This window comes from Sminthopsis crassicaudata, chromosome 2 (genome assembly GCF_048593235.1).
Source record: "Sminthopsis crassicaudata isolate SCR6 chromosome 2, ASM4859323v1, whole genome shotgun sequence".
Classification (NCBI taxonomy): Eukaryota; Metazoa; Chordata; class Mammalia; order Dasyuromorphia; family Dasyuridae; genus Sminthopsis; species Sminthopsis crassicaudata.
The window spans coordinates 300,886,025-300,958,113 of NC_133618.1; positions in this window are offsets into that span (position 1 = coordinate 300,886,025).

Sequence of the window (72,089 nt, forward strand, 5' to 3'; positions counted from 1 at the left end):
AATCCTACTCTAACTGAACTTCCTCATGGCATTTTTCATATAAAACAAATTTAAAGTTCCCTCTTTGTGATTCTTAAAACATGAAGGAACACATTCCTAAGGCATAATAATAGTAGTAGTTGTAAGAATAATAATAATTAATTAAAAATAAAAGGATGATATTAAATTAATATATGAATTCTAAGAAAAATATATCCTTTTGTGTTTGATATAATGTGGTTGAATAAATGGGAAAAATGAAGCAACCACTTTAAAGAGTGGCCTATTTCCCCTCCATTAAGTTTAATTGCAAAAATTGCAGGCACAATGAATCATCCTGCCTACCATAAACCACTTTCCTCTTATTTTGTGGTCACTGTGGTTATCTGTGGGTGTAAGTTTTGTATCTCCAATTAGTTGTGGGAACAAAATAGTGAGCATAATTGTAAATATTATGGGGGCTCATTGTAAGAGACTCAAAAATATCTTTTGGGAACTCATCCTGCCTATTTACCTATTAAATTTAAATTTTCTGGTCCATGGGAAATTAAAAAAAAACAAACAAACAAACAAACAAAAACTTTTATTTCAGTCTACCTAGAGTAACATACTGACACTAACAAATACTGAAATCAAAATAAGTTAATCATAGCACAGTGAAAAACCATAAAGGAATATTTAAAATACAGTGTAAGAAAACCATATTAATGTTTATTTTTTTCATCTTCTATTGTATATACAATCTTAAAAAAATAAAATAGATTCCTCAGCTTTAGGAAATTTAAGAAAATGGCAAAAGGAAAAAAAAATATAGGTTGCATATAGATTAGAATGAGAAAATGTAGGTATTCATTAATTGGAGAGGAAAGGAAGAGGAATTGTTTTAAGTTATTAGAAGTGAGAAGTTTTGGATTATGAGAGGAATGAATGGCTGTAGGTTTTTCAGAGTGGGGAAAGCGAAATTCATCATATGTCTGATATTTTCCTTTGGTTTTACTTTAATTTTGAACTCCAAGGAGGTAATGTATGATAAGGACTTTATTATGATTATGACCACCAAAATATGCTATGTCTAAGAAAGGGCATTTAAAAAATAGATAAAGTCTAGGTGTGTGATTTCATTGCTATAGGGAATTACCTGCTGAGTAAACTCCCTTGGTCTTAGAGAGTTTGCTAAGGCATTAAGAGGTTAAGAGACTTATCCAGAATCACACCACTAGTATATAGCATAAGTGGAAACTGAACATAGGGTTTCTTGACAACTAATGCTAAAGAATAGTTTAAGAAATTAAAGGTTTTCAGTTGCAATTGGCCTCATGACAAGCTTTGAGAACATGTACTTCAAAGGAAATAACTAAATGGAAATGACATAATCTACTCAAGAGCTGTGAAGTTTCCAAAGTGCAAATGGAGAAAATAAAGCAAAGTACACCCCAAGATCAAGATAATTAGGTTTAAATGTACTAAGTGATTTTGAATGAGTTATCTAACACTTTTTTATGAATACTATTTCTTTTAACGTTATGCTCCTTGTTATTTCTTTTGCTGTCCATGTTTTACAACAATTGGATATCTAGTTCACTGTGCATCTCATAAGTTTATTTTTAAAGACAATAATAAATTATATTTTGCATTTTTACAGTTAAAAGATATGATAAAGGTTTCATTTCCAAAATATATAGAGAACTGATTCTAATATATAAGAAATCAAGCCATTCTCTAGTTGGTAAATGGTCAAAGGATATGAATAGACAATTTTCAGAAAATGAAATTGAAACTATTTCTATTCATATGAAAACGTGCTCCAAGTCATTAATGATCAGAGAAATGAAAATTAAGACAACTCTGAGATACCACTACACACCTGTCAGATTGGCTAAGATAAAAGGAACAAATAATAATGAATATTGAAGAAAAATGCAAGCAAACAATAACAGAAAGAATTAGAACTGATTTGGATCCTTTCATTGTTGAAGAGAGGCAAATCCATCAGAATTAATCCTCATATAGAGTGTGGACCACAAAATAGTATTTGCATTCTTTCTGTTATTGTTTGCTTGCATTTTTTTTTCTCCAGGTTATTTTTACCTTCTTTCTAAATCCAATTTATCTTGTGCAACAAGATAACTGTATAAGTATGTATACGTATATTGTATTTAAAATATACTTTAACATGTTTAACAGGTATGAGACTGCCTGCTATTTAGGGGAGGAGGTGGGAGGAAAGAGGGGAAAATTTGGAACAGAAACTTTTGCAAGGGTCAATGTTGAAAAATTACCTATGCATATGCTTTGTATATAAAAAGTTATAATAAACAAATAAATGAATAAATAAAATATATTTGAGCTTAACCTTAGAGTTTTCTAGGCCTAGGGAGAAAACACTTCATTTGTTCATTACTCAGTGACAGATATGAACATATTTTCCAAGGAAGAAGAAAATAAAAGGTAGGGTCTAAACATATTTGAATTAGTTTTGTTTTGTTTTTTGTAACTATATGTGCATGTATAATTTATATATAAAATCTATTGTAGATATTTACATAAATATAATATATATATATATATATATATATGTATATATATAAATGTATAGACATACATACACATATACACATACATAAATATGCATACATATCTAGAAATGAATATGGTCCCAGGAAATCTCAACTCATCATGATTTAAATCACCAAACACATGCTGACATTTATTAGATTTGCAGAGGAATATAGACTAGCAAGTATGTTTTGGAAATCCAGGATGTTTTAATAGTAACCATTATGCATCATTAATACAAGAAATGAAAAAATGATTTTATAACTTCTCTTTCTTTTTATTCAAATATACATTTATTGGCTATCACTTTAAGAGGAAAAAACCCACATGAAGAATATTCTGTCCATCATTGATCAATTGGAATTGGATTAGTTCTTCTCTATGTTGAAGATATCCACTTCCATCAGAATACATCCTCATATAGTATTGTTGTTGAAGTGTATAGTGATCTCCTAGTTCTGCTCATTTCACTCAGCATCAGTTGATGTAAGTCTCTCCAAGCCTCTCTGTATTCATTTTGTTGGTCATTTCTTATAGAACAATAATATTCCATAGCATTCATATGCCATAATTTACCCAACCATTCTCCAATTGATAGGAATCCGTTCATTTTCTAGTTTCTAGACACTACAAAAAGGGCTGCCTCAAACATTTTGGCACATACAGGTCGCTTTCCCTTCTTTAGTATTTCCTTGGGATATAAGCCCAGCAGTAACACTGCTGGATCAAAGGGTATGCACATTTTGATAACTTTTTGGGCATAATTTCAGATTGCTCTCCAGAATGGCAGGATTCTTTCACAACTCCACCAGCAATGCATCAGTGTCCCAGTTTTCCCACATCCCCTCCAACATTCATCATTATTTGTTCCTGTCATCTTAGCCAATCTGACAGGTGTGTAGTGGTATCTCAGAGTTGTCTTAATTTGCATTTCTCTGATCAATAGTGATGCCAAATCAAACTCTTAAGTAAATACACTTGTAATAAAAGAAAATGGCATTTAAAAACCTCAATCTCCATTTTTAATACGTTTTTTTAACTAAATTACTATTCCTTAGAATTCTTTGCTTACAGGACAGTAACTAAAAATAATTTGGTTTCATTAACAGGTAAAGAAACTTCAATATCACAGATTTAGAATTACAAGTTTATTTAGAGATTATTACATTATTTCCACTTGTGTACTAGGATGTTCTAGTTTAACTGGTTTATTTACTGTTTCTCACATATTATATTGTCTCTCACCCAAATGACTTTGTGATGATTGCTCCTCTGCCATGCATGGAATACATTCCTTCCTTCCTTCTCTTCCATATTATCAGTAGCTTCCTTCAAACTAAATGAGGCCTTTCACTATCAACTTAAGCATCTGTATTCTTACTCTACACTGAAATTATTCAGTCTATATCTTAGCACCTCAAACTGTGGTTTTTAATCCTTTATGGAGTCTCATAACTGAAGGTGAAGATGGTGAAATTATGATTTGTTATCAGGAAATGTTTGATTTGTATACACTTATATGTCCCATGTCAGATAAAAATTTCTCAGACAAAAAGGAGTCAAGAGTGGACAAAGGTTTAAGAAAACTTGCTTTATCAGAGCTATATAGAGCCAGTGGGAAGGAAAATTATCCTTGAAGACATAAAGTCCTCAATTGTCTCATCTCTGACATGTCTAAGCTATGTGATTTTTTATAGACATTTTACCTCTTAGTGCTTAGTGTTATTCTCTAAAAGTATCTTCCAAGTCTCAGAGAAGATGCTCATCTTTTTATTAGAAAAAAATTTCTATACCAGGAAATGTCCTATACCAAAGGATCTATATATTTGTGTGTGTCTGTTTTTGTGTGTAGTGTTTGTTTATTCATGTGTGTATATGTATGTACTATGAATTCATGTATCTATGCATCCACAATACATGCATATGAAACAGATGTCATATTTCATTGTACATATGTGAAAGTGTATGTATGCACATATAGAAATTTAGATTGATATGTATATAAATATTGAAATAAGGCGTGTGTAATAACTCTTTCACATATACACATGCACTCACATACACACACACACACACATACACACGTAATCCTACAGCTATATCCATTATAGGTGCCATACTTGTTGACATTTGCTTCCATGTCCTAAAAATAGAGTACAAAATTATTTTTTAAATCTGATTTAATCGGGGGTTCCAAATAATTTATTTATAGTTAAATATTATATTATTGTGAAATTACTGTAACTGTTTTATTTTCTTTAGTGAATTATTTAGTGCTTTTTAATATTTATTCACATTTTTTGTCCATTCAACGTAGAGATAGATTCACTGTTTGGTTAGGTATCAAATCAAACATCAAGAAAATTAACTAATTATACAATATATTTTAGAGAATACATAAAATTTCAATATACTAATAGGGTCCAATTGATTACAGTATTTAAGGAATTTAGGTTAAATTGAATTTTTATTTACCTTTCAAAGGTAGAATAAAGAAAAATAACCGATGGATTCTACTTTTCTCTAATAAACAGATCATAAATGATGAAAAAAGTTTTAATGAAAAATTTATAAATAGACCATCAGTTAGTTACTTATATGTAATGGGAAAATGTAAAAAAATACAAAACATTAAACTTTTCAGTGAAGCATTAATGATAATACAGTTACTATTTGGGAGGCAAAATTCATGATTTCATTGGCAATGGAAACTGACAATAAGGAAGTACTCATAGTTATGTGGAATGGTTAAGACAGTAAGAAAATTTTTTCATGATTACGCAGCCAGCATGTATCAGAGGTGAGACTTCAACTGATCTTGGGCAAAATCTCTAATAACTCAAAGGAGTAGACATTTAAAAATTAAATAATCAATCTATGTAGGTAAGAGAAAATCTTCAGCATTTAAAATGTTTAGCTTCATCTAGAAAGGAATACTCCAACTTAATATCAAGTGCATCTAAGAGAGGTGACAAAAAGGCAGAGTCAATATAATCAATTAGGAAGGAGATGGAGATGACATGCTAAATGAAATCAAGAAGGAAGGACAATCAACACAGCAACAGAATGGGAATCATAGATTATGATTATATGATAAATGGCAAACTACTCCAATATGTTTGCAAAGAAAATCCTAAATGGTATCATGAAGAGTCAAACCCACTTGAAATGACTGAACAAAAAGAACAAGTATTTATGGGGTATCAGGCACCATGCTAAATGACAGGGATACATAAAGGGACAAAAAAGAGTCCCTACATTCAAAGAGTTAAAATCTAATGAGACAACAAGCATACATATAGATGGTGAGGTTGTGCAGTAGATAGAACATTGGGCATGGAGTGAGGAAGAGTTCACTTCTATCCTCATATTTACTAGGTGTGGGATCTAGTGCAAGTCTTTTAACCTCTGTGTGCCTCAGTTTCCTGATCTGCAAATTGGAGAAGATAATATCTCCTTTCTCCCACGGTTGTTGTAAGGATCAAAATAGACAATATTTGTAGAGTTCTTAACATAATGCCTGACACATTAGTAGGCACCATACATCTTAGTTTTTATTATTATTTACAAAATATTTATTATTATACAAATAATGTATAAGATAAATAAATATATAATAATTAAAAGAAGAAAAGAACTGGATATTTACACGCCTGAGTTCCAGTCTTGATTTTACTACTAACCAGTGCTAAAATTTTGAATGGGATACATTACTTTTTTTAACCTTAATTTATCTATCTGTAATTTGGCAAGAAAGAAATGAGTACATGATTTTGAAGTTTTTTTTTTTTTCTTTGACAGGAATCTTTGATTCTGTTAATCAGTAAGTGATATAGAAAAATTTTACTGAATAAAGGAATTTTCAGGGCAAAAATATAAAGACTAGATTAGAGAGCTTTGCATAAGTGCTTCTTGCTAAATAGTGTCCTATTATAATCTTTTATGGAAATTTTTGCATTTAGGACAGACAGTGTGCTACAACATTAAGAGCACAGACACTGAAGTCAGAGGACCTGAAATCAAGACCTTCCTCTGGTGCTTACTATATATGTGAAAACAAGTTAGTATTTTTAATTCTGTTTTCATTTATAAAAGGAGAGATTGGGTTCAATGGCATCTCTTAGGATTGGATCTATTATTTCAGATTTGATGTTATGACAAAATGAAGAGTTAAAAAAAGAGATTTATTTAACACTAACAGAGCAAGGACATAGAAGTATATAATGACATTTAAGCTTTTTTAATTTGGCCCTCTTGTCCGCAGGTAAAAGTGCATATAATTATCAGGGCACTGTGTGTTGCAATGCATTGTTTCTAGACAGCTACCAAGTTGAAGGAGTATTATACTCATATAGGTAGGACTTTTTATGCCCTTAGGGAGACAGGAAGCTGTGTCAAGGAAGGTAGATTGCAGTCAAGTCTCAGGGACATCTATGTTTCTTTTAAAGGAAAACTAATTCCCTTTGTGGAGAAAGAGGAAATACTTGTCCCATATTAGCTTTCCTAGATAATTTTCAAGTTTATGACTTGATAATAACCCTGTAAACAGTGGCTTTAACTGATTTAAATATAAGATAAATTTCCTTTTTAAAATATGGAAGAATGGAGACAAACTCTTGAAAAGTGCTTTATAAGTTGGGTAAAGCTCACATAGATAGCTTCACAGAAGAGAGAAACTGTGTATTTGGGGACCTGTTCCAAGAGATACAAACCAAAATTAGTATGTAAGGAAAGGCAGGAAATCGATCTGACTCACCTAACACCCAGGAGCGCTTCAGTAGTTGTTAAACATTTTCTTGGTTGTAATGTTCTGATATGCACAGAGATGATTTATGAGAAACCTGCAAATATGGAGTTGTAACCACAAGCAATTTAGTAGCTAGAGATAGAGTATCTGGAGATAGGGGATGTAGAATTAATTCAGGAACTGTTCACTTTCTTTGGCAAACAGGTACATCTGCCAGTACATAAATAGGTCAGGTGCTATCTGATTGCAGTAGTTCTAGCTTTATGGATGACAGATCCTTAAACCAGCTTAGCAGAGAATCAGTAGTAGTGATACACACTGAGCTCCATATCAAGGAGAAAGATGGTGAAGAAATTCTTGTCTCTCTAACTTGGAGTATTCTGGTCCTTCCAAATCTTTTAAGAAGCATGGGGGAAAGAACTGCTCAGGTATTCCCTTGGTCTGTATCTGATAATTAGTTCTATTGAACTGTGAAATGACTCCAGAACACAACTGTAGGCTCATGCACTCATTTGGACATATAGTAGCCCACATAAATGAAAAGAAGATTTTATCTAATTTTTCTTCTAGTGATCTCTACTTATCAGGTGGGAAATGATATTGTTTTCCCTGTTTTTTCCTTGACAGGTTTTTATTTGTACTTAGCAAAAAATCCAAACTTCCTTTTTTTTCAAGGCTGGGTTAATTAATGACTATTAATGTTTATATAAGATGTATTTATACTTCTTAATTACTGTTCATTTTAAAATGTTTTCATTGGTATTTTATTTTGAGTTTTAGACATCATGGCATAATGTATAGACTAGTGAACTCAGAACTAAAAAGGCTTACATTCAGATCACATCTAGACACATATTGTTGAATGACTACTGGGATGTCAAACTATGATTCTGGAAAAGACTTTTGAAAGTCTCCTGGACAGCAAAGACATCAAATCAGTCAACACCTAGTGTAATTTATTTTTGGCCACATGATGAGATGACAGGAATCAATTGCAAAAGACCCTGATGTTGGGAAAGGTTGGAGGAAAAAGGAGAAGGGAACAGCAGGGGATGAGGTAGATAAATAGTGCAATAGAAATGATGAACATGAGCTTGGACAGACTTCATAAGATAGTGGAGGATAGGAAGACCTGGCATATTGTTCACGAAGTCATGAAAATACAGAAAGGACTGAATAACTGAACAACAACAAAGTCATTTAATAACCCTAACCCTCAGGCAACTCTCTAAAACCTGAATTATAGAAAAGTTGTGTTCTCTGCTGAAGGTAGGAATTCTTAGAACAAGAATTCCCACACTGAAGAAATCATATGTTTGATATATAGTTGCATTCATATGCTATAGTAGAAAGAATATCTGGATAGTAATTACAAAGCCTGTTAGTCTCTACTCTGACTCTCTTTCTGTGATCTTATATACACTCGAATGATTAAAAATCTGAATTCCTACCATGTACAAATTATTATGCTAGTTCCCAGGGAGAGATTAAAAAATTAAAATAAAGTTATCACTGAGGCCAAAGGTCTGGGGGTCTTCATCAATATCTATCCTTTAAATGACCATTAGGGTTTATTTGGTTTCATTTTTCCATGTCTCTTCAATTTTGGAAGTGGATTCTGAGTACATTAATTTGACCACCACTTCAAATTTCCAGTAGCAGAATGCCTACCATTCAAGTACCCATGAATAAGCCAGCTGCCTCTGAAGATCTCATAAATCTTTGTACCAAAAATGAAGAAAATATATATTAGAAAATACTCCAGCTCAGACACAACCTTTCCTAGGAGGTCATGACATCATTTCTTGTGATCCAGTAGGAAAAAGAGCATCTCTCTATCTATCTCCCAGAGTTCAAAAAGTTCATCTTACACCTCAAATTCAGCAGGAGGAACAAGGCTAAGAGACAAAAAATATTCCTTGCAGATTTCTGGCTTAGAAATCAATTGAAAGAGTTATTATAACCACCTACAATTAGTCCAACGCTACCTTTGCCTTCTCTGGAGTGAATGAGAAGATAAAATCTTTATGATTACACATCCCCATATGAGTACTACTTAAAGCTTGCAAGCTTGGCAGCTTGAACTTATTGGAAAGATCCATCTACTCAGAATCAAAAGCCCTGAATTTAAATTCTTCCTTGAATACTTAGTAGCTTAAGTGACCATAAGTTCCTTTACATCTGTGAGGCTTTGCTTCCTTATCAAGAAAATGAAGATAATAATAAGCTTAATATATGGCACTAAGAGTAGTTTTCAGAAAAAAATTTGCTAACCCCTACCTTCCAATTTTTTGTAACTGGTCTTTTTAATATTTTCAACTAGTAATAATATACAATGTCACCTCATTCCTGCGTTATTGTAATATTTTGCTGGTGTATATGCCTGACTTAAAATCACTTCACTCTAATCAATCATCTATTCAGCCACCAATGTGATTTTCCTGAAGCACAGGTCTAACTATATAACTTTTCTTTTCAGTAAATTCCAGTGGTTCCCTATTTCCTCCAGCTTAAAATATAACATTTTCTGCTTGGAATTCAAACATCTTCCTAACATGTCCCCCTGTTATCTTTCTGGTCTTCTTACATCTTATTCCCTGCCACATATTCTTCAGTCTAATAACATTAGTCTGCTAACTGTTCCATAAATAGGATGTTCCATCTTTTGACTCTGGGCATTTTCAGTAGCTGTCTCCCATAATTAAAATTCTTTCTCTCCTCACTCTGCCTACTGACTTCTCTGTCTTATTTTAAAATTTCAAATAAAATTGCATCTTTCACAGTAAGTCTTTCTGAACCCCTCTTAATTCTAGTACTTCTATTAATTATTTCCTATTTATCCCACAAATAGTTTGTTTTGTCTATATTTGTTTACATGACATCTCCTCCACTAGATTGCAAGACACTAGAAAGCAGAGGCTATCTTTTTTCCTGTTTTTGTGTCCCAGACACTTAGCAAAATGCCTGGCAGATAGTAGGCCCTTAATATTGATTGATTAAAACTTGAATAATGAATACAAAAACAAACACAAAATAAAAGTAAATAATGAGGTATATTCATTAAATATTAAGAAAAGGAAAGACAAAATGTTTATACCTGGGAGAATGAAAAAAAAAAATCATGGTGGACATTTGAGTTGGCTCTTGAAATCTGGTATACGAAGTTGAGGGATAAAGGTATTTCAAGTTTAGAAAGTGTAACAATTGTATACAAGGAGTTGTAGGTCACAATCTTCAAAATATATATATGAGGTTTTCCCATGTGAGAGGTTTTTTGTGCTATGGTGAGCAGCTAAATTAAAACTGGAAATTAAAAAAAAAAAGTATTTAAAGGAGCCATATAGTAGAAAGGGACTTACTATGTATTAGAATGGGATGCTTTAAGAAGAATGCCTAAAGTGTTAATTATAGAAGTGTTAATATATTGAGCCATTAAAGTTGAGAGGAACAGAGCAACTGCAATTCTCAGAGTAGAGAAGTCTGAATCTTTCTCTAATTTCATCATCAGAGTGGGAATAAGAGGTATTCACTGATATCGGTAGTTGTAGTTGTGGAATAGTTTTACTCCTGCCATTATAGATAGCAGACACAGATGGTGGCAGTACTAGTAGGAGTAAAAGTAGGAGTAAGTAGAGATAGTACAGTTGAGAATTGGACCTTTGTTTTAATTGCTATAGAGAACTCCTAAATGAAGGAACTTCCCACATTAAGGCAAACTGACATTTTTTTTCTGCAACTTATAATCATAGAAACATATGTGATATTGAATATAACATTTTCTGAACTGTTTTTATATATTATCTCCTTCAACTCTACAACTCAATAAGGCAGATACTATTATTATTATAAATTTATAAGCAAGGAAACTGATGCTCTGAAAGGGTAAGTGATTTTTTTTAGGACTACACAGGCAAAAAGTACCTGAAGATTGATTGTAATCCAATCTTCACAGTTCAAGGAATTGAATGAATATTATGTTCATAATGTCACTGGTGTCAAACACATATAGAAATATGACAAATTATTATAAACATTTTATATAAGCATATATATAGAAAAACAAAACAAAACAAAACACACTATAATTGTCTATGCTCTATTGCATTTTTTATTGATTTTCTTAAATATTTCCCAATTAAATTTTAATATAATTCTACTCACTCTAGGGAGTGTTGTGAGTTGTGCATTTGATATTTCTATATGCTGATTCATATTACCAGACTTGAGGCAATAAATTGAAATATTAGTATCTATTAAGCATTTAGTATTTGCAAGGCACCTTGCTAAATATGATCAATTTAATTACAAGCAAACCAGAAATAATTTCTGCTCTGAATTAATTTATCTAATTTCATTTATTTGTCTTTTGTTGTTCATTTGTTTCAGTTGTGTCCAACTCTTAATGATCCCATTTGGGGATTTCTTGGCAAAGATAATAGAATGGTATTCTAACTCATTCTCCAGCTTATTCCTTTTTTGAAATATGGTATCCAAGCTTTTCTTTCTTTCTTTCTTTCTTTTTTTTCTGAACATCACTTTCTGGTAGTGCCATAATATTTAAATTATTTCTCTTGGATTTGTGTTCCAATTTAGTTATGTTTTCAAAGAGATAATCACATTATTTTCTTTTTTAAAAATCTTTTGGTTTTGTTTTGTTGTTTTTTGATTTCTTATAAAGTCACTGGGTTTCATTTTCTCAATTCTAATTTTTAAGCCATTTTTTCATGAGCTTTTGTACCTCATTTTCCATTTGACCAATTCTCTTTTTTAGATAGTTATTTTCTTAATGAAATTTTGTGCCTTTTTCCAGTTATACAATTATTTTAAGATCTTCTCCTTACTGTCTTTTTGTACTTCTTTTAACAGTTGGCCTAGTTTTTTAAGTTATTATTTTCTTCAGTATTTTGTTTTCATATCTCATTAACCAAGCTGTGCACTTTTTTCATGATTTTCTTGCACTATTCTATTTTTCTTTCCATTTTTACCTCTATCTCTCCTTACTTGTATTCAAAATCCTTTGTGAGCTCTTCCCCGACCTGAGACCAATTCATATTTTTCTTGGGGACTCTGGCTGTTGGAGTGTTGAGTTGGTTATCTTTTTCTGAATGTATATGTTGATTTTCCTTGTCACCACAGTAACATTTAAGATCAGAGTATTTGTATTTGTTTTATCAATTTTCCCATCTTATTTCTTGTTTTTCACTCCTTGTTAAAGTAGACTTGTGTTACCAGGGTGAAAGGCACAATGTTACAAGTTTCAGGGATTTTTGCATCAGTTTTCAAAGATACTTCTAGGGAACTGTACTTTGTAAGTTCTTCCTAGGTGATATGATTTAAAGACAGGTAAATCCAGTCAGTATTCTTCTGCTCTGTGGGAAACCACAAGCACTCTTTTCTTCCCTAGAACTGTGATGAGGATCCACTGTGGCCACAAGCTCTGGTGTGCTAGTGGACCTGCTCACCTTGGGCCTGCCACTCAGAACTGCCACCTCCATTTAGATATGGGCAAATTAACAAAGTCCTGCCTCAGTGCTAGGAAAGAGACACCTGTAATCTCCTCCTGACCAGTTGTTTGACCACCTTACCATTTGTGGGCTGAGAATTGCAGACACAGCTGCTGCTACTGATGATGATGATTCAATGGTTCCCAATGTTCCTGCTTTGCTGGGGCTGGGGCTGTGCTGGTTCAGCCTTTGATAGACTGTGCTCCATTCTCTTCCAGGTGTGAGAGACCTTTCCTGCTGAACTTCTATGTTATCCTTGAGTGGAAAATTATTTCACCCTGCCCTTTTGTGGGTTCTGTTACTGCAGAAGTTGTTTATGGTATGATTTAAATGTTTTTGGAGGGATTTGAGGCAGAGCTCAGGTGAGTAGTTGCCATTTTTTCTGCCACCTTGACTCTGACCCAAATCTGTAATATTTCTTAACCTGATAGTTTTAATGAGGTGTGAGAATTGAGAGTAAGAGTTCTCCTCTAGTCCATGTTGTAGGTTCCTTGCAAAAGAATTCGAAAACCTAAAGTCTGTATGGCAAAAGGAGATTTATTTTCACTAAGAAGAAAGCTTTCTTAGTGGGCAGGGTCCTGTATGGGAATTAACAACTGTGGGTTAACCCTGAGAAGAAAATATCATCACAAGTGGGCAAAATCCTATTAGGACTTAACAAAGATTCAGGGTTCGGAGTTGCCTTTTTTTAGCCTTTTGAGGCTATAGGGGTTTGCCCAGGCCTCTGAGCTGGGAGCAATTCAAGGGACCAATATCCATTTCAACAGAGTGGTGATTATGCTCCAAGCCAAGATCTCCAATTGAATGAGATTACTTATCTGGGTGTTGCCCTTATGGACAGAAGGGTGTTCCCTTTCTAGAGGTCTGGGACAGTTTGAGATCCCAAGAATCACTCTTCCTCCTACAGATTAAAGGGGACACAATTTTCATCAGTTATCTGTTCCCTGGGGCTGAGCATATTGATACCAGACATTGTGGAAAGCCAATTGGCTTTACCCTACTACAACTCAAGAACCTCAGTGTTCAAGTAATGTACCAATTTCATTCTCTGCATACCAGGGATTACATATCATCCCATTTCTTACTGGGGAGGACAAAATACAAGAGCAGAGCAAAAGGGTTTTCAGGAAATAGTCTGTGGGGCCATGATGAAGTCTAGAGATCCAAGAGTAAATCCAGAAGAGTAATGATGGATGAATAAATGGTACATTTAAAAGGAAAGGTCCCAGGAGGAATTTAGCAATCATATGGGTTATGGAGGTTGAAGTATTCTCCAGGATTCCTGCTGGCTGCAGGAATGAAATCATCTTACAGTATAAGAAAGCTAATAGGACATTGAAAGAAATCCAGAGACTTAAGATGAAGGATAGGAAAAGAGTAAAAGAAAGAAAGCTGGCCTGGACAGTTCCTCAAAATGGAAGTGGTGGAAGGAACTCACTAATTGAAGGAAGGAGTCACAGGTGTGGAGGAATCTGTTAGAGTGAAAAAAACTGCCCACACAAGAATTCCCAGCAGAGCTGGGAAAAGAGTAAGAGATGGTGAAGCTTTGAGTTAGATCTATCCTGGGACTAGAATCCAGTTTGTGTTTGTTTGTGGTTGAGAATACTCTCTGGAGGGCTGTGTGGCAGGCATTAGCCACAATGACCAAAAAAAAAAAAAAAATGGAGAATATGTAATCCATTTTGGCTAAATATATATATATATATATATATATATATATGATAATATATAAGAGAAAATATTGTGAAAAAAATCTGGAAAAGGAGGCAACATATTGCAAAAAGAAGCTCAGTCTTGTGTTTCAAATTCTAGGCTTCTTTGTTCTTCCATAATAATGACTCAAGCTGATTCTCCCACAAACTCTCTATAAAAGGAGGATGGCATGGATTCTGTTTTAGCAATATAAAGGGATATTTGAGTAGGTGTGAACATTTGCACATGAGGGTTGGGGGAAGGTTATGTACTGATTCATAGAGTTGGTACAGGAACATTTCAAAACAACAGCAACAAAAAATAAAAGAAAATTGTTCTAGATGTATTTATTGATGTGATCGGCCAAATGTTTACATTGCAGTTATCACCAGTGCTATAAATAATACGTTAACAAAAGTTTTGGCAATTGTCAATGTTGTAATGTTACCCATGTATATATCTGGTAAATAAAAACTATTAAAATAATAAAAAAAAGTTAGCAATATTTAATAATACTTAAAGCCATGTTTGTCTCAGTTTTTTCATCTTCTTCATCTTTAAAATACTCTAGAGAAGAAGTAGAAGACCAAAAAAACTCCAAATGGGATCACAAAGGGTAGGATACTACTGAAACTAATGAGCAGTAATACAAATAATATTTTAATTGTTGAGAAACTAAGCTAATTAATAAGCTTTTTTTATCCAAATAAGGTCTGAATCCCTAAACCCCAAACAATAATGAAGAAAATGTTAAGTTTCAACCAATATACCAATGAATAAGTGTACACAATTTTGAAAATGTGATTCTTGCAAAAAGACTAAAGCAAAATATCACAAGCATAAATTATTTTCTATGACAGATTTCTGACAGTGTAACAATGATGATTTGACATCATATCTTATTTTGTAAGATTTTAAATATATGCAAAAACAGTTTTTGAAAAATTAGAACACTCATGTATGATAAAATTATTTATATGAAGAAAATTAATGAATATATTGAAGTCATGACTATGCAGGGAATTCTTAACCAAACTAGGACACCAAAGAGCACAAAAAACTAAATGGATGATTTAATTTATGAGATTATAAAATTTGTGCATGAAAGGAATTAATGCAGTTAGAATGATAATAAAAATTATACTTCAGAGGAGGAAAATATCTTTGGATCAAATATCTCTAATAAGAATTTGATCTCTCAAACATATGGGGAATTAACAAAAAAAATATAAAAGACTAAAAAGTAATTCTCTAACAGATTAGTAATAGAATGATGTGAACATACTGTTATCAAATGAAAAATAGAAAATTATTAGCATTTACATGAAAAATTTATGTGACTCAGTAATAAGAGCAATACAAATTAAATCATCTTTGATGATTCTCATATCTAGCAAATTAACAAAGTTGACAAAATATGAACATAGCTATAATTGGAAGGATTTCAGGAAAATAGGCTTACTAATACTCTTCTTTATTGAAATGAATTTAGATTTGTGAATTTTAATGTTAAAAATACTTTCATGTGTGTAGTTATTTTGAGGGTTGAGAAAAACTCAAATTCTAGACACAGAAAGAATAGACACAAATTCTAGACACAAAATAAAAAAAATAAAGTAGCCTTTTTCATTTAAAAAGAAAACGAATTATCACTCTGTGCTGAAATTAGACTAATATGTTGAATTTAATGGTAGTAAATTATCTTTGTCTTCTTCAGTTCTGATAATGAAGTGTTTATTTTTCTCCTCTTTATATATATATATATCCCATTAAATATATCTATTCTTATGGCATCTGGTTTTCAATAACACTATATCTTCAATAGATAATCACAATGATTTGAATCCAAATCTACCAAATATAATCATAAATAGATTTTTCATACTAATCTTGACAGGTGTGACCTGAAATATTTGCCATATGTGTAACATAAAGAGATTAAGTTGGCATCTGTGTTCTGATAAAGAGGTGTGAAATGAAGAGACAGATGCATATAAGAAATTATTGGTATTATATGTCAATGAGCACAGCTTCAGAAGAAAAAAATTCTTGAAAAACAGAGTGTGTTTTCATTCTGCTTTTGCCACCCACAATGTCCCTAATATCATGTTCTGAGTATGTGTCCCTCATTAGTGCTTATTAATAAAGAAAAAGTTAGAAGGACTTCACAACCACATAATGTTCTGGAGAGAATAAAAAAGCTTAATCTTGGAGTGATAGGAGAGATCTTATAGAGAGAACCCTCTTTAAGGCAGTTTTTTTCCAGGTCAGAGATAATTATATTAAAGTCCTCCTTCTCCAACCCACTCTATCTCACTTTTTATTCTTTCAGATATATTCACATCATTAAACCACCACTGCCATTTAGCATTCTTATTTCCTTAAAGGCTCATATTAAGTTCTACTTCCTGGATAAAATCTTTACTTATTCTGAAAATTGGTAAGGATCAGTATCCCTCAATGCACTAAAATTATCTTGTATTTATTCATCTATGTACATATTTTAACACCATCCTCCTCATGGCAACTTAGTACAATTTCTTTTAGGGCAAGTATTATTCTGCTTTTTATGATTATATCCTTACAACTTAAGTTGATGTACACAGGAGAAAAATGAGGTTGGAAAAGCCTGTGAGCTTTTGTAAAGCTCATTAAATTGAATTAAATCTAAATCATTCAAGATATGAAATTAATCTTGTATCTCAAGTATTGATAGAGAGAGCACACTAAGCATTCTAGAGCATGATATCTGAAGATAGATCTCCAGGAGAATTTTCTTTTTTTTATTTGTTTTATCTTGGCATATAACTCCATATAAGACTCCTCACAAAATTGGGAAGTATGATAGGAAACATGTTGAATTCAGAGCCAGAATTCCTGAGTTCATATTCTAGTATTTAATCTCTTTAGGCCTCAATTACTCATTTGCAAGAGTGTTGGACTAGATAGTGTTTAATTTTCTTTCCAACTAAATATCACTGATCTTATTCCAAATAATCTAAATTCTTATTAAATTTACTGGCAATTAGTTAATGAATGGTTGATTGAATTCAACTCCCCCCACCCAATCCTTTAAAATCAAGCATAATCTTAGTGATTTGTTAGCTTGCTTGATGTGTGTCAGTAAATTCTGCAGTTTATTCTGGGAAAATGCAGCTATTTGAATAACAAACCAGCTCCTTCGGTAAGGGCATGTCTTAGGGAGTTTGAGTGGCTCCTTGAAGTATGTGTAACATTACAACCTGAAATGTGGCAGCTCTTCCAAATGCTAGCTCTTAAAATCCCTAATAATGAAATGCCTCATTGGTTTGACTAAAGCAGAAAGGCTAGAATTTGGCTAAACTGAGGTGGATTTTAAATTGAGGTGGGTAATGAAACATTCTTGTGTAGCCCATGGGGGTCGTTGGATTGAACATTGGATCAAAATCTGGGTTGCATAAAAAAATTTCAGTGAGAAGGTTTAGGGGTCTTGAATTCCCAAAGATGAAGGCCAGTACTTTCCCCCTAACCCCCAGATATATATGCCAGGGGAAGTTCCACCAGCATATTAAAGTTGGAGAAACATCTGTGAGAATCCAATTTCAGAACATTCTAGTAAACCTGGGACTGTAATGAATTTTGATATTGTAAATAATACTACAATTGTATTTGAACCTCAAACATGTTTTCATATCCTTGGGCGGCCTCTTTTGATATATGGATGCATTTCCTTTTTCTCTCAGAGCAGGAAGGGGGAAGAGGGAAGGGAGGGGGTGCTACTTTGCCTGAAAATTATTGGAAGTTTTACTGAGAACATTTTAGCCTCCAAGCATACTCCCATGAATGATTCCAATACAAGACTAATCTGATACTTGAATTTGAATTGCTAATATTATAAAAAAATTGTTGCCTATATTGCCACTACTGAAGCTTACTCCGGCTAAGCCAGATGTCTATTATCCATCCTGAACACACAAATTAAATTGCTAACTCTTAAAAAAAAAAAAAAAAAAAAAAAAAAAAAAAAAAAAAAAAAAGTCTTATTTTTTGCTTACATGGAATGATTCCTAACATATAATGGGAATTAAGCTTATCAAAAAGTGATCACATATTGTCATTGCATATATTAAAATAATCTGCCAGCTAACTTTAATCTGTTCCAATCTATATACCTTGCCAATAATAGTATAGTTATGTTTGTATTATTGTCTATTATCCACCCTGAACAGACAAATTAAACTGCTAACTCTTAAAAAGAAGCTTTATTTTTGCTTATATAGAATGATTTCTAATATATAATGTGAATTAAGCTTCTCAAAAATTGATCACATATTGTCAATGCATATATTAAAATAATCTGCCAATTAGCTTTGATCTGTTCCAGTCTATATATCTTCCAAATAGCAATATGGTTATGTTTGCATTATTGCCTACTCCCAGTCAGCGAATCATATATGATTCCCATATTTCATCTGAAAGGCAGAGGTATTATCAGATAATTTTTGAAGACGAGTTGCATCTTAAAATGTGGTTGGAAGAGCCTGGGAGACTCTTATAGTAGACACATATATTTAGGACATAGGAGTGGGGAAAAATAAACTTATGTGAGGTTAGTGTGAGAAAATAGATTGAGAGAACATAAATTGGTATTATCACAGTGGGGGAGAAGGATGTTTAAACCATGTGGCATACCACCCAGAAGAGAAACTATGCTGAGAAAGGTGATGGTGATGTTCCTCAGACTTCTTCATTTTTACTCTCATGATCTTTCCAAGCTTAATTCTTTTTTAAGATTGGATTTATAATTTCTATTTAATTAAATTGAATAATAGGTAGATAAAATGTGATCAACCATAGTTACTGTGATCTGTGTTTCATCATTTCTGAATGAGTTACTGAACAAAATAAATATAGGAGTAGTGAGGAGAAAATTTATTAATTAGAGTGGAAAGAACAGTGTCTTGTGCCCCATACCTCTCATTTAAAGAACTGAACTGGGGATTCAAAAGCCAATTTATAGAAAATCTTATGATTTGTCCAATTTGATAAACTTCCCAAAAGCAGAGAAATATTGAGCACTGTGTATCCAGTTCTTTTCCCCATAGGCTAAAACACATAATATAAAATTATAGTTTGAACTCTAAGGTTTGAAAAAATTCAGAGAGAAATGAGATATTGTTTCATTAGATTTTGATGACAGTAGATGATTTTAAATAAGGGCACATGACCTCTGAAGAATCTAAACTTTTAGTTGTCAAAAATAACAATGGAGAAAATAATGAAAACTCTAAGAACACATAATCACCTACTTCATTTACTAAAATGAACTTATTATTACATCATTACCAATGATGTATTTTATGCAAGAAGTGACACGAAAGATAAATGATCAGAAAGTAATATGTGACAATCATGCATATAGTAGAAATTACAGGTAGCATATGAACAATCTGGTTGTTGCAGTAATATCAATACAATGATAAAAGACTAAAATTCATATTATGCCTGATAAACCCCATATGAAAGATTAATTTTTCATTAATTAATGGAGAAACATGACCCAGGGGAGAAGGCATGAGTTAGTAGAGAAAGAAATATTCACATTGATGAGCATACAAATATAATTGTGAAGTATCCAGTATCAAATAGAGATATTTTACATCCTTCAAATTGTGTTTCAATGTTTTGAATTGTAATGGACATTTATTCTCTATATCACTAATTCACTGGATCATACTTATACATATTCATTTCATTATTTCAACATAATAATGGGCTTATATTGTCTCACTTGGTTTCTTGTTGTAGATAGGTACAGGATTATAAAGTAGAAATAAGCTATATGTAGCAGAAGTCATGATGCTGATACTATCATTTGGCTGCTTATTAACGTGGCCAAGGAGTGAAATGGGATAAGGGCTGGTGTGAATGAGGTCATGCTCAGGAAGCATTAGACCCTTTGGTGGCATTCCAGGTTTAAAGTGTTATTTCCCTTTGGTGGATGAGTGGATTAGGGTGGGACCAGGATACTAATCTAGTAGACTGGAAAATGCTATATTCATAGTATTATTTTAATAAAACAAAAGTATTTAGCAAAATCTTTCATCATTTCCTTTGTATATGATTAAGATAAATTGATTAGATAATAATGTAGTTATGTGAATTCATAAGTGTTTGAAAAGAAGAATCCAATGGATGGTAATCAATGGATCAGTAACAGTCTGAAGAGAAAACTCTAGTGATATTGCAAAGGTTTCTTTCATAAACTCTATTCTATTCAACATAAGATATTTTATTTCATCAGGATTTTATGATAGTATATGACATGAAGATATAGAGCCCAAGTCTTTTAGATTTCAGGTGACCCAAAATTAAGGACAGGTAACTAACAGTGAAAAATAGTTAAAATTCAAGAATATTTCAAAATCTTAGAATGATGGAACAAATCCAAAAATATCCTGCCTCTTACAACTACTATATGACTTTGGGCATTACAGCTTCAGTTAATTTATCTGTAAAGTGGGAGCAATTATAGCACCAACCTTATATGTGTTTTGTGAGGATCAAATGGCATGACAAATAAAATTCTTTGCAGTTTTAAAATCTTTATAAGGTAGAGCATTATAACCTGTGTGTATATAAATGTAAGTAGGTAAAACAAACAAGAGAAAGAAATATATGAGGATGTTATATAAAAATTAATTTAGGAGATATAGCATTGGCAATCTTTGCATTTGCATTCACAATTTCAGAGATTTTAAACACTTTGGTAGGCTCAGAAAATTTCATTTGGAAGAGAATTCAACTTATATTTAAAAAATAATCTTTAGCAAAACCCTTCAGACAAGTGAAATTCACTATTTGCTTGATCTCCAGTGAGGTTAACTAATCGCTTCCTGAGTTAGCCCATTTCACTTTTTGTATAATATTGATCATTAGGAAGGTGTTTTGTTTTTTTTTTTGTTTGTTTTGTTTTGTGTGTGTGTGTGTGTGTGTGTGTGTGTGTGTGTGGTTGTTTTGGTTTGATTTGATTATTTCTTTACATAAAAGCTTAACTTCTCCTCTTTGCAATATATATATATATATATCCATGGTTCCTGCTCCTACTTCCCCCCCTTGGATAAAACAGAACAAATGTAATTCTTTTTTAGTATGGTGCTCATTCAAGTAATTGAAGTAATTTTCGTGTTCATTCTAAGCCTTTTCTTTTCTAGGATGAATATCCCTATTATTTTAAACTATCCTCATGTACCATTGAATCAAAGCCCTTTGTCATTCTAGTTGGCCTCCACTGGACATCAGCTTGAAATTTGGCATGTAGAACTGAATGTAATGCCCCAATTGTGGTCAGAATGAAGCAGAGTACAATAGATGATTACTTCCTATTCCTGTTCATGTAGCCCATGATTGTTTTAGCACTGATCATTAACAGATTACACTTTTTAAACTTATATTCAACAAATGTTTACTATCTGTCCCCCTGCATTTTTAAAGAAAACTTCTATATAATGGTATCTTCTCTATTTTAAATAATAATAAATAATTTTTTGAATCTAAGCGTAAGACTTTATATTTACCTTTATTAAATCCTAATGTTTTAATTTAATCTCAATTGTGTAGCTACTTAATGTCATTTTGGAGCCTGGTTCTGTCATACAATGTACTAGCTACTTTTGAAAATGTAATATACATTCTATACATGACATTGGGTATTGGGTACAAATCATAAGGAAAGAAATTTTGACTCAAAATGACCCCCAAATCTTTCCAAATGATAAGCTGTAAAATATGAAATTACCTGATTAAAGAAGTAGTAAGTTTCCTATCACTGGAAATGTCCCAATAACCCACATATTAGGTATTCATTAAAAGAGATTCTTACATGACTGAGAGAATTGGACTAGATGATATCTGAAATCTCTTCTTTCTTTAAGATAATATTTATTTTCTCATCCTATTCTATGACATTTTTTTGGTACTTCTCTTTTTCTTCTCTTCCTCTTCCTCTTTCTCCTCTTTTCATAAAGTGTTATTACTCTTGACTTTGTGTCAATTGAAAATTTAATAGAGATTTAATCCATGTTGCTAGTATTAAAATAATTTGTTAATAAAATATATAACACTGTTTAAAGCATGAATCCTAGGAATTTTATACTAAGTATCCCCTGTCAAGTAGTCACAATTCCTTAAAGACTATACTAAATCCATTACATCATTCTAATCTATCTACACACATTGTTGTCTTATTCAAGAGGTTTCCATCTTTTCTATAAGAATGGCATGAATGATTTTATCAAAGTCTTTGTTAAAACTTCTGCACAATAGAACTACAGAATTTTCCCATTATACCATTTTGGTAATCCTGTCAGAAAGAACATTTGGTAACTTTAGGGGAATAAGAGTTAACATATTTAAAGAATGTTGCAAATGTTAAAGCACTATCTAACTGCTAGTGACAATAAGGATGTATCCTTGATAACATCATGTTGATTTTCAACTCTCACTACTTCATTTTCAAGACATTCATTAATCAATTCCTTTGTCATATGTACTATAATTTCCCCTGGAATTGAAGTCAGGTTTACTGACCTATACGTAGAAGGCTTTACTTTTTTTCCGTTTTGGAACAATGAGAACAATACATACCAACTTCACATCTACTTCTCTGGTACTTGATGAGCTCGCAAAACTTACTTTGTACTGCAGCTGGAACTTGGCATAAACTTTGACAGCCAGATGTGATGCTTTTTCTTCCTGAATACATGGCTCGTGGTCATTTTAATAATACATTTCCCCCCAGGAAAACTCAAATGAGATGCAGCATCTGTTTTCTAATGCATACTACTTGCTTCAATACTTCTCAAAAGATTTAAGTGTTTTTTTTTTTGTTTGTTTGTTTGTTTTTTTTAATTTAAGATAAAAATTGGTGTGGCTGCTTTCTCCAGAAATATTGAGCTTAACTTCCCAAAACTTAGTGAATGTGTTTCATAGTGTTCTTCAGAAAACAAATAAACAAACAAACCAATAAACAAGAGCATTCATTTACTAAGATTTTTTTTTTCTTCATACCAGGTTGAGAATTCAGAGTAGTATTTTAGTTGGAGAGCTAATGAATATTTAGATAAAATGTACCCAACTTATTAACATGTTCTAGCAAATCTCAAATATCAGCTCCATGTTAAAAATTATTTTTAAAAAGTGTGCTTTTATTCCTATGCTTTGGATAATAATATCTTACTTGCACATAGGGAAAGAAACAGTGAGTAGACCTGTGATTTCATTGGTGTAAAAAATTTCCATGAAGAACCACTTGTGACAATACATATTAACTCTTTCTTTGGAATTTAAGTATTCACATTGTCCATTAAGTGATTAAGCAACTTGCACACCTAATATGTGACAGAAACTAACTTAAACTTTAAGTTTTAAGACGAGATCTCTATTAAACAACTCTGCTTCTTTTTCTTGAATGTAGTAGGTTCTTAATTACTTTTTGTTGAATTAAATTGAATTTAGACTCAAACAAAATGGCAAATCACAATATAATAACTAGGTCTACATTGGCAAAACTTTCTTGATAGTGTGTTTAATTTAGTAAGACAAAAGTGAAGAAGTATCTCCATATACCTTATTTAACATCACCTTAGCAATCAAGATATTTAGTTTCATAAATGGAAACTTTTTCCTGGACTCCAAATATTTATAAGACAATTAATGCTTTAAAAAAAAGAAAAGAAAAAGAAAACCCTTCCCTTACAATTTGGCTGTTGAGATGGCCAAGTACTTTTTTCCAGAATATTTTTACACATTATTAATATAATACAAACACGTGAAATATTTCTGATCCCCACATAGAAATATAAGTCCCATTAAGCCTAAATTCTCAACAATTTTTGTTTTTAGCAACAAAATAATTTTGAATAATTGCCAAGTGTACACTAACAAACTGAAATGGAGAATTGGAACAAAAATGGCTTTTCCTAAATACTTCAAGAGAGGATTTTAATCTTAATTATTACTGAAAGATAATCTTTCTTGTTTCTTTGAGGCTGGAGAACTCATCAGTTTTTCAGTATATATATGTTCATAACCTCATTGGTAAATGAATGAAAAACTGGGTTATCCCATTATTCCAATATTTTATACTCTCTTATGATTGCCGTCCCTTTTAAAATTTCTTCATGGTTAATGAATATAATGCTAGAATAACATTGATTGACTAGATTAAATGACTTTAAATTAACTAGTTTGATTAAAAGATGTGTAGGATAATTTAATATATTAATTGTCCACATATATATGAATCATTTCCAAGAAATCTGTAACCAGTAGTGTATGAAACATATTGAAAATCTTCTATTCCAAATTGTTTTCACAGTATCACATACTTTTTGGAAGGTAGTAACTATTACCTTGTCTTCTCCAACATTATCCAAAACATAAATGATTACTTATAGAATATGTTAATTATGCTAAATATAATAAAAGTGGATAGAAATAGAACTTTTCCTATTTCATTATGTTTCACAGTTGCATAATTACATGACAAAGATAGAACTCTATTTTTGGGGGGAGTACAATAACAGCTATGGATAGTTTAGCAATATGTATGACTTGAAAGCTTTGCAATCTTTCTTTGCAATTATCAATTAGTCATTTATACATGCACACACATATTTAAATACTTATGTGTACATCTGTGTAAGGTGGAAGATAATTTATGACAAAAGGAAATCTAACTCTTAGACTAAGCAAAAGCTTGGGAAAAACATTAAGTCCAAGTCCCTGTGGTTAATTATATAAGTATTCTTGGATAAGTACCTTACTTTCCTGTGTATTCACAATTTATAAAGTAAAGCAGTTGTTCTGTGAAGCGGGGATATAGGACCTTTTGCTTATATGTGCAAAGAAAATACTATTCTCATTCTAAGGCTACCTTTAGGCAGCATACAAATAGGGAAACAATGAAGTTCTATGTTGATGTTTTGATTGCCCCATTATAACATGACAGTGGAACTTTTATATATATTATCACTAGGATAGCAACTGAGTCAAATGAATCAAATGTGGCAAATCTGGGATTGTTTCTGGTGATGTTGCAGGGAAGGGGGAGTTCCTTTTGTATTGGTACTGATTTTCCTATGAAGCGTGAATCATATGAAGTGTGAAAGTGTGGTGTCTTAAACAGGTCAGGAAGCTACTAAGAATTTTTAGTCATGGAATATCTAAAAGACCTTGTCAGTATACTGTTGTCACAGGGTATTTGACAACACCTTCTAAATTCCCTTTTTATTCTTGTGGTGAAGTTCCAAAATTTATGGAAACTTGAGAATCAGTGTTAAGGAAATTTTGGTTTTAGTGCCTTCATGTTAAAAACAAAATAGGAGGGGAAGTTGGAAGCTTCATATTTATCACAGTGCCTGGCATATAGTAGATCCTTAATGAAGGCCAATTTACAAGATATCTCTGGTGGACTGTAATTTAAGCGTATTTTTATTCTATGATTTTTTTATGAACAAAGTTGGTCCTAGAAAAAAGACTCTTGAAATTAAATGTATGGCTTGAATTCAGCATATTCTTTTCAAAGAAAAAGTTAATAGTTGTATTTTCAAACTTTTGTCTCTTACAGCTGTCTTCCTAGAAGAGGAGGATGTGTTTCTAATGAATATATGTAAGCAGATGTTACAAGTGAAATGTGAAATTAGAAGGCTTTTTTTTTTATTTTTTTTTTATTTTTTTGTAGTAGTGGTGATAAGGTTACCTGTAGGGCAGGAATGGAAAAAAAAAAATAGTGATTAGTCGCAGCAGTGGAAATGGTAAAAACATGAGAACTCTTGCCTGTAGTCATATGCAAATGATTTAGCAATAATGTGATCAAGGTTTCAAGAGTGAATATATAACACCCATATAAACAGCTGAAAACTAAAAACTTTAGCTAGTTTATTGTTCCAGATGATAAATAAATAATTTTTTAAATTTTATTTTATTAATACACTGGTCATTTCTTTCCACAGGATTCATTGATTACTCTGTCAAATAAGCTGAAATGGTTTTGAGGAGGACTTATTTATTTTGCCTTTTGACACCATCTCATGGATTCTAAAATGATGGTTATTTAAGCTGAACAAAACACCCATTATTATTTATGCATGACAAACTAATTGGTTTATACCTATCTTTAAAATCTGATTTCATATTTTTCTTCATTATATACAATCAGTTTTAATCAAACTAGACAGCTAGCTATTTTCTATGCATAATAGTACTTCTCCTATTTTTGTGTATTTGGACAACTCATGTCCCATATATGTAATGTGCTCATTCCTCATTTTTTCTTAAATAAAACCTCCCTTACTTCAATGCACATCTCTTCTTAAGAAATACATTTTCTGATTCCTCTTCTTTCTCCAGTTGTTAGCACTTTTGCTTTCTTGAAAGTACCATGTGCATCTTTTATGTTTAATTTCCTGTGTGTTCATTAAAACCTCTGCCCTTCCTCGCCTAAATAAATGAAATCTTGTAAGCTTCTTGAGGGAAGACATATTCATTTTTATTTTTCACTCCAGATATATAACATAATGTTTGGCACAAGGCAGACACAGGAACCCTAGCTTTTCAAAAGCTATTTTTGGAATAAAAAACAATTCATGAAAAATAAGTCTATCTAACTACCATTTTTGTCTATTTGATTTAATATAGCTGATTTGACCAAATTTGGAATCTAATTTGTCAAGTTTTGTTACATTTGTAGATAACCTTTGAGGCTGGTTTGTGACATTTATTTTAGGAAGAACCTCATTGGGAGAGATCATCTAATTCAACCCCTTCAAAATGAAGGGTTTATCTATAAAATATAAATAAAGAAGATGGAGTAATGAAAGCTAAAGTGACATGCCCAAGGTCATTTTGCATATCAGAGCTGAGATTTGAACCCATCCTTTGATGGCAAATCCTGTACTCTTTCTACATAATGCATGCCAAACAATTACATCCTAAGGAGAGATTGTTTTTTTAACAGTATGAAGCAACATGTAAGCGTGCACACACATACACACTCTCTCTCTCTCTCTCTCTCTCTCTCTCTCTCTCTCTCTCTCTTTATACATACATATATATGTATATATATATATATATATATATATATATATATGTATGTATATACTTTTAGCACAAATTGCTGTTGAGTTGAAACATACTTTATCATATTCCTTTTGGGAAATCTTTTTTAGAAGCCTTGCTTTTGACTTTCAGTTTAAAGTTGGTCAGCTTGCTCCAATTTGATACTTAACAATATGTTTATATTTATGCAGCTGCCAACAGTCCATAGTCATGAGTTGAACACTCATGAGTAAGATTGTGATGGCTATTTATTATGATATAAGAGAGTGACCTAAAGCTAAATTAATACTCTAAGGACATGATGTGTAATTAAGACCATTTATAAGCTTAACAATATTTTTCCTATTTCCTTCTGCATTTTCTCAAATGTATAGCCTTCATGACCCCTTCTGCAATTGGTGGGGAAAAGGGAGATATCCCTACAGATTTATTCTAATGAACTAATATAAAGGAGAGTGGGGAGGGAACATGATTTTACATGTACAAATGAAAGTATTTAATGGAATTTGCAACTTTCAATGACTTACAGTTTCATTGGTCATTTAAATGTTCCAGGGTCAAGGAATTTGAAAGGTGGAGAATGTATAATGCATTACTTATTCTACCTCACTTAGATGTGGAATTCTAAATGACTAGTGAGCTCTTAAGTGCATATGGTACTCTACAATTTGACAAATATCATATTCATAGGTTATCTATGTCATGCAAGTAGACTAATATTGCCAAAAAAATTTATCTCTATATTTTTAATTATTGGATTTTCTCTACTCAGGAAATATGAAATAGATGTTGATTGATGCACTATTTAGAAATTTTATGGGTGTGGTGATTTTATTTTAAAGAAAGTATTTCAGCAAAACCAAATATCAATTGAGTCTGACAGAATTGTATTGTAGTAAATCAAACATGACTGGAATTTTGTGACAAAAGCATTTTTTGAGACCATAATATGTATGACACCTTGTGGAAATTGAGAGGGATTCAAGGAAAAATTAAATTAAACCCTGTTTTCAAGTAGCTTACATTCTAAGAGGGGAGACAACATGTACATAAACTAAAAACAAGATAATTGCTTTGGAGAAAAAAAGCACTAGAAGATAAAGGAACATGGAAAAGTTTCCTGCAATAATTATCTGTTGAGAGGAGTTTTTTTTTTAATTTATAATTTTTTGACAATATATATGCATGAGTAATTTTTTTATTATATATTTTTTATAATATCCCTTGTATTCATTTTTCCAAATTATCCCCCCCTCCTTCTACTCCCTCCCCCTGATGACAGGCAATCCCATACATTTTACATGTGTTACAATATAACCTAGATACAATACATGTGTGTAAATACCATTTTCTTGTTGCACAATAAGCATTAGATTCCGAAGGTACATGTAACCTGGGCAGACAGATATTAGTGCTAACAATTTACATTCACTTCCCAGTGTTTCTTCTCTGGGTGTAGCTACCTCTGTCCATCATTGATCAACTGGAAGTGAGTTGGCTCTTCTTTATGTTGAAGATTTCCACTTCCATCAGAATACATCCTCATACAGTATTGTTGTTGAAGTGTATAGTGATCTTCTGGTTCTGCTCATTTCACTCAGCATCAGTTGATGTAAGTCTCTCCAGGCCTCTCTGTATTCCTCCTGCTGGTCATTTCTTACAGAGCAATAATATTCCATAACCTTCATATACCATAATTTATCCAACCATTCTCCAACTGATGGACATCCATTCATCTTCCAGTTTCTAGCTACAACAAAAAGAGCTGCCACAAACATTTTGGCATATACAGGTCCCTTTCCACTCTTTAGTATTTCTTTGGGATATAAGCCCAGTAGTAGTACTGCTGGGTCAAAGGGTATGCACAGTTTGATAACTTTTTGGGCATAGTTCCAAATTGCTCTGTTGAGAGGAGTCTTAAAAGAATTCAAGACCTTTAGAGGTAAAGTGAGATCAGATAAACTAGAGTTAAATTTCATTTGCATAAGAAAAAGAAATCACTTTCCTTTCTATTCCAACAGCTACTTATAGTCTATATGATCTTCAGTAAAATGTTAAACCTCTCTGGGCCTTAACTTCTTCAACTGCAAAATTCACAGGTTTGTTTCTTAGGTTCTTTTGAATTCTAAGTCTATGATCCTAGTCAATGTGAGAATGATGCTTTTCAAGTTTAGGTAGTCTTGACCATGGATAAGGACATATTTTGCCTCTGAGCAGGCAATCAAAACCTTATCAGCTTACATAGACTTCAAGAGCTTTTGCTTTACTGGCAAAGTTTGCAGGACATAGAATCCTGTAAAGCTAACAGAGTAAGATATAACTTAAGATATCACCTCCTGGTTATCAAATGTCTTGCTCTTCAAACTACTTAAATTACTTATTTAATTAATAATTAAAATTATTGAGGTCCCCAAAAGATATTTTGTTTATGTGGGTTGTATTTATTAGTATTTATCAAAATAAAACATAAAAAGAGTAAACTCCTTGAAAAGGACTTGAAGATGCTCTGAAACATTTTGAGTTTTACTGATTTAATACATGGATCTTCCAATTCTGCCCAAAATAAACAAGTAAGCCAGTAAAATTAGCAATAGGAGGAAGGAAAATGAAATTTTGTTTTGTTATCGCTTCCAGGAATCTATGATTCCCATAGCCTGTGGATTTTGACAAGAAGATAATGTAGCCATCAGTAGATGCAGTTTTAAACACTCCATTTATAATTAACGACTTGATAGTGTTCCAAGGGGCCCTGCTCCAATGATAAACTTGGATCCACAAGTCAAAGAGAAAAAGAAAAAGAAGGATACAGTAATAGTAATGATAATAATAAAAAGAAGAAGAAGAAAGAAGAAAGGAGGAGGAGCAAAAGAAGGAGGAGAAGGAGAAGAGGAAGAAGAAGAAAGAGCAGGAGGAGAAGGAGGAGGAGATAGAGGAAGAGGAGGAGGAAGAATAAGAGAAAGAGGAGAGATGAAGAGGAGGAATAGGATGGTGGAGGGGAGTAGAAGGAGGGGGAAGAAGTAGAGTATAGTGTATCTATCTGTGTCTGTGTATAATAAAGAGTTCAAGAAGATTATGTCAGAGCCTGGAGACCAGAAGTCCTCTAGTGGTTAGAATTATTTAACAACATAGGGAAGAAATAGAAGTCAGAAGAATAGAAGACACAAAGAGAAGATAAAATTACAAAAATTCCCTTGGGGATGAAGGCTGACTATATCTCCTAATTCCTAACTGACCCCTAGGGATCTGCCTAGGAATTGAAGAAAGTAAGCTGTGAAGAATTCAGAAGAGTAGGGAGAGAGTGCGAACTACAGCAGTCACTTTAAGTCCCCTTGAATCAGTTCCCTCACTGTATTATAACTTTAAAGTCATGAATTCCATACAGTCCTGGTGATGTGGCTGGGGGGACTCAAGGAGTAGGAATAAGAGTATAGGTTGGATGGTAAAGAAAATTGGGAAAAGAAAACATATTTAAGCCTAAAAAAATTACTGACTATAATGATAATAATTGTGTCAAGAAAACTATAGAGAAATCATAACTATTGTGGTGCAGATGAAGGTTGTCTAAAAAGTAAAAATGAATAAACACAGAAAATGCCATAAATTTCATTGGTATCTATAATAAAGTCAAAATAAAGCATGTAAGGTAAAGTTTTTATATGAAGAATTCTGAAAATTACCTGATATGATAATTTTTCAAATAGCCAAATTTACATAATGGTTCAGAAAAAAATCAAGAATTAAGAGAAAATATAAAAAGAAATATGGTTTGAAGTCAGAGTGATTGATAGGCAGGTCATGTGGAACAACCCATGAAAATTATTGGAGTTTAGAAATGGAGTGTCATGTTCAAAGAACATCAAGGAGAACATTATCACTGGAATCAGAGTTGCATGGAGGGAAGTAAGGTATAAGATTGAAATGGCAAGAAGAAATGGTTATGAAGATAACCTAAATTATTTTATGTCTGATCCTGACATAAAAAGAAAAAATCTGGACATATCGATAGCTAGGTGGATGGAGGAGGACACCTGTACCCAGCATTAGAGTTTCAAGATAAGGAGTGGCTGCTGATCTTAGGCTGTATACTGAGCCAGGCACAAGGCGATAAGCAAAAATCAGCTTTGTGGCTTTGACTCCAGGAGTAGATGATATCTTCCTGCTAAGACTGAAATTTTGAGAGGAATAGCTGAGGCAGGAAGCCTAGACTAAAAAGAAATATATAATTTTGTCACTGAATCAGCAGACCTTTCTAGTTGACTGAAACTGGCTAAATCTAGCATCAGTCTGTTGGAATTCCAAGCACGGTAAACCCACAACCCTGCTGCTCAAACCCAAAGTCTGATTAGGAATTTTCAGAGTTTAGAAGATGGTAAGTGATAAAACTTTACACTGCATGACACCACTCTGGAAACAATGAAAGCTTACCAATCCTTAGTCTATGTTTTCCTTGAGATACTGAAAAGAAGAAAACAAATAATTAAAAAACAAATAAAAGAAAAGAAAACAAAAGATAAAAATACAAATAAAAGAAAAGAAAACAAATAATAAAAACAGTTTCCCTAGTAATACACTAAATTCTTTACACATATTATCTCATTTGATGACATCTGGTAGGTGTTTGCTATAATTCCCCTTCTTTTACATTTAAGAAATTAAGGCAAAAAAAAAAAAAAAAAAAGGTTAAATGACTTGTCTGGGGTGACATGGCTAGTAAATATATGAGACTAGATTTGAACTTGGATATTCTTGAACAGAGCTTTGTTCACTGGGTCACCTTATTGAAGCACTCAATATCCCTGTCCCTACCTCCTTCCCCAAATAACATAATGACCAGCACAGACAGTCCTTCCAAATATGTGAGGAGCCTGGCTCTAGTAAAGTCAAAAGTCAGGAAATAAAATGAAAGAATAAGCAAGGAACAAGTTTTTTTTGTTTGTTTGTTTTTTTTTAAGTTCCCAGTATAGAAAGGTATTATGTTACAAAGATTCTCAAGACACTAAATCACAAAAATAAAATGACTCCAAAGTATCTGAAAAAAAAAAAAAAACCTCAAAGGAAAATGCAGTTTGGTAAAATTCTTGGGAGAAATGAAAGAAATTAAAATGCTAGAGGGAAAAAATGAAAAGGAAATGAGAGTTAAGGTAGACAGCTATGGAAAGAAAATCCTCAGCTTGACACTAGTGGTTCAAAGCCTTGCTCCATGAAAAAACTCTTTAAAAATTAAAGTGGAGAGAATAGAAACTAATGATTCAAAGAAAAAAAACAAAACAAAATATACACAGAAAAAAAAAAAAAAACTTGTTCTGAAAAATAGGACAAGTAGAGATAATTTAAGTAGCATTCATTACTTTAAAAAAAATCACATCCAAAAATATAAGAACCATAGATAATATATTTTTAAAAAATAAAAGACTTCCTAGATTTCTTAGAATAAGAGAGCAAGGGAGAAATAAAATCTTTCTGATACCTCCTAAAATAAATTCCAAATTGAAAACTCCCAGGAACATTATAGCCAAAATAAGTACAGGATATATAGTTCTATAGGGGCAAAAATATGGAGATTTAATAAAATTTTCAGGTATTCCTGATGAAAACAATAAAATTATGTTGAAACTTCCAAATTCAAACAAAGGAGTCAAGAGAAAAATAGTGAAACATAAATTAGAGATTATAAAGAACTAAACAAGAAAATTGCTTGCATTCTTAAAAGGAGAAATGATCCATTTGTACCCTATCATTCTAAAGGTTGATAGAGAAAATCTAATTGGGCAGAATGCCTGAGAGTCATCAAGCTATGAAGATCTTAAAACAAGAATGGAAAGACCAGGGAAGAAGAATATTTATGAAGGGGGGCGGGGAGAAGGAAAGTTAGGGAAAACCATGTGATCAATTAAAGCATGTAAATAAAACTTTATATAAATAAGGAAGATAATAATTCATACAATGACAAAAATATTAGAAAGACAAAACAACTCTGAAAGACTTAGAGAGGATTTGAAAGAATTAATGATAAAACACTCTACCATATAGAGAAATGAAGAATTCAAGAGGAAAATAATATTTCTTTCATATCTCTCTTTTGTCTTTCTCTCTCTCTCTCTGCTGGGTCTCTCTCTCTGTCACTTCTCTCTGTACACACATACACACACACATTGTATATCTAGAATGTGGCTGCTAACTTTTCCCTTTTGAATTCCTCGGGTAATTGTGAGACATTGTTTTCTAGTGCTATCATGGAGAAGCATGCAGGAGCATCTGGTATGCTATAACTGATGATTTTTGATTTATAATATGTTATAATATATTTGTGTGTATGCATACACATAAACACCCACACACATGCATGAATGTGCTAATGTGGAATTTGTTTTCCTTGACTATATATGTTTGAGATAGAGGTTTTTCTTCTTCAATGAAAAGAAGAAACGTGAGGAAAAATAGGGAATTATGATTTTGGAAAAAATAAAATTTTATTTAATAAAAATATGGTTCATGCTTGAGTCTTTTCAATTTGTTAAAAATATATCCTCAATCAATCTATAAGTTTGGTGTTCTACTGCAAAATAACAAGGGATGACTCTTTATACAGCTAGGCAAAACAATTGGAAATTCTATTTAGAAGGAGAAAAAATATCTAAAATCTTAAGTACAAAGGAATGAATCATAACATCATTAGATTTTGAAATATATCATAAATCAAAAGTCATCAAAGTTATAGCCCACCTGCATGTCCCTTCATGTGAATACTAGAAAACATAACTTCTCACAATTACATTTGTAATTCATAGAGAAGTAAACAACCACCTTCTGGGGACTCATCCTGCCAGTGACAGAAGTAGTTCTGGGAATAAATCCAGTCAGGTGATGATTAAATAAGAAGAGAAAGTATAATGTTGGAAAGTAGTTGCATAAAATACAAATGATGAAAGTTGGACTTTCAAATATATTAGAAATTGTCACAAATTCTAACATCGGAGATGAGGGATTGATTCTAGCAATTATTGGGAATAATTGCAAAAGGATATACCCCCCCTCCACCAATGAACTATTTTATACTATAAATGACCATTTTGTAAACATACTTCAAATCCACAAAACTAAGAGAAATAAAAATTAAAGTGATGTTGAAATTTTATTTCATATTTTGGAATTTGACAAACACAACAAATGGGAGCAGTCAATATGGGAGGGAATATGAAAAGAAAGGGAAATCAACATACAAGAGGTGGTGATCTGATTCAGTCTAATCAATTTGATTATCAGCTTGGAATTATGCAGCAAAAGTTATCAAGTGTTCACATAAGCAATACAGGACCTACACTTCAAAGAAATAAAAAAAAAAAAATACAAAAGCAAGCAAAACACCTCAAACTCCACAGTATCAAAATAGTAATTGCTGCTTTCTTTGTTATAGCAAAGAACTATTTATAGATTTTTTTTTTTAACTGAAGAAATGTCGGAAATCACCAACTAACTGGGGCATAAAGATTTATTGGTGTGCTGTTATGTAGAACCAAATAAGAAATAAGTGGAATCGAAATAATAACATGCTTGAGGTTACAGCAACGCAAAGTCTAAAAAGTTATTCACTGAGCAATTGGGGAGGAAACAATAATGAATAAATAATGAAACATCTTTTCTTCCTCACAGCTGATAGGTGAAGAGTCATTAAAAGAGAATGTGGAACATATTTTCAGATGTAATAACTGTAATTTAGTGCTTTTACTTTTTTTTTTTGTTTGTTTGTTTTAGTAGAGAATTCAATGGGGGTGTTTATTAAAGGAATTTCTGAAATACAAAGGAAAACAGAAACAACAAAAGGTATAAAAATACAAATAATTAAAATAATACAGCAGAATCTCCAAAGCACAATATGCTACAAAAGAAGCTGACCTACATATGCCTACATTTGAAAAACACAAAAAAACAAATAAACCTAGTGCTTAGTAGTCATAGAAAAGTTGTTGAAATTTCTATCCCTATTGGAGGGATAGAACATTTTTCTGCAATCTTGCCAGGGAAAGTGAAGAAAGGGAACTCAAAAACATTTCTCTCTTCCTTTTGGTGGTTTTTATGACATAGGAATTGTAGGATAGATTCACCCAACCGCTTTTTTTAAAAAATCACTTCTATTAGAGCCAGATATTATGTCCTAAGTAGATCTTAGTGTATGTGGATAAATTATATATTATATTTATGTTCTCCATTGATAGAATGAATGTTTTATATATATGTATATATATATATATATATGTGCTTATAAATATTTATACATATGTGAATATATTACATAAGTATATATATACATGCATATGTAGAAATGTGATTTTATCTATAGTAATATTTTTATGTATCTATACAATCAAGTGTATACATACACATATGCAGACATACATGGATTTCTGATGAAACTTGTTAGTACAGGTCAGCATTATTTTTGCAGCTTAAACTCCTAAAGATTTGTTAGATCACTGACACCTTCATTAATTAGCTCAGAGTTACAAGGTATCAGTCAAAATCTATCTTCCAGACCTAATGGTTTACCCTCAATCAACAATCACGCTGCCTTTCACTATGTGAATATTCAAATGCAATATACATACATGTGAATGTATACATATATACATGTATACATGTTTATTAAATGAATATGTGTAAATATGCATATATAATACATACATATATGAATGTATATAAAACTGAAATTTGATAGTTTTATCTACTATGTTTTTATGTGAGGAGAAATTACACTATAGCATTTTTCCCAAGGCACAATTTCTAAACCTATTTTCAATTTTAACCCTCTTTTAAATCCTTCTGGCTTCCCTTCAACTGAAACTTTGTGTTCAAAAACCTACTACTAATCATTCAAGACTCAGTATGAATTTAAGTCAATGTGTCCCATCTGGTGAGGTAAAAGGTATTTGAATTTTAAGCCTTTTCTCTATTAATGTAATGAAATGATTACTCTGATATTAAAAGAATTTCAAGCATCAAGGTCAGATATTTGGGAGGGCAGAGGGTTATATTTAGCTCCCTTGAAATCATGACACATGAGTTATTTACATGCTTCACCTACTAGTAACTCTGACCTTACAGACAATCAGACACTGAGAGTCTAAAGAATTATCTCAGAAGTCTGGGATAAAACACCATTTTGGAATGCCAGCATTCACACTGTTGTCAGCAGATTAATCCCATTTAAAGTTAATTCATTTTATTCTCCAATTGAAAAACAAAAATAAAAAAGGACAGACATGAAGAAAGAAAGCTTCTGAGTAAAGAATTAAATTTGTCAGTAAACCCCTTAGGTACTAGTTTGAATCTCATAAGTGCTACAAAAAATAGTATATGCATGCATTTTTGAAGTGTCCAATTAATATAACCCAAGAGGATTTGAAAGATACAAATAAAGGTTCCTAAATCAGAAGCTCACTTCAAACGCAAGGCTAGGAGGTGCTAGGATATTTCTCCAGAGATATGTAACTCATATTAAACGTAGGTCACTTCAATTCCTTGAGGTAAGTAACCAAAAAAGTTTTCTTGAATAATGAGAAGAAAGAACATCAGCTTTTCCCTGGAGAGTATGTGTCTGGGAAAAGACATTGACAGAGTTTAACAAGAGTTGGCTAATATATTAAAAAATAGCATGAAACTATCTGTAGCCTATTGATATTTTAATAGTCAGTGTGATAGCCCATTGGGGTCCTCTAGGCAAGAAATCTGTACAATCCAGGCCACACACAGGATTTATTCCTTTTATTGAGGGTAAAGTACATTTGTGGATCTTGATTATAGAAATGAATTGCTTAGGAGGACGCAATTAAGTAACCCTTTTTCAAGTAAATCTCTTGGTTCACATTAGCAATCAGAATTAGACAACTGAAATGGTAAATGATCTTTGCTGATAAAGTCCAAGCCTTAGGCCTGGGTTAGAATCATACTTCTATTCCTTATTAATTGTATTTCCTTGGGAAACTACTCAGTTCGTTCATTTATAAGATGAAGACATGACAACTTATGGTATTACCTCTAGCTCTAATTCTATGATTCTCTGAAGCTTAGTAGTACCTAGGACATGTCCAAAGTTCTTGACCCCCAAAGTAAGAACATAGATATCATTTTTCTTCTCTTAATCTATAATTCTGCTTAATAATTTCCAGTCTCAATGAACTAAATTTTGGAGCAATGTGGATTAAATTAATAATGTGTGATTGCATTACTCAGTCGATAAAATGGCATAGGAGTTAGAAAGTCAAATGCTACCCTTGAACACTGGAAAACATATTCTAGTCTTGCCTCTGAGAAATATTAAATTTGTAACAGTGGACAAGTCACTTGCTTCTCAGTGGCCCTCAAGTAAATCTCTAAGATTATGTAGAGAGCAATCTTCAGTAAGTTATTTCCACATTGTTAATTCCCCACTCAAGTGAAAAAATGTTGTTTTAGAAACAAACAAACAAAAAAAATCTGACTTGGAAAAAAATAGGTCTTTCTTTAGAACAGTGCATATGCAAAAGACATTTTATATAGTTATATTTTACATATACATATATCTTTAATTTCATAGTTTCAAGGTAAATGCAGATTGATATTGTTACTTTAATAAAATCAGTTTCTCCCCCCTCTTACCCTTCCATGTATGATTAATTCAGTATCCAGAGATTAAGTGGGAAATGTTATAAAAGCAGTTGTTGAGTCTAAATTGGTTCTCAGTAAATTCAGAGATACATAGAGCCAAGTGCCCATAAACAATGAAATGCCAAAACTGTCCTTTATAGTTAAGGCCCTGGGCAAGTCAGTTAGCCTATCTATATCCTAGGTAACTCAAAGATTTTGAGATGTAGAGATGTTACCAGCATTGGTAGAGGGCATTTTCTCACCTATGAATTCCCTATTGGATGAAATATTATTTCTAGCCCTATTCCTACTTTTATTTCACTTGTCTGTACTATGGGGGAAAATAAAACAAAACAATACACACACAAAACAAACAAAATTATTAATATATTCTATTTTCACTCTCTATGACTTCCAATCACCTTTCAAACTGCTGTCATAATAATTGTTCTTTTGCTAGATGCAAGTTATGACTCTACATATAAATCCTCAATAGCTTCCTATTGCTTAGAGACAAAATTCAAATTCCTTTGGTTGAGATTTAAGACCCTTCATAATTTAGATCCATGCTACCTCTCCATCTTTGTTTCATTTTTCTCTCATCCAAGACTTCTGTGTTATAGCCAAAATGAACAATTCTATCCTTAATACTTATTTTCTTTACTGCTTCCATGTTTTAGCTGATAGGGTTGTTCATCCTTGATATATTTCCTTCATTTTTCTTCATTTCCTACTCATCTTTTAAAGTGGGAATCAAATGGCACTTCTTGTTTGACCCTTTCCTTAATCCATTAGTATGCAAAACTTTGTCTCTCACACTTTTTAAAAAAATTTAATGTATCTATTAGGACATAAATTCCTGAAGATCGAATTTATGCTTTCTCTTTTCTTTATTTTCCAAAGCATAGGATATACTAAGTGTTTAATAGATGCTTATTGACTAATTATCAAATTACTTAATTATGTGTTTTATTTTTCTACAAGTATAAAATTCCACTATGACAGGGACTGTTTTATCTATATTTTGTAGTGGGCTCTCAGTAAATGTTTGCTCAGTAGAATTTAATTAAAGAATGGGATTGGGGTGTGTGTGTGTGTCTACTTGTAGATATGTGTGTATGTATGTTTTAATTTCCCTGGATACTTATTGTAATTGGAAACCCCAGTGTAAAATGCATATATGCTCCTTTACCAAATACTAGTAGTTTCCAAAACTCAGGGATACAGGAATGAGAGAGTGACTGGGAAGATGGGTAAGGCCTTTCTGAGTTTTAGAGAAAGTGCAGAAGCTGACTCCAAAATTCCTTCGCTACATCTTGTTTCAGAATATGGTTTTTAAAATGTCCTAAGAGTATTTTAAAAGCAGAGCTCTGTCTGACCTTATGAGATTTTTCAAGATTGTTTCAAGCTGAATTCCTAAGTTTCATCGTAGACCTTAAAAGGAAGTGTCTCCTCTGGCCTTCGGCCTGCTTTCAGCAAGAGCATGGCCATTCCCAAAGAGTTTATATATTTGAGGTTGGTGGGAAACATGGGACTAGTGGGATAATTTTTTTAATGGGTGAAAGAAGGACTTCTCTCACATTTCTGTTCTTACCAAAAAATATTTCTTTGAAAAATGCATTCTCTCAGTCTGAGTGCCAATTCAGAAGGGTAGAAGGTGAAAAGATCCATTGCAGATTTCTCCCTGTCTTCCTGCCCCCATTACAACTTATCCCTGACCCCTGTTGATTCGCTGTAGGGCAAAAGGACAACTGATCATAGGCCTCATTTGATGAAAGGCAGAAGATTGTGATAAAGTACATATGGGATTGGAGTAGGGGAGAGGTTGACATTTTTATAGAATAATGATGATTAGTAAAAACAGTCTATGCCCATCCCCCACTCCACTTTACTTCAGCCAGTGGCTCTGTAGCCAACACCAGGGATCTCTTTTATTGATTGATGGCCTGTAATCAGAAATATAGCAAGGGTTTTCAGCACAAATGTGTCTCCTTTCAGCGAAGCCCTCTGACCATCAAGGAAGAATTGAAAGAACAGGTAACATTAACAATTAACTTTAGCGTGTATCCTCACATGGGGCAGGCAGGGAAGGGGTATAGGAATTAGTAAAATGGGGAAGGTTTATCTGGGGCTTACCTTCTCAGGGACTCAATGATCAGTGATAGATGTAAAGAAAGCAAAATAAGTTGCCACCAAATCTAAGTCCGATAAAAGGCATTTAAATGCCATAACATTAACAATTGTGTTCAGGTGAGGGAGATTTTTTTTTTCTCTCAAAAAAGTAGACAGAATCCAGGAATAATGAAGAGTTCTCTCCCCATCACTGCCCCCCCCCCATTTCCAGCCACACACACACACACACACACACACACACACACACACACACACACACACACACAAAATGCCTGACTCATCCAGGATAATAATCTAGTTTTGGTTATTCAGACCTAAACAGATCAAAATAATTCCCAAAAATCCAGAATAAGCAGATTTATTGACCCTGGCTTCTTTTCCTATGATATGAGAAAAAAAAAATGTGTGGAGAAAAATGTGGTGAAACATTAAAGATTTTAAATGTATTATTAGTTAATGAGGATTATTAATGGCAGTTTAGGATCAGATGAGCAATTATTAGTTGAAATCAGAATTGTCATGATAAACCAAATATACCAAGTTTTCTCTTTCTGCAATATGGACTTTCTGGAATTTCCTCTCATACACAACTGAATATGCATTTTAAAAGCAGTTTTAAGAGCATATTTTCTGCAATTTGCTTAAGGTACATTTTAATTATTTGTCTGTTATTAGTTATAACTCTGATCTATATGTTTCCCAGCCCACCTCAGCCACTCCCTTCACTTTTAATTTAGGAAGACTCTGGCTAGAAAATATCCATTTCAACTTTCAAAAATGAATGACTTAAATATTGACAACTCTGATCTAAGAATACAATACTTTTGACTATATTGGAGATAAATGTTTTGATATTGATTTTTAGTACAAAATATTAAGTTGCCTCAATTGAAGAACTTGTTACTGGCCCCCGTTTGTCTTTTACAGCACATACTTGCAAGGTAAATGAACATGAATGTAGCTTTTGGCAATGGAACAATTATTGTCCTGAATTCCAGTGCCATGCTCTTCAATATATTAAGTCCTATTTCTAGTCTTTGTTAGGAATTTATGGATATAGCAAAATGGGAATAACATTCTTATTAAACCTTAAGCTCCCTAGACAAATTCTTTCACCTGGGTCTTTTATAGAATATAAAAGAATACTCTATTTGTTAGGATATGGGGCAGCTGCCTCACTGAGTGATCCCTGTTCAGAACAAAAGTTCATGAAATAGGAGGTGAGGTTGCAGAATACCTGTCACTGGAGCACAGGACTAAGTTACCTGACTCTTCCTTCAGGAAGGATGGGAGGTATCATGAGAGTGCCTGTCCTTTATAATCTTGTGGTGGTATGGTCAGAGGAGTGAGTCTTTGCTCTTGTCAGTAGCTCATTGTCCCAGCTTAATTGCTTATCACTGTATTGGACAAGAAAGGAGGTCTCTGGGTATCAGGCTCAGAGTAAAAGACAATCAAGCAGACCAGAGAGTATTAGTGATTACTCTGCTGATAGGGAGTTTCTGGGGAGGAAGGGAGGAAGGAATCATGCTTCTTTGTAGGTCATTTCTCCTTTCTGGCTATCCAGATCATAACTGGATGTATCTCCTCACTTCAAGGCAAGAAGGAAGGAAGCATTTTTCCTTTACCTTGGGGGGAATTGAGACTTTTCTCCTTCAACATCTGAGTGACTATAGACCTTCTTTACAGATTCAGGGTAGCAAAGAGCTATCCAGTCATGTAGCTTCAAGGTCACCTTAGCAATTCTGTCTTTATACCAAGGAGGTTCTTAGAGTATGCTGTCAGGGAAAATCAAGACATGGGAAGTTTCAGCAAATCAGCTGGTAAGTTTGCACAGCAAAGGAAAACTGTATGAAAACTCAAAGTTTTAAATTGAACTCCAAGCAGTAAGAGAAAGGTTAGGGAATATCAGAGAATCATCTAGTTTTAGAAACTCAAAAATTTATACAGAGAAGCATATTCTCTCAATATCTCCCTTCCACCATATCTCAAGTAAATTGACAAGTAAATCAAGATCAAATCAGTGCTCTTAATCATATTCTCAGCCAGCTTTTACCAGTTAGACCAGCTAGCACAGCTGTTTAGTGACAGAACTGCAATTCCCTTACAGTACAGAAGAGAGCCAGGGCTTAAATCCTGGCTTCTCTACTTCCTACTGCTGTGAACGTGTACATATCCTTTGGTTTTCTCACATAGATAATACATGGATTAAAGTTGTAAAAGACCAGACATTCATTGCATGTAGTCCATACTAGATGACCTTCAAGGCACGTTTCAGCTCTTATTCAGAATCCTATGATTCTATGATACTAATTCTAGTACTTCTATTATACAAAAGGATTTTCCTGATGATTCAAAGTTAGTGTGGGATTTTAGGAAATAAGCGTCAGGTTACAAGTTACTTACTAAAAAATCTTTCTTGAGATGTTTTTGGGTTTTAGACTTTTCACAACTCAACTGAAAAACACTTCTGAAATTGCTTCAGATCCATTTAGTTAATAACCATTATTTTTGTATATGAAGTTAAAAGCGTTATGGTAAAAAGGGGACATGGTAGAGAAATTTTCATATTTTACTACTTACCATAGTAAAGAAAAAAAAGCAAATAATTTATAATATTTCTATAACATAATTAAAATAATAATAGACTAAAAGGGATTTTAGAGATACTATTATATATGTATATATATATATATGTGTGTGTGTGTGTATATATATATGTATATGTATATATATACATATACATATATATATTTTTTTAATTGAGAAAATTGAGGCTCAGGGGATGAAAGTTCCTTGCTCAAGTTCACTTGAGCTAATTATTAGCAAAGTAGAACCTATTTATCCTGACAGATTCAAATCCATTTCAACAAAACTTTATTTAAAAATTTTAAATAAAATATTTTATTTCATTAAACATTTTCTATTGTGTATATATGTATGTATACATACATACATTTACATTATTAAAAAAACCTTTGAGTTATAAATTCTCTCATCTTGCCTCTCTTCAATCCATTGAAAAGACAAAAAGTAGATTAATTATCCGGAACCCCCATTCTTATTGACGAATTATGAAAGTTATTATCCTTTTTTATGTTTGCCTCTTGACTCAATTAAGATCCCTTTCCAGATCACCACCATTGCTTTCCTCTACTCTCACCTTTCAAGAAACTTACCACTGAGTTACTGTGCATAAGCACACATACACATAATAAAAACACACAAACACACACACACACATATATATATATATACACATGTATGCATACATACATATAAGCATACATAGACATATGTGTACACACACATATAGATTCACTGTTAGGAAGTTAATCTTCACACTATTAATTCTGCTTTTCCCTTCTTCCCTTTCTCTGGTCCTGTTAGATTCCCTCAAATGTCTATCTATTTTTAGATCTTGATGTTTTTTTCCTGGTGTTATTTTTTTAATCTTATATCTTTATATTTTAATTTATATCTAATAACATTAAAAAAGCTTGGAATAATTGACTTCATTGCATTTATTTTTTCTTAATAAATCCACTTACTAATATTTCTTGTGTTGCTATTATTTGAAATGTTTATGAGTAACATGTCTTGGTAACACAATTTATTGTTTTGTTTTAATCTTTATTTTGGCTGTTTGACACAAAAGCTTCTTTTTTGTTGAGAGTCTTTTTTCATTCATTATTATGTTAGGCTTGGATGGGTGAGTTATTTTGGGTTTTAATTTGAGCCCCTTTGTTTTTTGAAAAGATTACTCCATTATTTCATATGATGTATTGTAGCTTAAAAGTAATTCTGATTATTAAATTGATCTTTAATTGGCTGAAAATTTGCAAAATAAAATTATAAAATTAATCATATTCCTTTTAACTACAACTGATTTTTTTCTTTATATTGGAATTCATGAATGAAATCAAACATTGTTGATTTTTTAAAAAATCTTGAATTATGGTGCCAGTACTAGTTAAGATGTCAGAAGAGTAGACTACAGTACTTTCCCTACCCCAAACATTAACTTTATTTCTTTCTTTTTGCTGAGGCAGTTGGGATTAAGTGACTTGTTTGGGGTCACATAGCTAAGAAGGGTTAAATTGTCTGAGGTTGGATTTCAATTCAGGTCCTCCTCACTTCAGGATTGGTGCTCTTTCCACTGAGCCATCTAGCTGTCCCACACCAACTTCTTTAACAAAGATTTCAGAAAGACTACCAGACCTAATAAGTGATTTGAAAATTTAATGACCTACTATTGTGATAGATTTTTAGCCCCAAATCAAAAAAAATAATCCATAGAAAAGATTGTAGATTTAGTGCCAGACCTAAATCATGAACATGTGGCCATCCAGAGTATCCAAGATCACTGATTTAGCCTATAGGTCTCTGAATAGGCAACAGGATAGGATTACTAAGAACTATTTAAGGGTTCATTTTCAGAAAAAAATATATAGAGGTCAATAATTCACTAAATGCTAATATGAGCTATATTATTGACTTATATTTAATGTGGTAAACAGTAAGCACATAAGGAGAGTAAGAAATAAATTACCTTTCACATCTATGGATAAGAGAATAGCTAATGGCCAGAAAAGGGTACAGATGATCATGTTAGATAAAATGAACAATTTTGATTTCATGAGTTGTTTTTTTTTTTTTTGCATGAATAAAACCAAGACAACTGAAATTAAAACAGAACAGAAAAAATGCAACACATTTTGCTAATGAAAGTCTCACTTCAAACTATGCAGAGGATCAATTCAAATTTGTAAGAAAAAAGGTCATTCCTTAACTGATAAATGATCAAAGATATGAAAAAGTAATATTTAGAGGAAAAAATCCAATCTATCAATAAGCTTATTATTATTATAGCTATTTATTTACAAAACATATGCATGGGTGATTTTTCAACATTGACCCTTGAAAAACTTTCTGTTTCAAATTTTCCCCTCCTTCCCCCTTACCCTCTCCCCTAGATGGCAGATGGTCCAATACATGCTAAAGATGTTAAAGTACATATTAAATCCAATATATGTATACACATGTATATAGTTATTTTGCTGCACAAGAAAAATTGGATCTAGAAAGAAAAAAAAACCTGAGAAGGAAAACAAAAATGCAAGCAAACAATAACAGAAAGAATGAAAATGCTATATTGTGGTCCACATTCATTTACCATAGTTAATATATGGGTATAGATGACTTTCTTCATTACTGGACAATTGGAACTGGTTTGAATCATCTCCTTGTTGAAGAGAGCCATATCCATCAGAATTTATCATCATATAGTATTGTTGTTGAAGTTATAATGATCTCTTAGTCCTTCTCATTTCACTCAGCATCAATTCATGAAAGTCTCTCCAGTTCTCTCTGAAATCGTCCTGTTGGTCATTTCTTACAGAACAATAATATTCCATAATATTCATATACCACAATTTATTCAGCCATTCCCCCACTGATGGGCATCCACTCAGTTTCCAGTTTCTAGCCACTACAAAAAGGGCTGCCACAAACATTTTTGCACAGATAGGTCCCTTTCCCTTCTTTAAGATCTCTTTGGGATATAAGCCCAGTAGTAAGTAGCACTGCTGGATCAAAGTGTATTTACAGTTTGATAAGTTTTTGAGCATAGTTCCAAATTGCACTCCAGAATGGGTGGATTCATTCACAACTCCACCAGCAATGCATCAGTGTCCCATTTTTCCTACCTACATTAGATATATAGATGGCCGATATTTTTCTTCTTTTTTTTAAAGTTTTAACTTTTTAACTTCTTTTAACTTTAACTTTAAAAAATGGTAATTCAATCTACACTCACAGAGAGAGCCATGGGAAGTGAGCACAGCATTCTCATTCTCTGTTATTTTCTTGCATTTTGTTTTCTTTCTCAGTTTTTCCTTTTCCTTTCTTCTTGATCAGATTTTTCTTTTTTTTTCTTTTTCTTTTCTTTTCTTTTATTTATTTATTTATTTATTTTATTCATTTTTCCAAATTATCCCCTCCCTCCCTCCACTCCCTCCCCGATGGCAGGTAATCCCATACATTTTACATGTGTTACAATATAACCTAGATACAATATATGTGTGTAAATACCATTTTCTTGTTGCACATTAATTATTAGCTTCCAAAGGTATAAGTAACCTGGGTAGATAGACAGTAGTGCTAACAATTTACATTCGCTTCCCAGTGTTCCTTCTCTGGGTATAGTTATTTCTGTCCATCATTGATCAACTGGAAGTGAGTTGGATCTTCTTTATGTTGAAGATTTCCACTTCCATCAGAATACATCCTCATACAGTATTGTTGTTGAAGTGTATAGTGATCTTCTGGTTCTGCTCATTTCACTCAGCAACACTTGATGTAAGTCTCTCCAAGCCTCTCTGCATTCCTCCTGCTGGTCATTTCTTACAGAGCAATAATATTCCATAACCTTCATATACCACAATTTACCCAACCATTCTCCAACTGATGGACATCCATTCAACTTCCAGTTTCTAGCTACAACAAAAAGAGCTGCCACAAACATTTTGGCATATACAGGTCCCTTTCCACTCTTTAGTATTTCTTTGGGATATAAGCCCAGTAGTAGTACTGCTGGGTCAAAGGGTATGCACAGTTTGACAACTTTTTGGGCATAATTCCAGATTGCTCTCCAGAATGGCTGGATTCTTTCACAACTCCACCAACAATGTATCAGTGTCCCAGTTTTCCCACACCCCCTCCAACATTCATCATTATTTGTTCCTGTCATCTTAGCCAATCTGACAGGTGTATAGTGGTATCTCAGAGTTGTCTTAATTTGCATTTCTCTGGTCAGTAGTGATTTGGAACACTTTCATATGAGTGGATATAGTTTCAATTTCATCATCTGAGAATTGTCTGTTCATATCCCTTGACCATTTATCAATTGGAGAATGGTTTGGTTTCCTATAAATCAGGGTCAGTTCTCTATATATTTTGGAAATGAGACCTTTGTCAGAACCTTTCCTTTTAAAAGTATTTTCCCAATTTGTTACTTCCCTTCTAATCTTGTTTGCATTAGTATTGTTTGTACAGAAACTTTTTAGTTTGATGTAACCAAAATTTTCGATTTTGTGATCAATAATGATCTCTAGTTCTCCCCTGGTCATAAATTCCTTCCTCCTCCACAGGTCTGAGAGGTAGACTATTCTCTGTTCCTCTAATCTATTTATGATCTCACTCTTTATGCCTAAATCATGGACTCATTTTGATCTTATCTTGGTATATGGTGTTAAGTGTGGATCCATATCTAATTTCTGCCATACTAATTTCCAGTTTTCCCAACAGTTTCTTCCGAATAATGAATTTTTGTCCCTAATGTTGGTATCTTTGGGTTTGTCAAAGATTACATTGCTATAGATGTACCCTTTTTTGTCCACTGTTCCACTGCTTGATCAGATTTTTCTTGTGCAACATGTATACATATATTGGATCAAACATGTATTTCTTTTTTTGTTGATTTTATAGTTGTGACATTTTTTTTGACAGTATGTATGCATGGATGATTTTTTTTTTTTACAACATTATCCCTTACACTCCCTTCTGTTTCGAATTTTCCCCTCTTTCCCTCCGCCCCCTCCCTTAGATGGCAGGCATTCCCATATATATTAAATATGTCAATCATGTATTTCAACATATTTAACATGTATTGGACTAGGGAGTGGGGGAAAGGATAAAATTTGGAGCAAAAGATTATGTAGAGGTCAATGCTACAGTGGAATTGATAAAGACAATCTTATCTAATTTAGTATGGTGCTTAATAGTTCCCTAGTTCAGTACATGTACTTAGTACTTAATATATTTCCACAAGATTCACACCTATGATAATGGAGTATATAACAGCCAGCAAGGACTGGACTTGATTCATTTCATCTTCAGTCAGGCTCCTGGTGACTGGCCTGTCCTCCTGCATTTTCTCCACTGAAACCAAGTCCCCTCTGAAGGCCACCAGAAAGCTACCTGAGCACCAGGCAAAGGACACAATGAAGACTTTTGGACTTTAACTCCTGGCTATTCTTGTGGTGATTACTCAACTGAAAACGAAGGCTGCTCCACAGACCTCCAAAAAATGAACTAAGAACATTACATTTCTTCTTTTCTCACAGGATGAATACCTTCCTTTATAAAATTCTCTAATTTTCAGATAACTTGATTTTAGGATAAGACTTTGCATCTTTTATGCTAAACTATTAAATTCTCATTTTTAAAAATCTTTTAGAGCTTACTTTATTTTCTACTTTTTCTTTTCTTTTTCTTTTACAACTATTGTTTTATGCATAAGATTATTTTCAAAAGATATTCTTAATTTTTTCAAGAATTATATACTTCAAGCTATGCTTTTGGTTACAGTTTGCCTAATGGTTGTAGAATTTGCTTTTGTATCTTGAGTGTCCCTTTAATTCATATTTCTTAATCACTTGTGTCTTACTTTTGTAAAATGGGAATAATAATAGCTCCTACTTCCCAGAGTTGTTGTGATTTTCAGAGGGAGATATTCCTCATAAGGGAGTATCTCCTTATGAGGAAAACCCTTCTACTAATACAGATTACTAAAGGTTCCGTAATTAATTTTTAGAGGATAAGTTACTTGTCAAGGGTCATACATCTAGTATGTGTCAGAGGTAGGATTTGAATTCAGATTTTCCTGACCCAGGCCAATTCTCTCTCCACTATGTCCCATTGCCTCTTAATTTGTCCAAGTGCTTGTGCTTACTCAACCTTTTTCAAACATGGTACAAGGATAATTAATCCACATTGTCTTTACCAGCTTGTCCTTTCTCACAATCTTTTCAAAGAAAGACAAGGTCTAATTTAATATTCATGCTTACATTTAATTACAAATGGAAAATTTAAAGGAATTTAAACTTTCTCTGCATATAAATATATACAAATGTGTGTCTATTTATATCAAAGGAAAGAATGCATAATGTATAAATGTCTATATGTGTTTATGTATATGTATGTACACATACGCAAATATATATATATGTGTATATATATATATATATATATATATATATATATATATATATATATATGTATATATATATATATATATATATATATATATATATATATATATATATATATAAATGAGTATATATGTTTTTTCCTTTGATAGATTTCTTGCACTGAGGATTTTCTTCACTGCAATATTTTCAGTATGTTTTTGAAAGTTTAGAGTTGTGAATATTTGAAATAGTTTAAATATGTGTCTTCTAAATGGATTAGGCAATTAATGTCTTAAGACTTCTTCCTGTTCCCACAATTGCATTGATAAAATAATTGTATTATGTTTCATTCTTCCCAACAAGTAAACTTAGATTCAATATAGAGCTTTATTTGTTTCTCTTTTGAAAAAGAGACTGAGAATGAAAATTAGCTTTTTACTTTCTTACATTTCTCTTTCATCAAATGTCTCCTGACACAATTTCTATGTTTTTTTTTTTCTTTTCTTTTCTTTTCTTTAAAAGAAAATTAAGTGTAAAGGTGGGATTAGAACTTTTATCCCTTATTGATTTGGAGTCAAGTATAATGCTCTTAGAATGATGTGATGGTATCAAATGAAATACTATTTAAAAAACAAGTGTTTGTAAGTTTTTCTTCCTTCCTTCTTGTCTTCCTTCTTCCTGTATTTCCTTTCTTCTTTCCCTTGTTCCTTCCTTCTTTTCTTCCTTTCTTTAGTCTACATAAAGTGAAATCCTCTGAAATCACACAAGTGATTTCAGTGATTCAGTGATCTCTCCTCTTCCCCCCAGCTCTGCAAATGTGCAGAGCTTTTCAGCCTTTCCATTCTTACATAGATTGTGTAGGAGAACATTTTCTTGGGAGTGGAACTGGATGATTATTTTTCTTTGTATTTCTCTCCACATGGACCATCAAAATTGGGATAGGAGTGAAAGAAAATGCTGTCAAAGTTTCTTTCTCCCCTCAGCACTTAGGACAAATAAATTCCTATTTGCACATGGAAAATATAGATCATTACAAATATTAGTAGCACTGCATTCATTGAATAGGCGTTTGATTGTCTTCATATCTTCTGAAAGCTGTGATTTATCTGGCTAGTCTGAGAAGTTCATCAGTCCCTTACAATTACATTGCAAGAAGCTCAGTGAATCAGGATTTTGTATATTCTTTCTGTCACACTGTGCTTCAACTAAAGTGTCCTGGATAAATGTTGACTCAGCTCTATCCATTCTATTAAAGATAGAATGCTTTACTTTCTACAATCTCACTTTTTAAAGCAAATACAGGAAACAGGGCAAGGGAAACAATTTTTTTAATGTATTATGGAATCAAATCAATAGCACTTCTATAGTCCAATAGTTGTTTAAAATTTAATGAAGAATGGATTAGTTAGTAAGTACGATTTTTTAAAAAATTCCCTCACCAATTCCAGTCTAGGAGAGTTGAAAAAAAATTGGGGGGGAAACTCATTAAAGTGGTTTTCTTTGATGTCCCTTGACATCAGAGATTCAATAATTCACTTCTAAAGTTTGCCAGGATCATTGAGGAAAGATTATATGTCCAGGGTTACATGTGCAGTTACCCTTCTATCAAGGGAATTTGTCAATACAATATCATTCACCACAGTCACTTCCTATGAACAGAGCTTCTGTTTACAAAGAAATGTGATTGAGTTTTTAATTGACAATGGACAGGGACACTATCTGATTTCATCTTCCATTATTCTGTAATTCTCAAACTGAATCTAGACACGCAAAAGAAAGGTAAAATGTATATGCCAAGCTATTAGCTAATGCTATCATCTAAGGAAGCAGTCCTTCTGGCTAAATAATTATTTCCTGAACTGGCTTTAGTGATTTCAATTAAAGTGACCTGACAATAATGTAAATTTTAGTTTTGTACTGACCCAGGGTCTGATCTAATTGTATCATAGATGTTAGAACTGGAATAAATTTCTTGGATTATCTAGTTCAAATTCCTCAATTTATGAAATGGAGACTAGAAAATGTTAAATGCCATGTCCAAAGTCATAGAGGTAAGAGGTAAAGACAGACTATAAAGCCAGGTCCCTCTTAAGTCAAATCCATCATTGTATTATGCCAAAGTCTTCTCTCATTCTAAAGGTTATTTAAAAAATACCTTAAAAATACATGTGCTTCATGCTTCTAAATAGTATTAAAAAAAGAATGTAACATATTATATGAATAATTAGAAACTCCCAAGAAAATTTTAACAATATTTTTATATATGAACATCCCCAAATCAGGGGAATTTTAGCTACAAACTTACTCCTATTTGGAAGGATACACAGTTCATAAATTCTCTGTGGCTTAATAAATAATTCTCTGGAAGTTGTTTAAATATAGGGAGATTTACTGACAACTAAAGTTATCAAACTTGTATATGAATGGCTAGGATTGGAGAAGAGATTTCTGATTCTACTATCTCATACAATTCTATTTTAAATCAGTTACACTTGTATAATTTCAACTAATTTAGAATTTTTAAAAATGTGTGAAAAAATCTATACATGAATTGTTAGCTATTTCAAAGAATTTTTAAATAATTATTTTAATGCAATTTATATAAAATATATGGATTAAAATTGTGTTGAAATCATGTAAACCTATGGAGCAGGGGTTATTAACTAGGAGTCTATGCATTTGTTTTCATAAGTAAATTTTGATGACTATATTTCAATAATTTATTTTATGATCTTTTATAATCCTATGTATTTTATTTTATGTATTTAAAAACTGAAATCTTGGAGAGGGGTTCATAGATTTCACCAAAATGTTAAAGAGGTTCATGACATAAGATAAGAACTTCTGCTTTAAAGGGCTACTCCCTTACATTTGAAAAGAAGATGATACTTAAAAATTAAATACTTTAATCATAATAGGGCAAAAAGTTTCATTTTTATCTTCTCTGCAGAATTGTTTTATAATTTTAGACTTTTTGAAAAGACAAAACACATCTGCTAGCATCTGCATGACAAGTTTATATGTAAATACAACTGTTTGGGTTTTATGTTTTTGTACAATTCAACCCAAGAATACATGCTTCAGTGCTTGTTTCTCTGCTCTATCAATGGGAAAGTTATAATTTTTAAAGTAGAGCAAGTATAAAATAAGAAAACATCCATCATATTCAGTAAAATAACATATACACACCAAAATGTATTACAATAGTAAAAATATTTTTTCTACAGATCTGATTTACTATCTAAGCTAATCCCTGTGAGTAATTTCCATGCAATAAAATATCCATTGGTATATTACCATTTCAATTCCCCAAATACTATCCTAATAAGCAGAAAGAACTAATATACCCTCTTTGCAGATGAGTGTGACATTCCCAAGAAGTGTTTTATTCTCTGGGAGGATCTGGTTTAACCCAGAGAAGTAGATTTCTTTAAAAGTTTCAATCTGTTCATTTAATTGCAAATCTCCTTTCTAACTGGTTTGTAGCCACCAGTACACAAACTTAATTTCCTTAGCAGATTTCCATTTGGATAAAATAAAATGATAGATTTACTTAGAAGCCTTCTACTGGTGAGATTTCAAAGTATAGTGATTTTAGCTCAAAGTACAGAACTTACAAAAGGAATGTGTTATCAGCACAATTCTTTGTAAATCATTGTTAATGTGCTCTGCCCCAGGTTCTCATCATTTCATGCCTCAATTTCTGCAACAGCCTCTTAACTGTTTTTATTTTCATGCTCAAAACGCTTTACAGTTTCCTCTTTGTTTCTTAACCCAAGAAATCTAAATTCTTCTTTCTGCCTGGTTTTCAAGGCCTCATAAACTCTAGCCAGATCTTATCTAACTAGCTTTCTTTTCTACTAACTCTTCCCTCCTCAAGGTATTAAAGAGAAATACCAAATACATTGTCTTAGCTGTGCCCTTTTGTACTTTCCTTTCTAACATCTTCCATTCCACCTTCTGCTGATTCAAATGCTACCCAATTTTACTTCTGAGATTTATTTACTTACTCCACATTCCTTTCCTAAATCACTCTGCTCTTCAGTGCCATGACATTCAGTATTTGATCACATGTTATTCTAACATTATTTCCTATATGTATGCTCATTGACTTTGGAAGGCAAATTCAGTGAAAAAAACTATGAGTTTAGAGATTTAACAGGATATATTTGGAGCTAAAAAGGACCTTGGAGTTCAGATGTCAAGAAATTTGTCCAGTTTATACATGATCAAGTTGAGGCCACAATGACTTGAGCTTGAATTCTGATTCTATCTCTAATTATTTACATATTTAGAAAATTCACTTAACTTCATTGAATCTCATTTTCCTCCTCTGTAAAATGAAGTAGTTGTATTAGAAGTCTTTTGATATTTCTTCTGTTTCCAATCATATGATCTTTCAATTTTTGGCCTTTCTTATTAAGTTTTATGAATCTTAAAGATTCTTATCTTTTTAGCTTTTAAACATAAAAAATATGCAATGGAAACTCTTGGTCTTTAATTTGTAGTCATAAAAAACAGCCTCATTGATTTCAGAAAAGCCAGAAAAACGTAAATGAACTAAAGCTAAATAAAGAAGCAGAACCAAAAGAGCATTGTACAAAGCAGCAACAATATTGTGTGATGATCCACTGTGATGAATTTGGATCTTTTCAAATAATAAGCTGATTCAAGGAAATTTCAATAGATTTATGATGGAAAAGAACTACCAAGAGATGCTGATTGAATGTTAATGAAATCATTGTATTTTAACCTTTTGCTATTGTTTGTTGTTGTTTTTTCACTTTTAATCTTTGATTTTTCTTGTACAGCATGATAAATGTAGAAATGTTTAGAAAAATTGCACATGTTCAACATATATTGGATTACTGGCTGTCTTGGGGATGGGGAAGAGGAGGTAGAGAGGGAGAAAAATTTGGAGCACAAGGTTTTCCAAAGGTGAATGTTGAAAATTACCTTTGCATAGGTTTGGGGAAATGAAATATTTTTTTTAAAACAACATAGATCGAATTTTTAAAAAATAATAGCTTCAAACTAAGAGAGATGTTCATTCACTTGTCCATGGTCACTCAGTGCCAGATGTAAAATTTGAAAGGAGACCTCAAGACTCTAAATCAAGCACTTTATCTACTATAACACACTCTCTTAAGAATAGGCATCAAGAAATATTTGATTCATTAATATTTTTATCCAGAATTGACTAAAGTCAATCTGATTATTCAGTTTGGCATATGAATGAAATGAGAAGCTCTCAGACCATCAAAAATCATGAAGTTTGCTTAGACATTGCATGTAAAGGCTGTTCCCTAAAGATATAACATTGACTCATTTGGGCATGTTTTCTCTTTTACTTTTGTTGTAAAGGTGCATCAGTTTCAAGTCTGAATAAGAAGTTTCTCTTTTCCTCCCAGTAATTTTGATCTTAGACTACAAAGTAGTTAGTCAATGGTTTGATCTTCATCACCACTGGAGTAATTATATCTTGAGGATGATTCCAACACATTAAAAAAAAAAAAAAAAAAGAAACAAAGAAACAAACAAATTAGTCTTGTGTGCTAATCAAACCTATGTGACAGGGATGCTGGTAGATATTATTCCAAAACTAACTACTTTTTAAAATCTTGTTTTCTCATAGTTATTAGGTCTTTCTTTTGCTGTTTTTCTCTGACACTGATTTAATTCTGATGCAGCTTTCCAGTTCATTCCAGTTAATATTATTACAAGCCAGGAAAACATACAAAGAGAAAGAAAACATTTTGAACCAAAAACTACATTAAGCTGGACATACCACATGTGGTCTTATTAAATCTGTTCTTCCACAGACAGATATGAGAAGCAGGTCTCCTGGTAATTGAAATATAGTGAAATTTATTATAAGACTCAGTGGCCTAAAAAAAGCATTTTGAATAGATTTCCCCCCCTCTATGTGCTATTTGATTATTCCTCTGCCATCTTCTACATGATTTCATCTGCTTGGTTGGATTTTATTTTGCTTAAATGATTGTATGGTGAGCACCCAATTAACTTCCTCTCCCCTTTCATTTTTAGTACAATTTAAGGTTAGTAGGAGCAGGGAGAAATTGAAGGGAGGTGCTGATCCAGAAAGTCTGAACTTTCATGAGGTTGGGGGAAGCAGCAGAACTATAAGAAAAGGTGTCCCTGTAATAGATCTTATAAGTTGTGCAAGTTAAAGGTTTATTTAAAAATTGTATTTAATCTTGGGTGCCATTAATAATAATATTAATGGAGTCCAAGATTAATATATATATTTTGAAATTAAATAGAGCAAATTATGTATGAGGGACTACAGCTTATAAGGTGAAACAGTTCCCCTGCGTTATGAGCTAATGAAATTACATGTACAGTATTTATGTTGAGCATTTAAACAAAGTTGAAAATGCTTAAATATACATTGTTAAAAAGACATTTATGTCCTAGAGTGGCTTGGACCACTAACTAGCTGTGTAATTTCATTTAAATGATATCTCATCACTAGGCATCAATGTACTCTTTTCTTTAAAAGTGAAGATGAAGGTTAATTGATATCCACAGGCTAGTTCAGTTCTGAAATTCTCTGATTTTATATATTTGATTAATATTGTTGGCACCAAAATGATCCAACAGATTTTCTCATTGTTGTTTTTCCCCCTTGTTAATTCCTTTTGTAGATACTATATTTTGATTCATCATTACACAGCAACCTATTTGTAGAAAATCATAGAATATTAAATCTGCAAGTAGAAGAAGTATGCTGTAAATGTCTAACAACTTAACTGAAAAAAATGTATTTGCAACAGACTTTTAAGTTTAGTCTGCCTTATTAACATTTTCTCCATTTCTTTATTAAATATAGATAATCAACAACACAATAAATTAAACCTTTTTTTAAAAGGATATTTTTATTTTCAAGGTATAATTATTTATGCTAAATTATAATAATTTGGATCAGTTTTGACCTGACTCTAGAACAGGCCTGCTTCTAAGGAACCTTTTACTTCCCCTAGTCCAACTTTTTATTTAAGAGAGTAGGAACAGAGGGACAGAGAACTGAAATAACTTGTCTTGGATCATCAAGGGGTAGTATGGCTGGAACTGCAACAGATAGCTCCAACTTCTCTACATTTACAGAAGTTGATAACTGGAAAGAATTTTAGAAGGATCCATTTTATATCATACACAACAAATTTTTATTCAGTGACTGAAAATCCATTATCTTCAGGGGCAGCCCATTTGACTTCTGGAAAGCTCTAATTTTTAGGATTTTTTTTCATTTTATTAAGCAAAAATCTGCTTTGGCAACTTCCATTCATTGTTCCTAATTCCTAGGATCATAAAGCAAAAACAGCAACAAAAAAAAATGTTTATCTCTCACCCACATGAGTCTTTCATGTACTTGAAGACAACTATCATCACCTCCCAGAATCTTCTCTTCTTTAGGCTAAGCATCTCCACTTTCTTCAATTGATTCTTAAATGGCATGAGTTCAACCTCCATTGCTATTATATTTGCTCTCTTCTTCATTCACTTCAGTTTATTTATTATCCTTCCTACAATGTGGCATGCAGATCTGAATATCAACCAGATGTAGTCTGGCTAGGAAAGAAACACCAAGACCATCAATCACTTCCCTAGGCCTCAACACTATACCTTTCTTAATGTAGTCTAAAATTGCATTAAATTTCTTGGATATCTCCCTTTTTCTCTCCTTTGTTTACTGGATGGAATGGAATTATCCTTTTTCATCATTTTATTTAACATTTAATCAATCAATAAAATGTTGAGTATTTTTTAATATATATATGTACTTTTTATATTATATCTCCTAGAAATGGGAGTTCTATTTTCTTTCACTTGACTTATCTATTGCATAATTGGTCACCTAGCAAAATGTGAATAATCTGATCATCAGCATGTGGTCAGATCAACATTTAGCATTTTGTTTGTCTTAATTTTGGAGGGGTTACTTTATTATTTTAAATGTGTAGAACAGTGGTCCTCAAACTTGTTAAATAGGGGGCCAGTTCACTTTCCCTCAGACTGTTGGAGCGCCTCACACTCTATCTCCACCACCTCAGCCCAGTGCTGGAAATGTGCATTGCCAATGCGAGTTTAGGTCAAAGGACACTTCCAGTCTGATTTTGCCATAACATCCTTATCAGCCAGCATCTGGCCCTGGTGTAGAACATATATGAGCAATGTTGAATTTGTCAGGTTGTAGGAAAGTTATTCCCTAAATGATATCCCCGATATCTCCAATCTCACACTTTTTCTTAAGGACACTACACTGATGGAGTAATGTTGAGTGAATAATTTAAATGTGACATATGTTGAAGTGTTCTTTTTTTTAAATGAAAAGAGAAAACAATTTACTTAGTGATTGGTAAGCTTTTAAAAGAGACTGAAAACAAATAGTAGAATTGGTAAGAAATATCTAATTGTAAAATCATCTCCCAATACATCATTTCTTTGCCAATTTGAGTCCAATTGGGCCACTTTTCCACTACTTTTTATCCCCAAAAGTGAACTTCCCATAGGATCAAGAGAGCATGGGATAGTGGAATCCAGGAAAATGTTTTAAATCCTACCACTGACACATGCCAATTATATTAAAATCAATAATTCAAGATTTAGATTATGGTACCATTATCTAGTGCCATTCTGACACTCTCGTGACAACTTTGTGCACTCTTTCCCAAGTTACTTTGTATTAATTGTATACATTTTTCTTTATGTGCATTCTGTCTTCCTAACAGAATGTAAGCTTTATGAGAGTAAGGAATATTTGTGTTTGTGAGTTCTGTATTCCTTGTGCCTACCACATGAAATATTTTAAAATACTTGTTAATCTATTAATTGATTAAAACTCTAAATGACCCCAGGCAACTCTCTATCGAGAGGACTTGTTGATCTATAACTGGATTGGAGAAAGGAATTTGTAGACTAGGAATTCCCTGTTTGAATGAAAAAAGTAAATCTCTCCTCCAAAAGAACCCCACCACACACACACACACACAAACACATACACAAGCAAACATAAAAATTCACTACCATAATGTCTATTTCATGTGGAATATGTCTGAAAGTCTAAATGAAACTTAAAAAAAAAAAAAGACACATTTCACAAAGAAATCAAGGAAATCATAAGAAATCAGTGGAAAATATTCTAAAACTGAGAATTTTGATATGGAGTACAGATTTAGATGGAAACAAAAGAAAGCCATAAAAACTCTCCCATCCTCCCTATTTTAATCCTTCTTTCCCTATTTCTGCCCCTCTGTTATTTTGTCACTATCTGTCTCTCTCTTTTTTTTTCCTAACTAGGCTTTTATATTTGTATATTATATAAGATTTTATTAGAAAGTTAAATTAAAGCAATCAAATTAATCAAAGAAGTCCATAATAATGATTAGGACTTGACAATACAGCTGGCTCTGGTTATGTATTTGCTCTCTAAAATTATTTAAATGAAAATGTAGTTTTCACAGATTTCCCTTATTTCTGACTATTAATTTTGAGCATTATCAAATGGAGGACAAGACATAGTTTCCCATTTTCAAAATAAGAATAAGAAAGGAACAGGTTTTCATCTACTGCTGTCTTGGATGTACAGACACTGAAAAATTGAACCATTTGGCAATGTTGCTTATTCCTTTCTTATCCTTGCCAGACAGTCTGTTTTCCAGATGCCAGTGAATCCAAGCTTCACCCCCTTTTTCTGTTCCTGGACACTATGTCTTTAAGACACTTGTATAACTACTTCATTGCCTTTTATTATATTGAACAAATAATTAATAGGGATCTCACACCTATACTTTTCTAATGTTTTGAAAAAGAAATATAGTGAGTATTGAAATTTTTTGTTACTTTCATCTTCCTCAGGCCCTTTTTGGAAAGATTGCAAAGTTTACTACATATTTTTGTCCAATATGAGTTTCATGAGACTTTTGTGTTACAGGTATTATGCTGCTCCTTTTACCAATGAGGAAACAGACTTGGAGAGGTTAGATTTTAATAAATTTTATCCAAAGCAGTGATAAGTACTTACTATTTACTCAAAACATTTTAAACTTCATATGCCTTTCCCCCAATATGAACAAATGATATACATGCAAACCTACATATGTATATACAAATATGCATATGCAAATAAATACTTGTTGATTTTATTTTCTTTCTCAGGGTTTTATAAGTAGTTTATATTAAATGATGCATTCAATGTAGCCCTTTGTGACTCCAAATCCAACTGTCTATTGACTAAATATTTGTGATTTCCATTTCTTATTTGTGTGAAGGAAATATTTATTTTTCTATCTGTCCATTTATCTATCCATCTATCTTCTACCTATCTACCTATCTATCTATACACATACAATATATTTCTATATGTATATACTTATATTCACATGTATAAATATATACATATGTATATTCATAGTGTAAAATAAATAAAAATATATACATATATATGTGTGTATATGTGTATATATGTGTGTATATGTATATATTGAAAGAGAGAGGAGGGGAGGGGGAGGAGGAAGGGAAGGGGGAGAGGGAGAGAGGGAGAGAACAGGAATCTCCAAGGTAATGGAATAGTGATGTAGACATTGAATAAAGAATGAACATGTCTCCAAAAAGATGATTTTTTTAAAATTAGAGGACTTTACTGAAAACTAAATTGAGAAACTCAGGACTTGAGTAGGGCTATGAGTAGCAATTAGAAAGACAAAAAGGGCAAGGAGAACTGCAATAAATACCACTCAACTTCTCCTTCCTCCTTAGAGGTGTGTTTAGTAGAGAGAGGATTTGTGGGAAAGGACCTTCACTCTTTCAGTCTTCATACTTTCAAGTTTAAGTTATTCTGGGAATTCACATAAATTTTTGATATAGAGCTTAGTCATTCTATTATTTCTATATGGCTTCCATTCTTTTAATAATTTTTTTCTATATAATATTTTAAAATTCTATGCTGCAAGATGAAAGTTAGTTTCAATACTAGTGTCATGCACATATTTTCTCAGATTTCTTATGCTAATGACAGCTCAGAACATGAAAATTCTATGCAGTTTACCTAGACACTTTTGACATGAGATAATATTAGCATAAGGGCTTAGCAAAAAAGCCACAGAAAAGAATGAATGGGAGATCAGAGTAACTCAAAAAGTCAGATGATAATGAATAGTTCTAACCTTTATTGTGCTTATAAGTTTATTTCACAATTTTGTAGTATATTCTTTTTAAATAAGAGTCCTAACATTACAGAAAAATGTTAATTAAAATTTGATGATTATATGTTGAATAGAAAAAATATGAATAATGTAGGAAGTGTGTTCTCTTGATTTGCCTTAGCACAATCAAAAGAGAATTCAAAATTGTGACAACAGGTAAAGAAATAAAAAGGAAGAATATATTGGGCTAATTGTAATATAATCTAAGTTATTAGAAGACTATGAGAGGAAGGATGGAATGAAAATTGATGTAGAGTCAGATTAGGGAAAACCTAGATTCAAATCTTTCCTTAAGATATTTACTGTCTGTGTTGATCTGAGCAACTTGTCAAACCTCTCAATTTTTTTTTTAAATTTGGAAATGAGGACAAAAATAATTGAAGTCTGTGCCTTCCAGGGCTGTTTTACCGATGATAAATTTAAATCTAAAAAGGAAGCTAGAGGTCTAACACATCTTATTTTACAAATGACAAGATTGATGTCCAGAGAGATTCGATGATTTGCCTATGATCACACAGACAATAATCATCAGAAGCAATGTTTGAATGCAAGCATCCCAACATTTTTACATAGAAACTAAAATATTTCACCAAAACATTAAAATGGTCTTTATATGTTACTTATTCTTATAATCCTCATGTTTCTTTTAATTCAAGTTCTCTTTGGCGCTTCTTTTTATATAACTAGTTTTATATTAGGTGCAGGCTATTCTTTTATTTCTGAGCCTTCCCTTGTTCATTCCCAATTTCTTTCTCTTGGTTGATGAACTCTTGCCATTGCTGCAACCTGTTACTATTTGCTTTTTTCTTTCCTTCCTTCTATGCAGGTCAACATGCTGGTTATGATTGACTAACTGGATAGAGGAGTTGAGTGAACTTGTCATTTAAATCTGTTCTCCCCAGACAGCTCTAAAGGGTCTTTTAGGAATGTTTTGCTGAAAATAGAACCTCTGTTTTTCCATACACACTTTGCCATCTGTTCTCAGCAGAGGTCTCAAATGGAGCTAAAAACAAATCTGTGTTATTTCTACCCATTAGGCAGCATGACCCTTTCAGATGAATGTCAAAATCATTGCAATAAAATATAAAGAGAAGCAATATGGAAGGAAAAGCTATTTACTCAGAAGAGATCATACTATATCTGATCTATTAACTCACATTCAAATTTTGTGTTCAAATATGCTTTGAAATGTGTATGATGCAAACTATAAGAAAATAGGTTTACAGACTTAAAAGAGGAAAGGGTCTTAGAGGTCATTACATCTGAAATTCACATTAAATATTTCCATATATATATATGATACATATGTAAAATATGTATTTCACATGTATGCATACATATACATACACATCAAGATATTGAGGTATCTTCAGGTTAAGTGACTTAGCCAACATTACACTGCTAGTAAGTACATAAGCAAGATTTGAACCAAGTTCTTCCTGCCTCCTGGTGGATCAATTAAAACAATAATTGCCTCTGTATTTAGTATTCAAGTAAGTTTGTCTTAGATGGTTTTGTGAAGTTTATGCTGTACATTTCATGTGACACACAATCACATTTTTGTAGAGATTTCAATATAAATCTATTGGAGACTTCATTTGCTTTTATCTTTTTTTTTTTTTCTGAGCTTGTTAAAGCACAGAATGCTTTGCTAACTATTCACTGCATCTAAGTAGGTTAAAAGATACCATGCTTTCCCTCAAAGGAACTCATTATTTCTGAGGTGATATACCAAAGGTGGGCAGTTTATCCACACATTTTCACATATTTGGTATGAAAAATGAAAAATGTTTCAAATAATTCCAAATAGATGTTTTGTTGTTTTTCTAAAATTGACTGAGTGATTGAATGCTTCAGTTTTCATCTTTTTGTTTGCACATAATGTAGATAAAGACTAAAGGCCATAAAAATAATCTTTTTTACCCTTTCAAATTACAAAGGATTTATATTTTAGAGGTAGTAGAGAAGATCTGGAGTGCTGGACAGTTCCAGCTATCAGTATGGAACATAAAATATATTTGTAAGTTCTCAAGATATTTCCAAAGAAGTATCCTCCTTAAAAAATAAAATGGAAGAATGACTGAATTTTTCACACTCTGATACTGAATAGTTTGGCATCACATAGATGGAAATCAAATAATAAACTCTTATCACCTTTAGCAATGAAGAGGATTTACATTTTGCCAATATAGAGTGCAAGAGTCTTGGCAAGAGTCAGGAGGATTTAGGTTTAGATAGAGCACTAGTCAAATAATCCCTAGCCATATGACAAGTCATTTATGTTTTCTTAGACTGCTTCCTCATTTGCCAAGTGATAATAATAACAACATGTATAGTTTTCATTTTATAGGGATGTTTTGAGAATCACATAAGATATGAAATGTAAGCCTATGTTGTTGTTTTACAAAACATTAAAATTTCAATGATTATTGTCCCACCATTGGGGGGGCATTTCTTATTTGTATGTTCATACATATAAATAAAACTAAGGAAAAGAATTGTGGAGTTCTAAGACAAAGTAAGAGCTGATGGATTGACTCAAGAATATAAAAGATAAACAACAAAAACACCTCTATTTTTTATTAAAACTTTTCATTTTCAAAACACATGCATATAAAATTTTTAACATTCACCCTTGCAAAATCTTATGTACAATGTTCTCCTGGTTCTACTTCATTCAGCATCAATCCATATACATCTCCCCAAGCCTCTTTAAAATCATGCTACTTATCATTTCTTATAGAACAATACTATTCTAAACATTCATTCACCATAACTTATTCAGTCAGTCTCTGCCTGATGGGATCCAATCAGTTTTCAGTTCCTTGACTTTACAAAATGAGGTGCTACAAAGATTTTTGCACATATGGGTCTTTTTCCCTTTTTATGATCTCTTTGGGATACAGGCCCCATAGAGACACTGCTGGATCAAACATTATGTACAGTTTGATAGCCCTTCGGGCATAGATCCATATTGCTCTCCAGAATTGTTATATTAGTTCACAACTTTGCCAACAATATATTAGTGTTCCAGTTTTCCCACATCCTCTTCGACATTGATCATTATTGTTTTCTGTCATCTTAGACAATCTGAGAGGTGTGTTGTAGAATCTTAAAGTTGTCTTAGTTTGCATTTCTTTGCTCAATGGTGATTTACAGCATTTTTTCATGACTAGAAATTATTTTAATTTCTTCATCTGAAAGGTATCTACATTTCATTTGACCATTTATCAATTGGAGAATGACTTGTATTCTTATGAATTTGAGAGAATTCTTTATGTATTTTAGAAATGAAATCTTCATCAGAACCTTTGGATTATTTTTCCCAATTTCCTGCTTTCTTTCTAATCTTGTCTGAATTGGTTTTGTTTGTACAAAAATTTTTGAATTTAATATAATTAAAATTATTCATTTTGCATTCCATAATGTATTCTGCCAAATAGTGAACAACTCTATGTTTTGAGGCCATAAACAAATCAGGTCCCAATGAAAACAGAGGATAATATTCTAATTTTAAAAGTACAAAGAATATTCCTTATTAACACTGGGTGAATATAAGGCTGTTCTATATTCAGCTTTTATATTCAGCTTTTAAAACCAGTACAATGGCTTCACAAAACTTCACACCTAAAATGAAAATCATAAAATCTCTACTGTCTTTAACACTATACAATAGGAATTTTAATTACATTTTTATGTATATGTATGTACATGTCTCTGTGTGAACACTCTTTCAATAGCACAAAACCAGTATTTCTCCCCTGAAAATATGCTGGACCACAAGAATTTGAATGCAATGGAATACCTGCAAAATAAGCAAGAATAGAACTGTAGATGTCAAAAGCTAAAGTTTCCCTTACTTGGTTCTGGGGTATCATGTATTTCTGAAGGTCCTGTCAATCTTTTTCCTTGAACTTCAACCTAGATATATATGTTGCTGCTCAAGAAAGAATGACACTAATGTCTAATGAAAGTAAACAGGGACCAACTCTTAATAGATCTATTAATTAACATCCTACTTTGTTCACCTGGTGAAGGGGAAGTAAATGTTATATTAAGAAGACTTTACACTTTGCTGACAACTGTCATTCTGAGGAAATACTGACTGATCTTGTCCCCTGGTAGGAAATGTAAGGCTCTGCAATTCACATTTACTTAAAGAATTCAAGCACATTATCTTTTACTGACAGACAGTAATGACCTTAATAAATTAAGAAGATGGCACTTTAAATAGGAAAGTGATTGTAGTTGGGATGAGATGTATTAACACAACTTTCTGAATGTACTAGTGGTTTGTATTTCATTTAAAGACTGGTTTAAGTTATGTTTTGGTTTTTTTTTTAATCCAGGAAATCTTGCTTCTAGAAATGTTGGTACAAGTCTATAGCACATATTGAATAATAAAGTACAGTTCCTTCTCCTATGACCCTTACACTGGAACTAACTTAAAATTAATTTATAAATATGTGTATGTGCATATTCAATTGTAGGTAAAATATTTTGATGTTAGTTATTTTTTCATTTAAGTTCCAAATTCTTTCTCTCACTTTTTCCCCTTCCCTCTCTTTGAAAAAAAATCAAGGACATGTGGAGTTATAGAAAAGATATTTCAATATTGGTCAATTGAGGAAAGAAAATTTAAAAAAGAAAAAAAAAAGCATGCTTCAATCTGCTTTCAGATTGTCTTGAATTCTTGTTGTGGAAATCAATAGCAAAGTCCTTTGGAATTGTCTTGGATCATTGTATTGTTGAGAAAAATTATTCACAGTTGCTCATTGTATAGTACTGAAGTTACTGTGTTCAAAGTTTGCGAGGTTCTGCTTACTTCACTTTGCATCAGTTCATGTAAGTCTTTCCAGATTTTTTTCTCCAACTTTGCTGATTGTTTAATTATGTCTGACTTTTCATTACCCCTTTTAGAGTTTTCTTCACAAAGATATTGAAGTAGTTTTCTATTTCCTTCCTCAAGTAATTTCACAGATAAGGAAACTGAGGAAAACAGGGAGAGTTAAGTGCCTTCCTCAAAGTTACACAACAAATAAGTCTTTGAGGTCAGATTTAAACTTAGGAAGATGAGTTTGATGAGTTTTTCTTACTTCAAAACATGTTTTCTTTTATATAGTAATAATACATATATATGTGTATGTGTATCTATATCTATACATATACATATACTTATGGTTTTATAGTTTTTTTGAATATAGCTCCACATTGCTCTTTAGAATGGTTAGATCAGTTCATTACTCCATCAACAATACATTACTCTCTCTAATTTTCCATATTTTCTCCAAAGTTTGTCATTTTCTTTCAGATGAGCCAATTTAATAAGTGGAAGTTCAGAAATGCTTTAATTTGCATTTCTCTAATCAGTAAGAATTTAGAGAAGTTTTAGATATGATTGTGGATGATTTCAATTTCTTCAAAAGCTTCCTGTTCATATCCTTTGACTATTTGTTAATTGAGGAAAGATTTATATTCTTATAAATTTGACTTAGTTCTCTATTTAGAGAAGAAAAAAACTTACTGTGAATGTTTCACCAGTTTTGTTCTTTCTATCTAACTCTGCATTTTTTATTAATTTTATAATTATACATTTTGATAGTATATATGAATGAGTAATTTTTTAATAACATTATCCCTTGTATTCATTTTTCCAGATTTTCCCTTCCCTCCTTCTACTCCATCCCCTAGATGGCAGGCAATCTCTTACATTTTACATGTGTTACAGTATAACCTAGATATAATACATGTGTGTAAATCCAATTTTCTTGTTGCAAGTTAAGTATTGGCTTCCGAAGGTATAAGTAACCTGGGTAGATAGACTATAGTGCTAATATTTTACATTCAATTCCCAGTGTTCTTTCTCTGGGTGTAGTTGTTTCTGTCCATCATTGATCAGCTGGAAGTGAGTTGGATCTTCTTTATGTTGAAGATATCCATTTCCATCAGAATACATCTTCATACAGTATTGTTGTTGAACTGTATAGTGATCTTCTGGTTCTGCTCATTTCACTCAGCATCAGTATATGCAAGTCTCTCCAAGCCTTTCTGAATTCATCCTGCTGGTCATTTCTTACAGAGCAATAATATTCCATAGCCTTCATATACCATAATTTACCCAACCATTCTCCAATTGATGGACATCCATTCATCTTCCAGTTTCTAGCCACTACGAAAAGAGCTGCTATAAACATTTTGGCACATACACGTCCCTTTCCCCTCTTTAGTATTTCTTTGGGATATAAGCCCAGTAGTAACACTGCTGGATCAAAGGGTATACACAGTTTGATAGTTTTTTGGGCATAGTTCCAGATTGCTCTCCAAAATGGCTGGATTCTTTCACAACTCCACCAACAATGTATCAGTGTCCCAGTTTTCCCACATCCTCTCCAACATTCATCATTATTTGTTCCTGCCATCTTAGCCAATCTGACAGGTGTGTAGTGATATCTCAGAGTTGTCTTAATTTGCATTTCTCTGATCAGTAGTGATTTGGAACACTCTTTCATATGAGTGGATATAGTTTCAATTTCATTATCTGAGAATTTCTGACTGCATTTTTAATGTAAAATCCTTTTTTTTTTAATTTGATCTATTCAACATTTTCTATTTTACATCTCACAACACACTCTAATTCTAGATTGGTTATAAATTTTTCCCTTATCCATAAATATAAGTAAACTATTGCATACTTCCCTAAGTTGTTCTTCTTGTCATTCTTTATTTCTAAATCACTTATAAGTTTTAATCTTATTTTGATATACAATATGTCCATGTGTAGTTCCTGCCAAACTACTTTTGGGTTTTCCCAGAAAGTTTTGTCCAATATTAATTTTTTTTATCTCAACAACTTGGCTTTTTAGATTCATCAAATATTGGATTACAATATCATTTATTATTGCTCATTGTGTATCCAATTTATTCGATTCTTTCAACAAACTTTTTCTGAGCCAGTTAGAGTGTTTTGATGATTATAATTCTGTGACATATTTTGAGATTTGGTATGGCTAGTTCATTTTCCTTCATATTTTCTTTACATAAATTCCTTTGATATTCGATGAATATTATTATTACTTTTTCTAACTATAATTTTTGGCCATTTTACTGGTAGACATTTGAATGAATAAGGCAATTCAGATAGAATATCATTTTTGTTATATTGATACAATCTACCATGAGCAATTAATGCTTTCCAAACTATTTAGAGATTCATTTGTGTTAAAAGTGCTTTGTAATTATGTTTATATGGTTCCCTGACAGATAATTTCCTTTATATGTGTGTATATCTCTTGCTGCTGGACAATTTGTATGAGTTTATTTTATATTTTGAAATACTGCTAATGTTGTTAGTTATTTTAACTCATTTTTAAGATGATTCCCTGGGATTTTCCAAGTGTACTATCATATGTTTTGCAAAAAATGTGACAGTTTAATTTCCTTATTTTCTATTCTAATTCCTTCAACTTATTCCCTCCCACCTTCTTATTGAAATATCTAGCATTTCTAGAAAAAAAATGAGTAATGATGGTAAAAATGGGCATTGTTACCTCACCCCTCATCTTATTGAGAAGGCTTCTAGTTTATCCTCACTACCTATAACATTTGCTGAAGGTTTTAGATAGATATTACTATTCAAAGAGAGGGAAGGGAAAAAAGTGAGAGAAAGAATTTGGAACTTAAATGAAAAAATAACTAGCATCAAAATATTTTACCTACAATTGAATATGCACATACACATATTTATAAATTAATTTTAAGTTAGTTCCAGTGTAAGGGTCATAGGAGAAGGAACTGTACTTTATTATTCAATATGTGCTATAGACTTGTACCAACATTTCTAGAAGCAAGATTTCCTGGATTAAAAAAAAAAAAAAAAAAAAAAAAAAAACATAACTTAAACCAGTCTTTACATGAAATACAAACAACTAGTACATTCAGAAAGTTGTGTTAATACATCTCATCCCAACTACAATCATCCTCATTCAGCAGAAATTTCACTTGGTTTTTCCTCAATTCCATTAAATATTTTCCTACTGTTGAGTTTTCAGTTCCCATAATTCCCTGGGAATAGTTCATGAATGCCATGCAAATTACACTGTAGGTTTATCTAGCAATGCAGAAGTGTCAGGATAGAGCTGGCACTTTGTCCTACATTTCTACAGAGAGACTGAGATTATTGTCCTTTTTATACCAACCAGTACATATGCAAAGTGCCAAATGAATGAAAAGAACAATTATGTGTTCACAGGAGATAGGGAGATATGACTGCACTAGAGGATTCTTATAGTAACATACTGTTGGGTACAAGCAGACATTTAATACGTTTGCTAGTTAGACTTTTACAACACAGTACTACCAAATATTTTCCCTAATAGCTGTCATGGGAAAACGTATGTTTTCAGAATACATTTCCCTCTACTTGTTATTTTATGGAACAAAGAATAAAGATTTAGAGAAGAATAAAATTGAAGATTAAATTTCAATCTCCCACACAATAAATTAAGACTCACAGCCATTTGAGAGGACATTTATTGTCATCTTGGAAATTTGACAAAATAGGGAATTTTTTATTATAAATAAAAAATATGCTCACTTAATATAAACTGGCTTCCTATTTGATAGTAAGATTGAAATCATTTTTAAATGTCACTTTGTGTCAATCATAGAAAGAAAAACCACTATTTTAAAGATGTTTTTAAACTGAAAGTGATTTTCAGTTTGATCTTTTTTTTTTAATCAACCTGGGCACTAATTAAATATGATCATTCTATAGGCAGATTGAAACAATGACTTCATTACTTAATCTAAGAATTAGAGAGACTTGCTATACTAAGATAACCCTTGTAATGCGAACTAGATGATAAACTTCCTGAGGGCAGCATCCATGTCTCACTATACATACACACACACACACACACACACATATATATATATATATATATATATATATATATATATATATATATATATATATATATATATATATATATATATATATATATATATATATACATATGCACATGTATGCCCATGTCTATTGTGATTATGTATGGAAGGATTATCTCTGCTGAATTCTAGCCTTCTTTGGGGAAGGGTAAGAGGGGTAAAGAGAATAAAGTAAAATTTTGAAAGCAGAGAATAAAATAAAACTTACAAGGAAGCAAAGAAAAGATGGACAGCTCTTAACACAATGTGCAGCATTTATTATTTAGCCTTTCTTGAAACGGAAGTTTACCACATATTTTCAATGCTTTCTCATGTTCTTCTGTGTACAAGGCATTTTTTCTTTTTTCTTTTCTATTTATGTTTTTAATAAATTAATTAGAAAATTGTTGAAGACAACTCCTACCTCCCAATTACTGAAATAAACATTTGTAACATTAATATTCAATTAAACATTTAATATTTAGCTAAGAGTCTAATCAAATGCTTCAGGAAGGGAGTAAAGAATAGAGCTTTTAAAATTGTTTAGTTGTTAGTTAAAAAAGAATGGAACCTATTAGAGCTTTAGTACACACACATTTTGTAGAAGATATGTGCTCAGCATTCATTCCATCAGAGGCCCAGAATTTCTTAGTATTTGAGTGTTTTCCATAGGCAATTGAGTGGTGAAAAGTAATATAGGCATTAATGGGCTCTTGGTCTCTAACAGAACAGCATAAAAGGAGTACTGTATGAGCCAACAAAGGATGTTCCCTCGAAACATAGCCCCCAGAAAGAGGAGTGGGGAGGAGTGCAACTGAATGAGATTTCCAGAAAGTGCAATGTGATAGGCAAAGTACTGTATATTATATTTCAAGGAAAGGACCATTTCCAGTGAGAGACTTTAACATCTATATAAGTCTCTTATTGAGACCTTCCGGCTCTGGTACGTTTAGGTTGGTAAATTGTTGAGCTCAGTAAAACTGTGGTCAGGAGTGTTGAAATATTTATCCCTGAAATGGTTCAGCTTGTAAGCAATGAGAATGGATTGATGATTCCTGAAATGTGTATTAGATCAGTGTAAGGCTTGCCCATGCATCATTTATTGCTGTTGGATTTTTGACATTGCCCTTACTCTGTGGAAGACAGAAAGAATTCAGAGAGGGGAAATTACCCAAGCAATAATTTAGTATTTTTACAATTATAAGAAAATGTCTGTTTTTGGAGGACAATGGGCATAGGTCCAAAGTAAAAAAGCCTGGTTCTCTATGTTTCTCTCTGTCTCTCTCTCTGTCTCTCTCTGTCTCTCTGTCTCTCTCTGTCTCTCTCTCTCTCTGTCTCTCTCTCTCTCTTTCTCTCTCTCTGTCTCTCTCTCTGTCTCTGTCTCTCTCTGTCTCTTTGTCTCTATGTCTCTTTCTCTCTCTATCTCTCTCTGTCTCTATCTCTCTTTCTCCCTTCTTCCATCTCTTCCTCCTTCTCTCTCTCTCCTCTCCTCCTTCTCCTCCTTCCCCTTCTCCTTCTCCTCCTTTTCTCTGCCTCCTCCTTCTTCTTGTTCTACTTCTTGTTCTATTTTTCTTCTCCCTTTTTCCTTCCTTTCTTGCTTCCCCTTTAAATGGAGAAGGATAGTACTCTAAATTAAGGGCTTACTTCAATATATTTTCATAAGCACTTTTACTTAATATTGAAGCAGTATGAAAACTCAAAGAAAGCTATTATGGGCTGGGTACTAGTCTCCTTTTTCGTACATATTAGCTATGTGATCCTGGTAAACTCTTGATATCCAAGTACTTCACACAACTATTTTTTATAAAGCATATATATATATATATATATATATGTACATATATATATATATATATCACTTATTTTGCAAAATATCCCTACTCTATTCTTACTTTAGAAAGAGGTCTTGTATAATAACTATGCCATATTCAAAGAAAAATATTAATCATTGAACCATGAGGATAGTTATAGTCCATGTATTAGAAAACCTAATTGCTTTTCAGAATGTTTGGATTAATACCTAGCTCCATCAATAATAGCTCATGTGTCCTGATCTGATAGAGAAAGGAAAGTAGACTTCATAGGTTTTCTTGAAATAATGTAGTACTGTTCATGAGTCCAAACTTCTCAGTGAAGTAAAGGCCAACTCTCATCTCATCCCCTCCCCTCTCCTCTGGTTCCCTGTGTTTCTCTCTGTCTATCCAACAGCCTTTCTCTCTCCTTCTCCCAGCTCTTCCTTCTTCTCTTCTCCTCTCCTCTCTTTTCCTTTCCTTTCCTCTCCTCTCCTTCTTTCTCCTCTCTTCTCCTCACTTTTCTTCCTCCCTTCCTTCCTTCCTTCCTCCCTTCCTTCCTCCCTCTCTCCCTCCCTCCCTCCTTCCTTCCTTCTTTCCTTCCCTCCTTCTTTCTTTCCTTCCCTTCTTCCTTCCTTCCCTCCTTCCTTCCTTCCTTCCTTCCTTCCCTCCCTCCTTCCTTCCTTCCTCCTTCCTTCCCTCCTTCCTTTCTTCCTTCCTTCCTGCAATATTCTATAATATTCAACATTATTTTTGTGTTTCTACAACCGTCTTGTATATTATAGAATGTGATCATTATTATATCATCACGGATTCCTACAATACTTTTACATTTTCTCCACATGTTTTTA